The sequence below is a fragment of the Lactuca serriola genome, chromosome 4 (genome assembly GCF_051521515.1).
Source record: "Lactuca serriola cultivar US96UC23 chromosome 4, Lser_US96UC23_V15, whole genome shotgun sequence".
NCBI classification, from domain to species: domain Eukaryota; kingdom Viridiplantae; phylum Streptophyta; class Magnoliopsida; order Asterales; family Asteraceae; genus Lactuca; species Lactuca serriola.
The window spans coordinates 133,614,085-133,686,173 of NC_136411.1; the positions used below are offsets into that span (position 1 = coordinate 133,614,085).

Below are 72,089 nucleotides of genomic sequence, written 5' to 3' on the forward strand. Positions count from 1 at the left end.
ATACTAACCCATCTCATCTCCATCCTCAGCACCGAGTTCTCTATGGCCGATTTGGGCGATTTGCATTATTTACTCGAGATTTCTATTACCCACTCTGATACTGGCATGTTCTTGTCTCAACAGAAATATGCCAATGAGATTCTTGAGCGTAGATCTATGCTTAATTACAAGCCAGCTCGTACTCCTATAGACCTATTTGCAAAATTTAATGGATCTAGTCCCCCTGTTGCTAATCCCACACTATATCGTAGTCTTGCAGGTGGTCTTTAGTATCTCACATTCACTCACCCGTACATCACTTATGATGTTCAACAAATCTGCCTATACATGCATGATGTGTATTTTTAATGCACTGGTTTTTTATTTATAATTCCTAGTCTATCATATCTAAACCACACCTTACAGACAGTGAACTTGATCAGCTATAATATAGTTTTGATAAGCAAATGTGTCGAACTCAAGGGGAACGAAAATAAATTAACATTATTATATTTGATTATAGGTTATAATAAATAAAAGAAAGCAAAAAAGGGGGGGTTTTATTATTAAATCTCAATTAAATCAACAGTTAAACTGATTAGATAAAATGATTTGTAAAGAATCACTTCGAGTAATTTGGTTCAGATTGGATTACATCTCAAACTCATGGTTTATTTTGTTAATAGTACAATGGAATTATTAGTTGGTTACCAAATTCTAATGTGACTAGTTATCTTAATCGGATTTCATAGTACTAATAATTATTGAACAACTAACATAATGATCATGTAATTAGCGAACACATAATTAAATAAATATATTCAGATTGTACATGATATGATCAAGTGATTTCTCATCAATGGTCATGACAATCAATTGAATCATAGCATGGATATCTAAGCTCGCTAACATAGTCAAAGTCGCCCACTAATATTACCTAACCCTAGGATTTGATCAATTTCTAGTCCTAACAGTTTCAGCATTTTAAACTAATTAAGATTCAAGTTAATGCAATTAGATTGACCCTTTTAACTACAAATAACTCAACAATAGGTAATAAAAATCATAACTTTAACATGATAGTTAATGTGATCGGTCAAACACAATTAATAATCAAACTAATAAAATCTAAAATCATTGAAATCAACACATAAAATCGAGTTTCATCTACTCCAAACAAAAGCAACATGTTTTAACACCCAAATTCAGAAAGTAAAAACACAAATAGAAACCACTTGAATACTAATCATGTTCAGAACATCAAACCAAATGATTCCTGTCATGAATCAGCTCTCGAATCCTTCAGATCTTTGCTCCATATCATCTTAACGACCCTCCATCTGCCTTCTAGACTCTCAAAATCGCAGGTAGGGGGTTTATTTTCATAGAAACTGAATTAGGTTTGAAGATATATCGTTAGGGTTAATTATCCTCTCTATTTATAGGTTTCAACACTATCGCAACGTGGAAATGCCTTTTCCATGTCATGGGAGCTGGATTTCGTATCATACATGAATTTTTGATTTTCCACGACAACGAAACTGGGAATCAGAATCTGGCACAAACACAAAAGTCGTCCGAAATTTTTTCTAGTTTTTAGAACATCTTGAATCTCTTCAATAGGAGTTACGAGTCATTAGATATGGCCAAAACACTAAAGAGAGCTCAATCTGTTCATCAACATCCTTTTTGCATCTTTTTCAGCTCTGTTCTCCTCCTTTTGCATATCAACTCTCATTTTAACTATAATTGAACATTTCAAAGCATACTAATTATCATATATCTTAAAATATAACATTTTTACTCTAATATATCAAGATAATGGCATAACATATATAGTTAAATAAGGCTATAGTAATACATGACCCTCACGAGCCTCACTTCACCACACTCAATTGCATTCTCATATATGCTTGCAGTAGGGGTGAGCATTTCGACTAGATCAAACTTGATTTTGGACCATACCAGACCGACTTTTGGATTGGACTGGTTTTGAAGAATATTGTGGACCATGGATCAGATCGGACGAGGCTTACCGGGTTTGGGTCCAGTTATGGGTTTTCTAGTTCTTGGACCAGTTGGAATGGTATAACTTTACATGCATCCGGTACAACTCGTTAAAACATATTTTCGGGTTTGATACAACTCGTTAAAACAAATATGTTGTTAGGTTTGACACGTTACAACTCGTTAACATGAATACGTTTCTAACTTTATCATATTTCATGCATAACTAATCTAACTTTATTTATAAAAATTATACCTTGCAAAATTAATTTTCTAAATAAAAACAACTAATATCTAATTCAAGTTCACCAACAAAATTTAAGATTCATAACACAAACATATAAAAGTAATTACTATAACACCAAACATCATAGTTTAAACTTTAAAATCAATACAACTAACAAACATCATAGTCTAATCTTCCATTGGCCTCTTCCCTATATCTTTGTCATATAAGTCTAATATGTTTAAAGCTTGTGCAATCTCTACATAAACACAAAATGAAAATGTTGTTAGTATTTATTAAAAAGTAATATAGTCTAAAAATAGTTGAAATATTTCAGTTTTGATATCCCAACTTTAAAGGGTTGTATTGCATTGAATATAACACCAAAAATGACAAAATTATAATCTAAACTCATCTACAAACTCTAAATTACACGTTGGAGAAAACCGAATGTCAATCCAACTTAAAATGAATGAGATATGTATGTTTAAATATTTTAATAGCATACAAAAGTTTTAAATAATAGTTGAAAAACTAAAATATTTCAGCTTTATATCCCAACTTTGAAGGTTTGTAGTTCATTGAATATAACTCCTAAAGCGACAAAATTATAGTCTAAACTCATCTATAACTCTAAATTACATGTTGGAAAAAAGAGCATGTCAATCCGACTTAATACGAATAATATGTGTTTGTTTAAAGATTTTCACTAAATACAAAAGTTTTAAATAATAGCTGAAAGTTGAAATATTTCAGCTTTGATATCCCAACTTAAAGTTGAAATATTTCAGCTTTAATATCCTAACTTTGAAGGACTGTAATTCATTGAATACAACACCAAAAACGACGAAATTATAATCTAAACTCATCTATAAATTCTAAATTACATGTTGCAAAAATCCACATGCCAATATGACTTAAACTGAATGAGATAGGATTGTTTAAAGAAAATAGATTTGAACTTTTTTATTAAATCAGGTCAAAAAAACCCAGACCCGCCGGACTGAATCGGTAAAAAAAACCGGACCGATTTTGATGAAATCCTAGAACCGATTACTGGACCGGGGGTCCAGGTCTAGGTCCGGTCCGATCCATGGGTCAAAATGATCACCCTTAGATCGTGGTACTGCCAATCATGGTCTCCAGTTGTTCAGTTCTACATCTCAAGATCTTATTGCATATTCAAATGCAGATTGGGGCGGTTGCCTAATCACTATTCTCTCTACATTAGTTTAGTGTGTCTTTTTTGGACACAATTGTGATGCTCACGTTTCCCACTAGACATTAATAAAGATAATGAAGTGGTTAGGGTCAATACTTGTAATCTTTTAAGGTTAATAAAAGAAGGTTATTTGATTATTATGTGGTATTTGTATGTATGTATATATATATATATATATATATATATATATATATATATATATATATATATATATATATGTATACATTGTGTGTTTATAGCTACGTAATAAAATTGGGATAGAATTCGCTTCTAAATAGATTAAAGATTAGGACGAATAGCCTATGAGTGAGACGAGGTAGTCGTACTAAGGATTCCGGAGGTATAAGGAGCGCTCAAAACAGACTTATAACAGATGAGTTATGACCCATTGAAGTTTCACGTTTAAACCGGTGTGGCTAGGATATAGTAAATATCAAATCAGAGTTAGGACGATTATTAGCCTTAGTAATCTAAACGAAAGTTATAGTAGTCGTTAAACCGAGAGCGTATACATAGAGAACTCCCCAATCTGACTTTGTAAGAGGAAGTTAGTATTTTTAGAAGTTTTAGCATAGCAGTATATGACTTAGAAATCGAAATAAAAATCAGTTTATTATTAGGAAAAGCAATCTAAAAAGGGTTCAAGATCTCGTCCATATGGTTTCGTCGATATAAAGACAGTCGAGAACGGATATTATATGAGGAACTTATGAATTTTTATAGGACTTTAACACTCTAAGTCTGTTAAAAATATAGCCTTAAAAATAAAGTCAAAATTAGCCAAAGGAGTCTAAACAAAACTTATAGATCTCGCCGAGAGATTTCATGGGATATAAAGAACGTCAAAAATGAACCTCGTATGAAGAAGATATGATTTTCTGAAGTTTTTCGAGAAGAGCTACACGTAGGTGGGTTGCACGACACGAGCCTTCTATAAGGTGGAGCGTGGACCACCATATTTGCGACGCGTGGTGCACACACCAGGTGCGACGCGTGATTGTGCTATAACTAGGCTTCGGCTGATCATTAGTTTCCTCACTCCCCATCCTTCTATCTCTCGCTCTTCTCTCTCTCTCTCTCTCTCTCAAAATTCTCTCGATTTTAGCCCAATTCCCTTAGTTTGAGCCTTCGGTGAAGCCCTGCGATCCCTGAAGAAGTAGTGGCTAGCGAGTAGAAGCTCTGCAAGTTCAATTTTCCTAACTTTTGTCTGGCAGAACCTCTATAAGTTAAGCTACAGTCTAGTCTTTTCTGTGTAACTTATATTTATAGTCATAAGTCGTCATTATGCACCTATAAATTAGATTTATCAGTAACTCCATGTCGCTATAATGATTGATCTACTTACGGGAGAGGTGTCTAGAATGGTCATGTTGGCTTGGTTGTTTGATGTTAGAAAAGCTATTATGCTGAAATGATCTTGCATCCCAACTGTCTTGCCTGGCTAATCCTTACTTGATAAATCTTCATGTAGACATTGGGATTAGTGAGGATCTAGACTATTCTTAGTCTTCGGGATCATTAGACAAAACTCTGTAGTAATTATACTCAAGTCGCGTCAAGGAATATCTGAGGTGTTAGACGAAACTCTGCCCAGATCACCAGTCACCCATTTTATCATGTGAGTGCATAGTTACTTTCATCTTACACATAGATATAAAGTATTTAAGATAATGACATGCTATATGCGCCTATTATCTGTGTTCCTGATATCTATGCTAGATGAACGATTTATACATGTTTTACTCGATTTTAAACTTTATATGTATTTTATTACCTATAAATATGTTGGGTAAAGATGGATAGATATAAGATGACATAAATGATGAGAGATGAAAGGTGATATAGAGGATGAGAGATGAAAGATGATATAGATTATTAGAGGCCTTGACTTTAAAGGTGATCTAGTTGTCTAAAGTATAGATAACGACCACAAACTATTCTAGACAATCCAGTGGAATGCTAGCAGGCTCGTAACCTGTAGGTGTTTTTGAACTTAGTGTTCACCATGTGTACTCCATCCCCCCTGATGGTTGCTTTACCGACATATATTGCTATGGACTCCCCTAAGCATTATTGTCTATCCCGAAGATGATCCTTAGGATAGGTCCCTTGAAACTAGATGTTAGGGAAAAAGAGTGAGGATATCGGGAAGGGGTAATCAGGTTGATGATTTGATAATAAAAAATAAAGATTTAATTATTGTGGGTTGAAAACCCTATGTGCTCACGACGCCCCCAAGTCTGACCCACTCAGTTTCTTATATTATAGGTAGTGGCACAAGAGCACATGTGTAATGATATGACGAGAGATTTATAGATGCCTATAGGCCAGTAGTTTAGACAAACTGGTGTAAGGCTTGTATTATTTCGTTTATGCTTATGTACTATACCGACAGTGACATCCCAAGAATTTCAATATAAAAAATACATTTCTTCAGAAATGTTTTGATAATATCATTATCATATTTTTGGAAAAAATTCTACAATATTATTCTTTTAAGGATACTCTGATTTCAAAATAAGCATAAATAAATCAATCTTTTCTGACCGTGAAATTGGGGATGTCACAGTAATCTTCTTTCTAATCTTCTAAACGTCAAACTATGAACTCTCGTTCCAGTGATGAGGTCGGGTATCGAGGTGTGGCTAAAACTGTTGTTCAGACATGTTGGATTCGTAGTTTGCTTCTTCAGATTGATTACTCCCCTCATTAGGCTACTTGATGGATATTAGTTCCCATAGTCATAAGAAACCCGATAGTATTACTATAAATAGTAGTGTCCTTTTGGGTTACATGCAAAACAAAATAAAGTAGATATGAAAATATATTTATTTGAGGGACTTATTTTGTTAATTAATTAATAGTATAATTAAATAATAGTAAATAAAAGAATATGAAATATCTAAGAATGATTTGAATTCCATAGATAATTATAATTAAATTTGGTAATTATCTTTAAGGTTTCAAATCACCTCCCTATAAATAGAGGGCTCCAAATCTGGTTTTGATGCATGAGAAAAGTACCGTTAGCTATCAAAATTTTGGAATCCTCAAAAACCCTAATAATTTCTAAAGTGCATTCCTCATGTTGTGGTAAGTTATTTACCACGTCGTGGTCAACGACATAATCGTTATTTCAGTTTTATTTGAAGCTTATAGCTTGAGGGTTGCTTAGATCTACTTGTATCTTGTGTCTTGGGTGCTATTTCAGAAGAGGAACTCTATGTTTGGTACTCTAGTCCATTCAATTGGATCGTCAAAAGAAGAAACCTACGAAGAAAGCAAATGTATGATTCTATTCTATCGTGTTCTAAAAGTTGCTTAGATTAGTTGAGTTAGATTTTGTTCTTTTAGTCTTATATTAGAATTGTTTGTTTTTTTGTTTTTGCTGCCCAAAGTTTTGATCTTTGATAGGCTCAAAACACATCACTACTATTGTCTACTATGGCAATATTAGTTCAGTTTATATATCTTCTAATCTGGTTCAACATTAGCGAACCAAACATATTGAGATTGACCTTCATTTTGTTTGAGATAAAGTTGCTACGGGACAGGTATAGGTTCTTCATGTTCCATCCTCTTCTCAATATGTTGACATCTTCACGAAGAGTCTTCCATCTCCTCTATTTCTTAATTTTCGGCCCAACTTCAATGTTCATGCTTCTCCTGTTCGAACTGCAGGGGCTTGTTAGCGGATCTTAGCCTTTGTTATATTATATTTTGTATAGCCCATTGTATTGGTTTTAGTGTATTCGAACTCTCTTGTATTCAACCATGTTGTATTATGTGCATGTATATATTTGTGTTTAATGAATGAAATCTTCATGGGAAAATACCAAATTTTAATGAATGAAGAGTCTTCCATCTCCTCTATTTCTTAATTTTTGGCCCAGCTTGAATGTTCATGCTTCTCCTGTTCGAACTGCAGGGGCTTGTTAGCGGATCTTAGCATTTGTTATATTATATTTTGTATAGCCCATTGTATTGGTTTTAGAGTATTCGAACTCTCTTGTATTCAACCATGTTGTATTATATATATATATATATATATATATATATATATATATATATATATATATATATATATATATATATATATATTTGTGTTTAATGAATGAGATCTTCATGGGAAAATACCAAATTTTAATGAATGAAGAGTCTTCCATCTCCTCTATTTCTTAATTTTCGGCCCAGCTTGAATGTTCATGCTTCTCCTGTTCGAACTGCAGGGGCTTGTTAGCGGATCTTAGCATTTGTTATATTATATTTTGTATAGCCCATTGTATTGGTTTTAGAGTATTCGAACTCTCTTGTATTCAACCATGTTGTATTATATACATATATATATATATATATATATATATATATATATATATATATATATATATATATATATATATTTGTGTTTAATGAATGAGATCTTCATGGGAAAATACCAAATTTTAAATAATGGTTGTTCGGTTATTTGATATGTGAATATATATATATATATATATATATATATATATATATATATATATATATAATGAATAAACTTTTTGAAACCCGGATTGACTTGACGGTTGAATCGTAGTCCGATCACCATATCAGGGCAACAAAAAAAAACAGATTTTAGAACATCATACGAAACAAAAAATATTATGAGTCAATTTGATAAAAAAAAATATCAATGTTTTTATTTGTCCGTTCCAAAATAGAAGTTCAAAAGAACCTAAAAACTCGTGAGAATAGCAGCATCTAAGTATTTTCTTTGTATTGCTTAAACCTCTTTCAAATAAATTATCTTTATAAAATGTACATTAATATCCCATAACCTATCAATTTGACTCAAACCACTAAACTTTTATAATGATTTTGGCATCACAATATATTAATTTTATGGAGTTCAATTGATTGTCGTATCATTATTATATCCTCCATATAATTTTATTAAAATGTTCCTACAATACATTAAATTTTACAGAGTTCAATAAAACATATACTTAAGAATTTTTTTCTATTAAAGAATTCAATGACCTAATCAAAATGATATTCCATAATGATAGATTTGAATTAATTGAATGTGAGTTAGATGTCACATCGTTTGTTTTTTCCATTAAACTATGCATTAATGCTTATATTTTTTTTTTCTATAATGTATTGAATTTTTAAGTTATGTGGAATATATTTTATAAAAAAAATATATCAAAACCTAATTTTTGGCATTTATTTAAGAATTAAAAATTTCGTTTTTTCCATACCGAAGAATTCAATGCCTATTAAACTTTATTTTTATTGAACTCCAATGTGAAATCTCATAATTGTTGAGTTTAATCTACTGAATACCAACTTAACATTTTATCGCATTCAACTTTACCACTAAACTATGAATTGTGGATGCTCTTAGTATAATTGAAATTCATATGAGTGTTTAAATAGATCTAGAATATGATCTAATACAAATTAGGTGTTACAAAGTGTAGATTTTTATAGTTTAATCTAATGTACAACAAATGGCAGGAAAACGCCCATTAGGAGATAAGTTCAAGGGGATGGCTAAGGAAAAAAATTGCTTAAGTCAACCTTTCAGAGCATATGAAGGCTTATGAAGTTCCTTAAGATTTTCAAGTAAATTGACTTTTGAGTAGACTCATGTGGACATTCGAGAGGGTGAAAAAAATATTATGTCATGAGCACCTCTAGGGACATTTCTGAGACTTTTGAAGCGTGGTGTCTTCTAGAACTTTCAAAATGTTGGACACATTCTAGATTCACCAAAATTTCAATTTCATCACCTATATGGATATTGGGAGTATATATACCTGATATACACCATACTTTGGGTTCTCATATAAATTTGAATTTTCCATACACTTAACATAATACACTTAACATAGTATGTTCATCTTTTTCGTCTGAAACTTGAAATGACATCTTGTGGATTATCCTACAATCGAATTTTGAAAAGACTTAGGTAGGCATATGGCCGAAATTATGATTAAGGAAAACAAGTTGTACACAGTCTATAAGATATTAACGAACATTTGTTTATTAATATCGTCTTTTCCTCCCTCATAGTTCTAAGTTCTAACAGACTTCAAAGTAATGCTTATCTAGGTTTTATAAATATGTTTTTCATTGTCTTGACATGTACAAAGATTGTGTCTTCTGTCTTTAGGGTCAATGGCTTAAAGTTATAAACCAAACAATGTTAGTGGCCGTCTTAGAATTAAAAATGGAAAAAGTCCATCTTTTGTGAGATTGAGATCAAACTATAATTTAAGTATGATATAAAAACATATATTATCGTTTTAAAAGATTAAAGTCGTGAAAAAAAATCATGGAATCAGATGCTTAATTCGATGTCAATGTAATAAAATTCGAATATGTGAAGTCAGGTCCAATAGTTATAGCTACCAGCTTGCGATTCGTCTAGTAATGTTGTTGGGTGACATTTCGAGTTTGGACCCCCCCCCCCCCCCCCCCTTTTCCATCCCACATGTGTTCCTTATCCATTTATTAATTATTTATCATTACAATCACAATTCTAATCTAACGAATTTCATAAATTACAAGGATAAAAACAATCAAAATTTTGCTTAGTTATTTGAGAACTCGAACCTAAATTGAGTTTATTGGGTTAAACTTTATAGATTTTTAATTTTGAAAAACGAGCTTCAAATATATCAGGACTCTAGTTGGAACTTGTAATCATTCAGTTTAATGGAGGGTCGCTAAGGATTTGAAACATCGCTTCTAGTGGTCGCTAAGGGTTGCTCGCTATTGGGTTAATTGGCGAGAGGAGAGAGTGTTCTGAATTCTATGCATGTGTTAATATTTTGCGGTAAAAACGTGAATAAAACTTGTTTTTATTAAACATAGTCTTAATAGATATTTTTGTATTTTTCTAACTTATTGATTTTTTTGAACGTTTGATTGAATATAATTTGATTTAATATAACTTTGATAAGCATTTCCACCTTTATTTTTCCTGCTACACTTTATTTATAAAGTAAAAAATTAAATAAATGTTCACATTCAAGTCTATTTTATATATTATATTTAGAAAAACGAATAGCTATACTTTAAATTTGGAGTGTAAACTACATCATCTCCCGCACATTTTATTTTTAGAGGGTAAAATAAAGTTTAGAATGTGGTTGAAGATTGAACCACTTTAAATACTATTGTACATGCTAAAAATAAAGTATATACATAAAGTATGGTTAACAACACTTTTATTAAAACTCTGAGAGCTTGTCCTTTGTATAACTACTATTAAATAAGAGAAATTGTGTTCCGATTTAAACTACTTGGTTTATTTAGAGGTTATATAAACCTACAAAAGGATTTTGGAGATTAGAATTCCAATTAAGGCCACCATTAACATAATTTGGTTTTGGAAACTTTAGTACTTTACGAAAAGAAACCATGAATTTTATGAAAACCTATAATTTGGTCGATGTTGTTTTCCTAGTTTGATGTGATTCACATGCCATTTATGAAAATTATGCGGCAATAGCCTTTGTTATTTTTTATGTGCTAAATACGTGAACATTATCGTTTTATATGCTTTAAATATAATATATTAAAGAGAAAGCAAAACAAAAAAATATAAAGTCGAAAAAGTTTTAAGGTTCAACCCAAGAAAAATGTTTCTTTTAGAAAGGTGCTCATTTTATACCAAAGAGTATCAACACCAAGTGATAAAATGGATAGACACTAAAAAATAAAAATAAATAAATAAATAAAAGGTGAGCAAACTATGACAAAGTCAAAATCATTTTGCTCATCCAAGGTTCTTTTGTTATAAGTTTCTTTTTCCTTATTATAATATAATTTTTGCTTTTGATGTATAGATAGGAAAATACATATCTAGTCGGCAAAATTAACATATAAATTACATATTTTCTACATGATATACTATATTTGCAAAATGGTATCAAGTTTGATAAAATGAAATATGATCTATACTTTTCATTTAAAATGTCTTCAATTTGTTTTGCTTACGCAAACACAAATAATATTTTTTACAAAGACGTAAACTTGAGATCTAATGAGAACTTAACAACTTAAAGTATTATATTTAAAATAAGAGCATTTTTTCTATGCAACATTTCTCAAAGTAAAAAAAGTATCTTTACAAATCGTTTAAAAGAAATGTTGAAAATTTTTCAAAAAAAAAAATAGTATTTTTTTTCTAATATGTGTATATATATATATATATATAAACGTATGTACATATGCACATATAAATATGCACTTATAGATAATATGTACACAAAAAACACAACACCATACATACATATAACCATTGGCTAAGACATTCAATCTAAAACTTTATTTTTTGTAATTATGTATATGTATATATATGCATGTGCACATATGTATAAAAAAAAATTTGGGTGTTTTTCATAGAGGATCTGTAAGGGTAGTTTTACTTACTTTTTCTTTTTTTTTCTTTTCTTTCTTTTTTTTTTTTGAAAATTTTTAGGTAAAAAAGTTTCTCATTTTAATTAAAATTATTAATAATTTTAAGTTCTCATGAATCTCAACTTATTGCATTTTTTATAAATAAAACTTGTAATGTAATTAATAATTTAATGTCACATGATTTGTTTTGCCTCAACTCCAAATGAATTTTGGACATCCAACCAGTCCAATCTCTCTTTTATGTGAAATATAAGCATAAACCACATATTGGGAGATCAACGATTTCAAAATTTTGTTAAAAAATGGGATATATCGTACAATGCAAATACTTTACGAAATTTGAAGGTTTAATTCATAACAAGTTTTAAAGTTTTATTCTATTTAAAGCACGAAAAATGTGTGTCACATTTATGTTATCAAACTTTAACTTTTCTTATTTTAAGACGAGACACATTATTTGATAATATTTGTTTTAAAGATCCTTGTCTCCTAGGTTTACCTCCACATGTTTTGACATTATCAAAGTTAAGTTAACTACTTGTAAACTATTTAATAGAATCGCATTTGGCTTATTGAACTATATTGACATTTTAAGATATTTTCAAAATACATGCAAATTGTTGGTGCATTACATTTAAAAAATGTGTGGCCAATGTTTAATCACAACGATTACAAGGTCCATTTTAAAACAGAACAAGCTAGAATGGGAGAATAACACCACAAATATCAATTTAGACTAATACAATTTTACTTGGAATATTATTACAATAAAATGTTATTTTTAGAAGATAAAAAATATTCAAGAAATCATATTAAGAGAAATGGTTTTACTTCAAAAATAAGAGGAACTATATGTTAGTTTATTTCAAGCCATGAATGGAGGCATCATTTGTGGATAAATTTGTGGCAAAAGAATGAAAAAGGAGAAAAAAATAGTTGAAATATCTCATAAAGTAAGGAATGAGGGAAGGCTTGAACTATTGCATAAAAGGAAATATATGTTATAACTCGTTTTCATTATGGATCATATTCCACTGGGGTCTAGTAAGACCTTAATGGGCTATACAATGTCACGCATAAAGCAGCATAAAGTAACATGTTACGATGTGATAATAAATGTATCCAAGTAATGGTAACCTGTATATGAACTTATCTGTACGTATCAATTTTTTTTTATAATATACACAATGATTTATGTTTTGAAGGGTTGTATAATCTTCTAATATATAAATTATTATGTATGAATCATATTTCCCGATTGTACAAGTGATTTGATGGTTACATGATTTTCATCTGGATCGGTATTTAGAAACATGCTAGTCTATAAATTTACAAAACAAAGAAGATGTATTTGGATACAATGGATATGAATTAGGACGGAAGGATTCTCTGAATAGCAGCACCAAAACATATGCCTTACCCCTTGGCTATGACTTATTTCTATAGGACACCGGTGAGGTTTGTTTTTTCTAAAAAAAACATCTTCTAACCGTTTATTGTTGCGCCGCACAGCACACATGCATCATTTGGCCATTTGCAGCTGTTTGTTTTTCAGAAAACTTCTTACTTAAAAATTATTGAGCGTGTGATGTGTGGCGCATCACTTGACCCTCTGCTTCAAACATCTTCACACCTTATTTTAATTTATTGCAGCAGTCTGCAGATGTTAAAAAACAAACAAACTTTTTGTTACATGTTGTAGCCGTTTGGTCCCCCTCTTCTGATATAGAGGGTTGCAGTGGTGGTCCGCAGACTTCAGACATTTTCGTTTCGAAAAAACAAACGACACCTTATACTAAAGAGTATGGATGACTCAACCAGTGTGGGGACCCTAAGCGGACAAAGAATTTGAGGCCCTTTAGCCTTTATTATACTTAACGTTGTAAATCATCATCCTTTATCCGGGCCTAGGACCGACAAACTAAAAAGTTTATAAATGACAATAAACATAGCAAAATCATAGTATTTTACAAATAAAAAAATTACAGAAAAAACATCCACTTTTATGTTAAGAATATTCAATTAATGAGCATCAATCAAGAAAAGTTGAACGGCTTATCTGATTCCGTCATATCCATATTAAGTCATTAAGTCAAAATAAATAAATAAATAAATAAAACCACACACACATTTAAGACAATGATATGAAGTCGACTCTGTATGGATTATTTAAGACCGGTGGGAGTGGCCGCGGTTTTGCCACATCAGTCGCGCACACCACCCCTTGACCGCGGTCTCCTGCGGTTTAGGTCGTGGTGTGGCACTTTACAGCCGTGCAATGTGATTGGTTGGGGAGGAAACGGTCACATATTCGGCCGTTGAATTTTTTTTTTCTTTCCTTTTTCCTTTCTTTCCTATAAATACACATACATTTTTTTTCAAACAAAACAAACCCTTCTCTCTCTAATTTATTAAAAAAATTCACCAATTTCCCTAAAAAAATGTCATCTTCTTCATCTTTTGAAGAATTTCAAGTTATTTTTAATGTCGCTATTGCGTGTGCTCAAATGGCAGAACAAACATACGATGTTTTATGCAATAAAGCAGCTGAAAGTTCTCAACGGAGAGCACGAAGATATATTTTCAGAAATCGTGAAGAAGCCAACCAACGTTTGGTATAAAACTATTTTCAAGAGAATGCCACTTATCAATGGTACTATTTTCGTAGGCGCTTGAGAATGTTCAAAGGTTTATACGAATGTATAGTTGAAGATGTAACGAGGGACAGTGGCAGCCCTGGGGTGGTGCCGGCGATGCGGTCGCACCAGGCCTCCGATTTTAGGGGGCCTCCGATTTTTAGGATAATTTATAGTTATAGTATTGGTATTTTTGAAAAATCTGATTTTATGTTTTATCAATAAATAAAATTAGCCTAGTAACTTTTGGTTCCAATTTTAGATGCGTTTTAACATTTGGCCTCCAATGCGTTTTAATTACCGAAACAAAGTCTCACTTTAAAATCATTGTCAACTACAAGGTGGGAAAGTAGGATTGAAAGTGTGAAAACCATAATTACTCAAGCTCCTGAAATAGTAAAAGCTTTGCGTAAACTTGTTGAAGAAGAGACAGACATAAAGATCATAAGTGAAGCTACTTGTCTAGGAGAGTATGAACTTGGCAGATTTGACTTTATAACAGGTATGGTTATATGGTATCATATATTGGCTAAAGTAAATAACTTGAGCAAACAACTTCAGTCTGAGACTATGCGTATTGATGAGACAATGAGTAGTGTGGGAGCACTTGTTGAGTTTTTTAAAGACTATCGAGAGAATGGATTTGGGAAGGCTTTGGATTGTGCGAGAGCTATAGCTTCTGATTTGGAAATTTATCCAGTGTTTGTTGAGAAAAATAATAAAAGAAAAGTTGTTAGAAAAAGACATTTTGATGAGAATGACATTAGGTCATCAGAGCCGGTTCATGAACTTTCACCTCAAGAGTCATTTAGGATTCAATATTTTGTGTACATAATTGATCAAGCTATTGGTTCATTGGAGCGAATGTTTGAGCAATACAAACAATATGAAGACATTTCTGGTTTCTTATTCACAACAGAAAAGTTGAAGTCAATGAATACTATCGAGTTAAAGTCATGTTGCAAAAATCTGGAAAAGAGGCTGCAAAATGGTCATATCTCAGACATTAATGTTGATGATTTATTCAACAAAATGGAGTTGTTACAAAAACATTTACCGGCTGAACACAATACAGCTAACGGAATACTAAATTTCCTAAAAATGATGAACACTTATCCAGTTTCTTGTCTAGCATACAGAATATTGTTGACTGTTCCTATTACAGTTGCATCATCGGAAAAAAGTTTTTCAAAACTATATCTTTTAAAATTTTATTTGCGTTCGACCATGTCTCAAGAGAGATTAAACGTTTTGGCATTGATTTCGATTGAGAATGAATTTCTTGATTATGAAAGTCTCATAGTAGATTTTTCTTCTAAAAATGCTAGAAGGTTAATGTTTAGAAAATAGTAATGCGTTTTTTTTTTTTTTTGTGAAAAGTTGTTTATAACAGTTTTACAGTTTTAGTTGATTACTAATGAGTGATGAAGACATTATTTTGTAGTAGTGAATTTATGAGATGTTTTTTAGCAACTTTATGTTTTGAATTAGTGGTAGCAAATGTAGTTAATAATATTTACAAGAAATTTTTGTGGGGCCTCATTTTAGTTTTTGCACAAAGCCTCCGAAATGTCACGGTCGGGCCTGACGAGGAAGTATAGTTTTTTTCAACAACGCTACGATGCTAGAGGTACACCCAGTTTCACTCCCTTATAAAAATGCACGGCCGCACTTCGTCAGTTAGCATATGGCGTTCTGCCTGATGCATTAGACAAAAGTTTTAGGATGTCTACTAGGACCGCATGAGACAGTCTCCACTATTTCTGCAAAACTGTGATTCAGTTTTATGGTCCAAAATATTTACGTAAGCCTACACATACTGACATCTTGCAATTGCAAGCTCATCATGCTAATATGCATGAGTTTCTTGGAATGCTAGGAAGCTTAGATTGTCTCCATTGGGCATGGGAAAATTGCCATACGCCATATCATGGGCAATTTACCTGAGGTGATCATGGTCACCTAACGATCATACTTGAAGCAGTTGCATCACAAGATCTGTGGATTTGACATGCTTTTTTTGGTTCCCCTGGTACGATTAACGACATCAACGTTCTTAACCGTTCACCAATATTTAACAACATATATGATGGATTTGCACCAGATTCTTCTTTTGAAATGCGTGGGACGCCATATAAGTATGGTTATTATCTGGCCGATGGAATCTATCCTGAGTATGATGTGTTTGTTAAATCGTTTACGTGTCCACATGATTTTAGACGAAAAAAATTCAAGAGAGCTCAAGAAAGAGCTAGGAAGGATGTTGAGCGGGCTTTTGGAGCTCTGAAGAAACGGTGGTTCATATTAAAAAACCAACAATTAATTTAGGCGAGGAAAAACTTCAAGAAATCATGTATGCATGTCTCATACTGCATAACATGATTATTGAAGACGAAGGAAGAGCGATATGTGCGTTTGACGAGGAAGAAACCATACCAAAGACACAACCAATAGAAATTGGTAGCGAAGAGTATATATGAACAGGAGAGCAGAGATACGTTGTACTGAAACATTTCACAATCTTCGCAATGACTTGGTGGAACACATTTACGGAATTCAAAACATTAACCTTAATTTGGATCCACTGGATGACTCCGAAGACGAGTTCTCGGAGTACAACTTTATGTAGTTTGCTTTAGTTATTTTATTTGTGTTATTTTAAGTTTCTAGGATTATTTTAATGTCATGTTTTTTTTTGTAATGTAATATTTTTTGAATTTTCAGTGTAATGTTTTTTTTTAATTTTCAAGTAATGAAAAATTATGTTTTTTATTAAAAGGAAGTTTTATTAAATTAAAATAGTTAAAAAAAAAAAAAATAATAATAAATAAAAGTCTGGCACCCCTCCCTTGGTGTGGCAAGAAGCCACACTTGTGTGGTAAAAAATGACGTGACGCACATGTGGCGGTGAAGGGAGTGCGGTTTCGGTGGCACCACTCCCTCCAGCCTAAAACTAAAAACTTATAAAACAAGTCTAGTATTAGACTTCTTAATGATTGTATTCCTAGAGATTTAACAATATTTATCTGTGTACAAGTTAACATTCACCATTTGACAAGGTATTTTTTTTTAATTTGATATATCTTACATGGTGAACTTAATTGGATATAACATCAAAAAGTTTGTATAACACCCATAAAAATCAAGTCAATTTAAAACTTTTTCAAACATCCAAAAGCCATTAATTATTACAAATTGTTTTCAAAATAGTTTAATATCAGAGTATCCCATAAACCATAAGTCCAAAACACGAGGATGTGTATGGTCACGCCTTCGCCCTGTCGAGACATCTAAAGCACCTGAAACAATAAACTGAAACCGTAAGCACAAAGCTTAGTGAGTTCCCTCAAAATACCGATGCCATACAAATATAACCATATCATATAAAAAATACAGAACAACATGCATAATGAGCCTTCAGCCTAACTGGACCGCCTCGCATGGGCCTACAGCCTATTTGGACCGCTCCTGATCCTTCGACATGACTTGACCGCCTCGCAGTGCCTACTGCCTATCGGGACCACTCCCGAGCCTTTGGCATGACTGGATCGCCTCACAAGGCCTACAGCCTATCCGGACCGCTCGTCGGGTATGTTGCCCTACAGCACAAAGTAGGACCGCCTCAACCCAACCCACAACCAAACAAACATGTGCAATTAATATCATACGCTAGCTAATATCATATAACAGTCAAAACGATCTAACAAATCACTAATTATAACAACATCCCAATAACCGGGATATAAACCTAACCGATCACTAACATAGCGTCATCCTATAACCGGAACACCGACCTAACCAGGTCACTAAGCATAAGCATATCACCATCCTAACTACCAGGATGTAATCAATAAACATATCATGCCATTATCCAGATACAATCCATAAAGGGTCGACCTTTGTGCCTTAGACCCTATTGATATAGTGAAGATAACTCACCGTCTTTGGTGCCTTAGACCCTTGGTGACGATGCAACATAAAATGCAGAAGCGAAGAGGGCGGCGACTCCGTCTTTCAAATAGCAGCCATGATGGGTCACAACACCGATTCTCCAAATCATCCACTGCCTCATTGTCAAAGGTAGCCATCGTCTTCGTGGTCAGCAACGTCGGCGACGGCTCGGAGTGGTATTGACGCCTTAACAGATGGTGAAAGGCGGTGGTGGAAAGTTCGTCGGAAATGGAACAACAACGATGAACGTCATCGTCCGCGGTAAGGTTAGCGGTGGTGGATTCGGCGGTTGACGACTGGCGCTCCGGTGCTCTCCAGCGGCGACAAGAGTGGCGGCTGGAGGATGAAGAGGGAGTGGGGTGACGGCTGAATCTCATTTAGGGTTAGGGTTTGGCAATGTAACAGTCGTATACCCACTCCATTCAAAGCTATGATCCAATATGACAAAAACTGATCCCTCTTTCCCTTTTCCGTTCATATTCGATCCAGAAATTACCATTTCGCCCTTGACTCCTTCAAATCCTTTCAACTTAACCTAATATGTACCAAATGGCCCCTCCATGACAATTTCTTTTCAGCTTAGGTACCTAATTTATCCTTCTTTCCCCAGCCATCCAAAAACTTTTCAAGTTAAGTCCGATATTTACTCTTTAACCCTTGTTTGCATAAATTCTTTTATATTAAGTCCAAATGATACCAAACGCCCCTTGACTACTAAAAATCTTTACAAAATAAGTCTCGAAATTACACTTTAACCCCCAAAACTCTAAATCATGCCATTTGGTTTCGCAAAACCAACACTCCAATAATTATTATTTGATTTTAGGCTATAATAATATAAAATAATAATAAAATTACTTCTCGGGGTCCCGGTTTTATTATTTTAGTTATGCTTTTTAAAACGGGATGTTACAACTCTCCCCCACTTAAATTTGATTTTGTCCTCGAAATCATTTCTTGTCATTCCTTACACGCCAGACAACTTGAACTACATGGCTGCTACTACAAGCATATCACATCCTTTCCAAGGGAACCGTAACCAACCCTTGAAGGGTTCTAAAACCTGAAAATAAACAAATCCCTTGCAATATGATCACATTTACTAGATCCAAAACCTGAAGTCTCGAGATGGTCTTGCTCCCTGACAGACCCCTCCTACCAAATCATTATTGTTAAGCCTAGTCCGCTTGTATCTCATCTAACTATTCAACTCCTGATATCTGGGGTTCCAACATATAGATACTTCTCATACACCTGAAGACCCAATTAGACTATACCACCCTAAACATGGAAACTGTTTGAACACTGATCTGCCTGAAGCAGTATGCTGCCACATGGCTGCTTTCCAAAATCTAGCAATACCTCCCTGGTCTCAATTCATTCACCAATCATCTGACATACCGGATTCCGGACCGGTCCCGAAGCTAAAGGACTCCCACATAGTTGTCTCACATGACTTCCGCACGTAGTTCTTACCTAGAACTAGTTGCCAATAGTTATCATGCCACTGCGACTCTAACAACCTCCTGATCCAACCGATCGGATCCATGCGTCGAATCCCGTCGTTACCAAATCCACGGCTAAAAGTGATTGCTTCATGACCAATGGTAGCCTTACATCACAAGCAACCTTAAGCAATCCATTGCTTCCTTGATCTCATAAATGTAGTGACGTTCCTACAGTCTTATCATTGGCTTAACCAGGTCTAGTTCCTCTGGGGAAACCCATAAACCAATCTGTGGATTTTCATATCCTCACTGCTACACTCGAACTAGTGGATACTACTGTCCCTTCTACGTCCTAACAACGCGCTCATGCTATCTACCAACCTAGTGAATGTTGCGGCTACACCCACAGACTTACATCACTCTAGCACTATCTGCTAACCTGTTGAATGCTACGGCTACACCCGCAGACTTACAACACTTCTCACACTATTTGCCCACTTGGTGAATGCTACGGCTACCCCCGCAGTCTTACAACACTTTCCATACTACCTGGTCACTAGTGCATGCTACGGCTACCCCTACAGTCTTACAACACTTTCCATACCGGTCGAACACGCACTCGACCTAACACACAACTGAACTTAATTCATGGATAGAATCCCAACCTGATTTCCCCAAATTCTGCTATCAAGTACCAAGAAGACGCGATTCACAATCTGAGGAGCCTTACCGAACTCCCAGCTCACACAACCCTCAAACCAAACAGCCACTTGGGTTGTCTTCCTTCCTGACAACAATGCGAAACTTATCCCATTTTCAAAACCGATCCTGCTTCTGCATTCCAGGTCGATTCTCCCCCACTCAGATTCAACTAAGTCTTCACAATACATGGAAATTTGAGAATTTCCAATCCTTCTTACTTTCCAACAATCGATTTGATGACAGCCAGACCTTTCCAACCAGTACTCCTTTACTAGCCAACCCCAAATGATCACATGCTTCTAATAACTAGATGAACGCTTCCTGAATCCCAGGGAAACCAACAGTCCCCAATGCTCGAATGATCCCACACCCAACTTGAAGTCCAAAGATATATGCTCCAACAAATTTCTCAACAACGGCTACTTCCCTTGGCACTTTCCTCCACCAATCAATAACGGTTACTAAAACCACTGCATCCTGACAATGCTGAATAACCATCCTGTGGGACCCTATCCGCAGACCTCCCATATAATACCCTTCTTCCTAAAGTGCTCCAAAAAATATCCCGTTCTCGGCTCTAGAAATCATATCATTCAGGGTCCCGCACCCTGAATCACTCACCATCTCAATCATCCACATCTGAACTGCAGTAGTTGAAACAACCTCTCCCCTAAACCGGCCACAAACTACTCCCAAGACATAGTCTCGAATCCCCATAAGTGCAATAGATCGCACAATCAATCCTTACCGTTAGATGCAAGAGATCCAATGTGAATCAGATCTTAGCTCTTATGGGTCGGAACGGTAATCGCGTACACCTCACAAGATACTCATGCCACATCGACCCACCTGCGCTCACCAGCGCTGAAACATTGTCTCCAACCCCTGCAACTAACTGACCCGAGCTGGAACACAACTTGATCCTGGGGTCACAAGCATGCTCACTCCTTCGAGTTCGAGAACTGAAAGGTCACAATCCTTGCCCTTGAAAACGACATTCCAATCCATTAATTAACCATTCTACTTCCTGCTACAAAATCCCAGCAGAACATAATCATCACTCCTTTCCAGAGCCCCCGCAACTCACACTCCGGCCTCAAGCAAAACCCCCGAAGCATCAAATCTAGAAACTCATGTGCTAGCCTCTCCCGCTCAACCAACGGAATGTAACGAGTACAGAATATCTCCCTGGTCCCAAGTAACTGCAACCCTCTACTCATCATAATATGTCCCAATAACAAGTCTCGATACTGGAAAGCTTGACCAACTCTTCCCCTGCCTTCGTTACAAGTGATGTAGCTGCTGCGGCAGCCGTCTCAGTAAGGCTGCATAGCGCTCGTAGAAATACTCAACCATGGCGGTCTTAATAGACCCAAACATCTCCGGTAACTGTCCCCGGATAATCTTGATCACCTCCTCCCGGATGATCTCACTAACACAATCCTCTGACAATACTGGCATGTCCTGGCTGCCAGCTCCCGATCCTAATCCGGATCTGGTCTCAAGACGTCTCGTAACCACCATTCTGATAATACACAGAGAGATCTCCGATAATCCATACAATAATAGGGAACCAACTCCCAACTAAACCCTAGGGGTTGTGACTTCCTTGCTACGCGTATGAGTCCTGTGCTTTCAATAGTACAAGCCCATACTACCTTCCACACCTACCCATATTTGTCTCAAGTATCACTACACCACACTATATATATACATAAACATATTGAGCGCTCAATTCTCACTCCTAGAGGAATGCTAAATATCTCATAACTGGCCTCCCAACCTCTCACAACCCACCCATCCATGAAACTTCCACCAACCTTGCAGAACTAGTGTATGCTAGCCATACATAACGTTGGACCCTATAGACTTTCGAATATTTTATCCTACCCTAAGTCCCTAATCAGTAAGAACAGAACATAAGGCCAAATCAACATTCTCAGGCTATAAGATCTTAATTATGTATAACTGTGATGCATACACTAAACAACACCAATAATGATGTCAATCTCATATAGAGGAAACCCTAGGCTAGCAGGCACCATGTAATCAGGCAATTCTATCATGCAATTCTTGAAGATCCCTAGCCTAGTATTAGCATGTTGTATTAATATATCACAAAATCAAATGACAATATGGTATTTTGGGGTCTACTTACTGGCTCCGACTGATCGTACACGTCGCATCCTCTTTTACTTATTTTGAAAACCATTTTAAAAATCTTTTCCTTCATTTGAGACTGGAGCCACACGGGTGTTCCTCCAATTCACTCAAACCAAGGCTTTGATACCAACTTGTAACACCCATAAAAATCAAGCCAATTTAAAACTTTTTCAAACATCTAAAAGCCATTAATCATTACAAATTGTTTTCAAAATAGTTTAATATCAGAGTATCCCATAAACCATAAGTCCAAAACATGAGGAAGTGTATGGTCACGCCTTCGCCCTGCCGAGACATCTGAAGCACCTGAAACAATAAATTGAAACCGTAAGCACAAAGCTTAGTGAGTTCCCCCAAAATACCAACGCCATACAAATATAACCATATCATATAAAAAATACATAACATCATGCATAGTGAGCCTTCATCCTAACTAGACCGCCTCGCATGTGCCTACAGCCTATCTGGACCGCTCCCGAGCCTTCGGCATGACTGGACCGCCTCGCATGGCCTATAGCCTATCCGGACCGCTCCCGAGCCTTCGGCATGAATGGATCGCCTCGCAGGGCCTACAACCTATCCGGACCGCTCGTCAGGTATGTTGCCCTACAACACAAAGCAGGACCGCCTCAACCCAACCCACAACCAAACAAACATGTGCAATTAATATCAAACGCTAGCTCATATCATATAACAGTCAAAACGATCTTACAGATCACTAATTATAGCAGCATCCCAATAACCGGGATATAGACCTAACCGATCACTAACATAGCATCATCCTATAACCGGAACACCGACCTAACCAGGTCACTAAGCATAAGCATATCACCATCCTAAATACCAGGATGTAATCAATAAATATATCATGCCATTATCCAGATACAATCCATAAAGGGTCTGCCTTGGTGCCTTAGACCCTATTGATATAGTGAGGATAACTCACTTGGCACTGCTAAAGTCCCGCAGATGAAACTCCAGCTACTGGTTGACAGATTCCTGAACTGCCAACATCAAACAACACCCAATTAATAATTGGGTTCCAAGCCCAAAGTTCAACTCACACACTAAAGGCCTAATAGTCAAGTATTGGCCAAAGCCTAACATATGGCCCAATTTTCCAAATTAGGCCCAGACCTCTATGTGGTCTTTCCTCAAGGCCCATCCCATTATTCTAGTCCAAACTCTTGGTATTCCCATGGCCCAATATCAGATAATCATAAAGGCCCAATTATGGCCCACCTATGGCCCAATTTTCCAAATTGGGCCCAAGTCCTTCACATGGGCCTTACTCTAAAACTCATCCAATTATTTTAGTCCATTTACTTGTTCTTGGATAGACCATCAATAGTCCAACCACCAAGGCCCAATAGGAAGACACAACTCAAGGCCCAAGTGAAATTAGGGTTCCCACATGAAATGAAGATTAAGGTTAAGTGTTTCTTACTTAACCCATTAAGTGCAATATTGCCTTAGGTTAATTTGGCAATGATTATTAATTATTATTTTAGGTTTAATAATTAATTCTCGTGCGGTCCCGATCAATCCCAAAATTAGGGTTTCACATAAAATGACAATTAGGGTTAAGTGTTTCTCACTTAAACCATTAAGGACTTAATCCATTAATTCCATCACTCTTTTAAATAGATCATATGGTGTGATTGGGCTTAATACATAGTCCAATTCCAAAGGCCCAAATGTGGGTCCCGATAAGTCCAAAGCTCATAAATCCAATATTAGGGTTTTCTAAACCCTAATTAGGGTTTCCAACCCCATCTTAGCCCAATAGGCCCAATAGCTAGGTCTTTTGATCAATTAAAGTTCATTAGGCCCATTAGGGTTCCAATAGGTCAATTAGGGTTTTGCTAGCCGGACACCACCCACTACCACCTCGGGTAGTGGTGGTCAACGGCAGCTCACGGCGGCAGCCACCACCTCATGGTGGTGGTTAGGGTTTCTAGTCCAAACGAGTCCAAGCACTCCAAAAGCAATCCAAGCACAACTAAGCACACCGCCACCCAACCCGGCGGCAAGAGGCGGCAAGAGGCAGCAGCCACCACCTCACGGTGGTGGTTATAGTTTTCTATTATTATTTCGGGCACCAGTTACAATTTACAACTCAATAACACACACACACACACACTAATATAAACATACATACACACACAACCACCCTTGTGGTGGCCGATGGTGGTACACGGCGGCAGAAGAGCAGCATCCGGCCGGCAGCCACCATGGTTGGCTGTCATGGTGGTCCCAACGTTCTCCAGCCAGCCCAAAAACACACCCACATGTTGACGTGAACGCCCTTGCACACAATCACCCACCTTACGGTGGCGCACAGCGACAACCACCACCGTACGGTGGTGGCGATGCAACATAAAATGGAGAAGCGAAGAGGGCGGCGACTCCGTCTTTCAAACAACAACCACAATGGGTCACAACACCGATTCTCCAAATCATCCACTGCCTCATCATCTAAGCTAGCCCTCATCTTCGTGGTCAGCAACATTGGCGACGGCTCGGAGTGGTATTGACGCCTTAACAGATGGCGAAATGTGGTGGTGGAAAGTTCATCGGAAATGGAACAGCAACGATGAACGTCATCGTCGGCGGTGAGGTTAGCGGTGGTGGCTTCGATGGTTGACGACTGGCGCTCCTGTGCTCTCCAGCGGCGACAAGAGTGGCAGCTGGAGGATGAAGAGGGAGTGGGGTGACGACTGAATCTCATTTAGGGTTAGGGTTTGGCAATGTAACAGTCGTATACCCGCTCCATTCAAAGCTATGATCCAATATGACGAAAACCGATCCCTCTTTCCCTTTTCCTTTCATATTCGATCCAGAAATTACCATTTCGCCCCCGACTCCTTCAAATCCTTTCAACTTGACCCAATATTTACCAAATGGCCCCTCCATGACAATTTCTTTTCAGCTTAGGTACCTAATTTATCCTTTTTCCCCAGCCATCCAAAAACTTTTCAATTTAAGTCCGATATTTACTCTTTAACCCCTAATTGCATAAATTCTTTTATATTAAGTCCAAATGATACCGAACGCCCCCTGACTACTAAAAATCTTTACAAAATAACTCTCGAAATTACACTTTAACCCCCGAAACTCTAAATCATGCCATGTGGTTTCCCGAAACCAACACTCCAATAATTATTATTCGATTTTAGGCTATAATAATATAAAGTAATAATAAAATTACTTCTCGGGGTCCCGGGTTTATTATTTTAGTTATTCTTTTTAAAACGGGACGTTACAGTTTGTGTATAGTTGGTTTTCTATCATATAGATTCCTAGTTTTACAATACTTGAAATAAAGTATAATATATTATGGTGTTCCAATCACTTTGAGATACAAAATCGATCATAATTGTGAAGACATTTCTGCTTTATCCTAATTATCAAATGGTGCCTTAATAATTTGAGATGGAAATCATCAATGGATAAATCCTTCCTGGATGGATAGAATCCAATTAATCAAAAGGAAGAAGAAACGTATAGTGTTGCCACATATCTCCAGCATATTCTTATACCTTCTTTTTTGCGTCTGCAGCCTTCTTTGCCCATCACTTAAACATAACCCTCACCGATTCCATTGTATCTACCATTATACCAACACAAATACAAGTTTCTGAACATCAAAATACAATAAGAGATTATCTCAAAGTAATAATCAGAAAAATTGTGAGCAAACGCCATGGATTTGTACGCAATTGTTGGAGTTTCCGTATCCCAACAAAGATTTGAAATTCATGAAGATTCCAAGGGTTTTGATTGTGGTCGGACGTTCTCGTTTACATGATATTTGGGCGTGATTCAACTTTCCCCAATACAAAATACAATATATAAAATTTTAAAAAAAATAGAACCCCTAAAAGAATTGGGCCATGTGCCCATGCCCAGTTTGCCCTCTCTCACCATCGGCCATGACTAGCAATTTGTTAAATTGTTTTGATAAGGAGTATGTTATAATGTTAACATGCAAAATGTTTTTTTTTCACGGTTTGAAAAGGTATTATAAGATGCAAAATGTCTTTTTTTCGCAATCTCATATAAGACACAACAAAAAATTCCAAAGGGATCGATATCTTTTTATAAAATGTCAAGATGCTTTCTAAATGTTACATTTAGCCCTTTTATAGGAGGAATCTAAATTTGGCAGATATTGAAAAAGTTTCAGAAATTAAAATTGATTAAAAGTTCCTAGAATTAAAATACTAAACCAACACATGGTTTTTTTAATTCTTATTCTAATAAATGAATAATTTTAATATCCTTTTGTCAACTGTCACTCTAATACAACTCATTATTAATATCATGTCATGTGTCATATAGATATATTAGGCAACTCATTTCAAAATTCAAATTTACATTTTCTAATTATATGTTAAATTTGAAGTTATAATAACTTTAAAATTTTGATATATCTCTTAATTAATAATTTATTTAAAATGATTTATTTAAAATAACTGATTAATAATTAAATTTTTATTATAAAAGTTTAATTAATTTTATAACCATGGTTCCCACGGGTTATAAACTAGTAAAATGATAAAAGTAAATTGGAAATTAGACGAAAATTAAGAATAATGAAACTTGTGGGATAAACACTTAAACAGTAGAATTTGCCTCCATTTTCCCTTTTCTCATTTGTTTAGAAAGGCTTATGCATCATTATAATATTGTATTTCACATTTATTTGGATGTATCATACACGCACTAACGATGGTTATAAGTCGAACATTAGACCTTCCGGTATACCAACGACGAAGAGACTCGTGGTCTACATGGCCACAAACGTTGTTCATGCACACCACCTGGACCTATCGTGGTCGGGCGTTTTCGTGGTGGGGAAGAGGAACAACAACGACCAATTAGAGAGAGTGTCTCTCTCAGCCTTCTACTTCTTCCCCTCCCCCCTCTCTTTCTTCGTTCTCTCTTTGTGGTCGTGCTAGGTATATCGGAGTTTGTTCGTTAGTCGTGATGGCTAGGTGGAGGTGGAGGTGGTTCGTGGCCCGTGAGATGTATAACATATTGCATTATATGAACCAATTTATTATTATATTCTATTTTATTTAATATTATGAATAACGTAAATCACCAGAAAAGTCTCAATATTTTTGTCCAGTTTATGAGAAAGTCCCAAATTATATTTTGTTTACAAAAAAGTCTCAATTACCGAATAAAAAATTCAAATCAGCCATTTTGAATATGTAAACCATTTTTTGCAACGCCCCGATTCCCAAAGTATTGATTTATGGTTAAATTTTCATGATTTCAAGGTCTACTTGACGAGTTGGTTGCCCGACCCGTCAAGTAGCAGCGGGTTGGTCCACGTGTTTAAGTGACCTACTCGCCGAGTCCAAGTAGGGACTCGACGAGTAGGAGTTGGAGGATGAAACCCTTATTCCTGGGGTTTTGCACCCTATTTAAAGGATCATTGGCCTCCCCGGCCTCCCCTTCACAGCCTCTTGATACTCCATAGCCCTAACTCATGTGAGTGTGCTCCATTTGTGTGTCTTAAGCTTTGAAGAAGGATTTTGGTAAGAAAAGTTTGGGGAACCAGTAACTAGAAGCAAGGAACGCGTGGGAATCATAGATCTACCTCAGTTGACATCCTTTGGAAGGTATTATGTTGTTATCTTGGCCTCATTTCATTCTAGATCTCTTTTGGGTGGATTTTAGGAAGTTTTTCTTGTGTTTGAGCTAAGATCTGAAGTTGCAACTTCAAATCTGAACTATCTTGGGTCTTTAAGTCCATAAAGTTGTCAGCTTTGGCAAGTATGAACCTCCCTTCAAGTGTAAGACTTCTTTGCAAGCTTAGTTTTGTCATTTTAAGACTTTAGAGCTTTGCATGCACGAAAAGTTTGCAACTTTACATGATAAACATGCCTTGGGAAGCTGGATCTACAATATGGAACCTTAGCATGGCTTAAAAAGCATCTGTATGGATGAAGGACTGAAGGGACTCGACGAGTCGCATGGTCAACTCGGCGAGTCCTATGAAGATTGTTGTGGGCTCGGCGAGTCAGATGAGTGACTTGACGAGTCGGCTAGGGTTTTCCTAACCTTTGGACATGTATGAACTTGGTGAGCTGCAAGGGAAACTCGACGAGTCGGCCAAGGAGTTTACAGTCGCAAACCTTAGGAACTCGACGAGTCACTCTAGTGACTCGACAAGTTGGCAAGTTATGCAAGGAACTCGGCGAGTAGCTGAGGGTACTCAACGAGTTGAGGTCAACATGGACTGTTGACCTTGACCGATGACTTTGACTTTGACCAAGGGTTGACCAGTTAACTTTTGGGGACATTTTGGGAAATTGGAAATTTACAAGCATGGTTCTATGGTGGATATAGGTGGTGGAGTTTGTGTCGGCGATCTGAGAGTTTGAGTTATCTTCAAGTCGACAGTGTGAGGTGAGTTATCCTCACTATATCAACTGGGTCTAAGACACCAAGGCCGGCCCTTTATCGGATTTGTATCCGGGTATTTGCTTGATATATTTATTGATCTGCTAGATTTACATCCTGGTAGTTAGGATGGTGATATGCTTATGCTTAGTGACCTGGTTAGGTTAGCGACCTAATTATAGTATGATGCTATGTTAGTGACCAGTTAGGTCTGTATCTCGGTTATTGGGATGTTACTATGATTAGTGATATTTTAGATCAGTTTGACTGTTACATGATATGAGCTGGCGTATGATATTTATGTGCACATGTTTGTATGGTTCGGGTTGGGTTGAGGCGGTCATGCTATGTGATGAAGGCCAACATACCCAGGGCGGTCTGGATAAACTGAAGGCCCTGCAAAGGGGTTCAGTTAGGCCGAAGGCCTAGCGAGCGGTCCGGATAGGTTGCAGGCCCTGCGAAGCGGTCCAGACGTGCCGAAGGCTCGGGAGCAGCCCAGATAGGCTATAGGCCCTGCAAGGCGGTCCAGTCAGTTTGAAGGCTCATTATTCATGCTATTTTGTATTTGTTGATATGATATGATTATGGTTATATGAGATTTGTATTTTAGGGGTAGCTCACTAAGCTTTCGGGTTTACAGTTTCAGTTTATTGTTTCAGGTTCAGCGGATGGCCGCGGGAAGGCGAAGGCATGACCGTACACTTCCTCGATTAATGATTATGATTTCTGGGAACTCTGATGTTTAAACTATTTTGAAAACAAATTGTAATAACTGAATGGTTTTAAATGATTTAAAAAGTTTTAAATTGGCTCGAATTTTATAGATGTTACATTTTTTACCTGATTACTTCCAAAAAAGTCTCTTTATTTGGTCCGGTTTATGAAAAAGTCTCAAAAAAAATTACTTCAACTTTTTTTTAATATTACTTTCACTTAAAATCTAGATATATTTTTGGTTGAAATTATGAATAGGAATAAATGTCATTAAGCTCTGTAAAACTAATTATCAAAGTCCTATATATACAAATTATTTGCCATAAAAGAATGACACTAGCATTACTTTGAACTCATCATTGTCCATATCATTCATTTCTCACATAAATTTATGTTACAGGTATTATAAGATATTCAAATTATGTGTTGAACACCTTTATTACAATCTACCTAAAAGTAGATTAAAGAAAAACCAACTCTTATGTTCATATAAGAAACGATTGACTAAATGACAAACCAATCAATATAATATTATGTTAGGTGAGGCTGCACGGATTCTCAAAAAGAATATGAGTTTTATCCTTAAATCTTAAGCATATATTCACTTTATACATTCATGTATCAAACTAAAAGTGATCATAGAAGTGAATCAATAGAAGAATAAACACCGTATTTCTTACGGTCTTGGTTGATTTGGAGCTCCAAAATTTAAATTTATTGGCATGTGAAGTAATTGATCAATGGCGGAATTGTTTATATATGCTTAATATTTAAGGATAAAACTCATATTCTTCTTTAGAATCCGTACAACCTCATCTAATCAACTATTGTATTGGTTGGTTTGTGAGAAATGAATAATGTGGACGATGATGAGTTCAAAATGATGCTAACATCATTGTTTTATGGTATATAACCGATTATAGAGGACTTTGATCCTTTGTGGCAAATAATCAGTTATAGAGGATTTTGATCATTATTTTTATGGAGCTTAATGACATTTATTTCAATTCATAATTTCAACCGAGAAATTTCCAGAGTTTTAGTGAAAGGGTAAAAGAGTTGAAGTGAAAAAAAAATGGGATTTTTTCATAAACTAGGTCAAATAATGAGACTTTTTCTGGAAGTAACCGAGTAAAAAATGGTTTGCAGGTAAAAAAAAAGGGTTGATTTGAATTTTTTTATTCAATAATTGGAGTTTTTGTTAACAAAACAAAATTTGAGACTTTTTTCATAACCTGAACCAAAATATTAAGACTTTTCTAGAAATTTCCTTTATGAATATTCTTATAAGTTAGGAATGGACATGATTAAGAGTTCAAGAGTTAACAGGAAACTATTAAACTTTTTATTTGTGATTGATACTTCTGGAAAAACATTGGAACCAAATCGGATTGCACCGAATACCGATTAGGATGAAAGTAGGAACAATGTATTGTGTGATATATCTAGACTTAGTTTGAGTTTGGTTCGGTATGATTTCAAGTTTTTTATTTTCTCCATAATTTTCAGCCCTACTACTACAACTACCAGACATCCTCTCAAAAATCGACATCACACAAACATTTGTCGCAACTCATATTGTGACAATAAATAACTATGTACACTCTTCCATAATCCACCATCTGAGGTAGACCCTTATACCAAATGATGCAGAAATATACATACCATAAATAACTGGAAACGAAAGAATATGACACTCAAGAACAATCTTTATTCTTAGAAAGAATTAGGGTATGTTTGCCAAAAAATAGTTGGTAGGCGAAAGGTGCAACTTTTATTTGTATGGAAATGTTTAGCAAAAGCAATTAATGTTTACAATTACATAAAAGCTAATAGTTAAAAGGTTTTGGCAAAAATATTTGATAGTTGTAAGTTGTAAATTTTATTTGTGTAAAAGAGTTTGACAAAAATAGTTAACGTTTAAAATTATATAAAAAGAAAAAATTCAAAAAATATATTTAAAGTATCTTTTGGATTAGAAGTTTTTTGTTATAAAATAAAACTCTTAATCATGGACTACCATCCAAAACTTCTCCTTTAATTCGATCTTTTTTTAAAATCTCTAAACTATTTTTTGTTAAACATATCCTTAATCTCTAATTCTTATAAAGTGGTAAAATCTTAAACAAATCCTAACGACTTCAATTTCACCTCAAAACTAACCCAAAACTCTAAAACCTATAAAAATAATAATAATAAGCCGTTCATTAAGTCGTTTATAACAACATTTCATTTGAGTTATGTTCATGTTACCAAGCTTTCATGGGTTTTCCGCCTGATCTACATCATATAGCTCCTTTAGGCGTGACCATTTTGATGTTTTCTTTGATTTTTTCCATGACACTCATCTTCATTAAAGATAAAATAATATCATTAAAGCGATATCTTCATCAATGTTCTATTTTTCGCCTCTTGGGTTTTTTCTTGGGAGATTTGAATATTTTTAGTGATAGAGAGTTGATTGGGATTTGAGAAAAATTGTGAAGTTTCATAGCTTTGAAAGTTTTGATAATCTTGAGAATTATCAAGATTTAAAATGAAATTTGGATCCATATCATCAAAAAAATCAAATGAGTTTAGAAAATGAAAGGTTGAAATGAGATATGAAGTATATCGATATTATACTCTATTTATAAAGAGAGAAAATATAAAAAATTTAGTATTTTTTTTTTATTGAAACAATGTTCTTTTGTCTCAAAATCTAAATAATATTATTTATTATTTCAATTTTTCTGGGCATTCATCGAAAGGAGATATGTACTTCAAATTTGAACTTTAGTTGATAAATATTTTTATCCAAAATATATATATTCTTATCCAAAGAATATATATATATATATATATATATATATATATATATATTCATCCATTTATTTGATGAACACATGGTCAAGAAGATTATCATTTATGCAAGATTTTGTGAGCTCAGGTCGCACGCACGCAGACATGGCCTATGCCACCAAAGTTAAATTAAATTTTTTTATTTTTTTATCGTAAAACAACAAAGGGCTCGCCTAAAACCAACCAATGGAAGTAGTCTAAGATCCATGCACAATTATAACTTTAAAACATATATATATATATATATATATATATATATATATATATATATATATATATATATATATATATATATATATATATATATATATATATATATATAATGAAAACCCCTAAAGGTTAAGAACCCTAAGAACCTCTAAACTTAAACTACAAAATAAGATCTGAGTTATTTTTCTTGCATCCAAACACTCCCACTCACCTTCAAAATCTCAAACACAAACCCTCCATCTATCATCATCAACTACCACCCCGCCACCTACCTTCGCCACCGTCGTTGATCGATGTCGGCTCCGACCATCGTCACCATCATATTCCAACATCATCTTTTTGCTCCTCATTTTTTGGTGTGTTTCCACCAGATCTACATCAGATCTGGTGTGTTTGATGCATTTCAAGTCTAGATCTACTCCACCACCACATCAGATCTACCCCACCATTGATTTTTGCCACCACTTATGTTCAGATCTATGAGCTCTGATGACACATCTTTATCTCGCCACCATCTTTTTTTTTTCTCGATTTCCATGAAAGACCACCAGATCTGTTCAGATTTGGTCTACCACCACCTCTACCAACCATAGATGTATGTCTCCAACCTCCAAAATCCTTTGTTTTCATCAGCGGTTTAATCTAGATATATGATATCCGATGTTAGATCTATGATTTCTGACAACATATCTATGATTTTCTGTAACATCATGAGTTCGGGTATGTTAATTTAATTATTTATTTATTGTTTTATTGAGGAACTCGACGAGTTGATGCCTCAACTCATCGAGTAGAGTCTGATCTATTGATGCGTTTTCACGAGCGGACTCGACGAGTCGGGGACCTGACTCGCCGAGTTGGTGCTGATTAGGAAAAACCCTAATCCCCGGTCTTGGATCCTATTTAAAAGCCCTTATGGCCTTCATTTGCGGCCACCTTGTTCCAGAGAAACCCTAGAGAGAGTGAGGAAGGCTTGAGTGCAAGAGAGGGCTTATAATCTTCATTTTTGGGGTGATTTTGCTAGAGGAAGAAGAGATGATCCATCTAGAACGTGAAGGGAGCTTGAATTGGAGCTAATCATCTTGAGATATTGTCTTTGGAGGTATAATTCTTTCCATTTCACGTTCATATGGTGGATTTCATAGTTTTAGGGTTCTTCCCTCATAATTTTATGAGATCTAGTGAGTATGAGGTCCCCTTGGTATGAATAACATCAGGTCTGGACCATGAGAGGTCCCTAGAGCCATTATCTTCCAGCTTTTTGCAAGCAAATAAGGAATTGGAGACTAGGTTGCCATTTCTAGTGTTATTTCTCCATTTGAGGCTTGATAAAGGTTGCATGCACGTAAAGGTTGCACCTTTACGTGACTTTTGAGTGTTTAAGGGTTAGATTTATGATTTGGCTAAGCAGATATGACCTCAGGAGGTTGTTTGAGCAAGTCCATGGAGGAAACTCGCCGAGTCCATATGTAGACTCGACGAGTCGGACCGGGTTGCCCCAGGGTCTGACTCTAGTGGTGACCCGGTGAGTTGAGGGGTGACTCAGTGAGTCGAGTGAGGCTTAGAAAGGGAAGAGTCTGTGGGGACGATGGGACTCGCCGAGTCGTCGTATGCACTTGGCGAGTCTGGTCAAAATGGATAGTTGACTTTTGGTTGACTTTTAGGGTTGTCAACAAATTGGCCTTTCGGCCTGTAGAGGGGTAGAATGGTATTTTACCCTTCTAGGGATTTGCATGAGAGAATATCCAATTTGTGAAGAGACATTTATTTAGTGTAATTTATTATTGTGACTAGGCGGAGGCTAGGGCAGTATTCTGATATCGAGATTTTATCGAGATTCTTGAGGTGAGTCTTCTCACTATACTTTACCTAGAGTGGTAATCAAATCTATATGGCAGTGTATCTTGTATGCTATTTATGTGTTGTGATTTCTATGTGATATGTGATATGCATGATTCAGAGTTTACAGAGTTAGGACCAGTGGGTCCACAGAGTTATGGGACCAAGAGGGTCCCACAGAGATATTCGACCAGAGGGTCATCAGAGTTACAGCCTTGAGTGGCTGATATGTGTTATGTGGTATTTTGGGGAACTCACTAAGCATTTATGCTTACAGAGTTTTGTGTATGTGTTTCAGGTACCAATGATGATCGCAGGAAGGTGCCGACATGATCTGCACACACTCATGGAGCTTTTGTTTATATGATTCTGGGATATGTCTTACTATGTTGACAGTGGATACATTATGTTTAATATTATTTAATGAATGAAAGTATGATTTAAATTGTGAAAAATTATTTGAAAATTTTGGGTGTTACATTTTCGCTTATGGGTCTATGATTTATGCCTTCATATCTACGACTTTTGACGAGATTGACGGACTAGATTTGAGATCGATGTCAACTGCCACCATAACTGCTACCTTACCGCTCCGGTGTAGCACCGCCAACTCAACTCCATCTTTTTCTCTCTGATCTTTAGTGAAACAACACCATATTTGCATCAGGTATGTTGATATTTGTTTACTTCTTTTCTTTCTGTTAAGTTGTGAATTTAATATTCTAATCTCTCATTTGTTGTTTATTTTTGTTAAACATAGTTTTTTTCTACTATTAAGTTGTTAATCCATGTTTATTATGTTCTTTTATAATGTTTGCATCAAGTTTTTATTCACTTTATGTTTATTGTTGTTAAGCTGTGAATTGAATTTAAAATGTGTGTTATTATGTTAGTGTTTTCTCAAATAATATGAATTTTGATTTTTTTTAAGCTTTGGACTATGATGTTTTAATGTTTCAACTGATGTTTAGTTATATTTAAGTTAGTTACTGTGAATGCGTGAATTAATATGTTTTTATGTTATAAATACAATGAATGAGAGTCCTAAACTGATTATTAAATTATGAATGAGAGTTATAAAAAGCTCTATTAAACTGTGAATTTATGTGATGCAAACAATGTATCAGGTTAATTTTGTATACTAAACTATGAATTGTGTATTTATTACGTTGTAAATTTTATTCACGACTTAATATATTAAATTCACAATTTAATACATATAAATGTCTTCATATATTAACGTCTAAATATAATTTTAATTTGCAAATATGACTATAAATATAAAAAAAGTTTGTCTTAAATTGTGAATTTATTATATTAAGCTGTGAATTTCGTATATTAAATTGTGAATTGTCTGTATTAAGAGTTTTAAATTGATATTATTGTTGTGAATTTATATTTTTGTATTAAACTGTAAATTTATTGTAATAAACTGTGAATTTTATGTATTAAGTTGTGTTTTTTGTATTTTAAACTTTAAATTAACGGCATTAAATTGTGAAATTGACTATATTAAACTATAAATTTTTTATATTAAACTGTGATTTTTGTGTTTAAAAATGTGAATTGACTGCATTAAACTATGAATTTATGTTTAAATTGTGAATTGACTGCATTTTGCTGTGAATTTTTTATTATTTGTGTTAAAATATGAATGATTTATGTATAAATTTTTTTGTTAATTTTCTTACGAATATATTTATTTTTTAGTGTATAAATTTGTAAGAATCCACTAGTTTTTATAATTGTTTTGCATTAAATTCAAAACGAGTTAATTAATAGGTTTTATTAAACAATGAATGTAGTATTTAAGTTGTTAATGCATGGCTTTATTTATAGATTTGATTTGAAAAAAATGACGGTTGCTATGTTTATACTGGTGGTAGGTGGCGACATATGGTGGTAGAGTTTGAGTTTCTGACTTCTTTGAATTAGTGAACTATTATAAAACAATTTGTATTAAGTTGTGAATTTTTTGCATTAAATTGTAAATGGACTGTGTAAATATGTATTTTATATAGGTTTTGTGTTAAAATATGAGATCATATATGAATGAAAATACTAGACTGTAAAAACTATAAGTTTGCTCTTTTCATACCAAAAACACAAAAAATTAGGATATTAACATGTTTAATAAGAGCATCGTGTAAATATTTACTAATTAATTGGGGTTCTTAATCTTTTATGGTTCTCATTTAAACCTCTCTCTCTCTCTCTCTCTCTCTCTCTCTCTCTATATATATATATATATATATATATATATATATATATATATATATATATATATATATATATATATATATAGCTAGGTTCAGGTATTTAAAGTAATTATTGTGTTATTGTATGCATAAATGTAGGCCAATCAACATTAAATAAATAAATAAATCAATGAGGGTAATTTAGTAATTTGGTAAATCAATTCTATAAATAATCCCTTTATTTTAGGGATCGGTTTCTTATTAACCCTGTTAAATCCGCCTTTTTCTTCCTCCTACTGATATTAAACAAATTAATCGATTTGAAAACCCTTTGCTCTTGCTATCTCGTTTCCAGACGTTTCTCCTCGATTGTAATTCAAGTCGACACGATTTCCTTCATTGCTCCATTCTTAGACCCTAACATTCCAGATAAGAACACTGCCCATGATGTCGATGACGACCGATTTCCTAATAAGCTCTTGAATCTCTTGATAAGACCCCTTCACTTTCTCCAAGGTATGATCGTCACCCCAAGTAGGCCACTTCCATTTGTAATTTCTTCGATTCACAGTGAGTCTTTTCGACCCACCATTTAGTTTCTGAGCAATTTCAGTGAAGTGAAGTCCCTGTGCATCGGCCTTGCATTTTCCAGTCTCTCAGAGCTATTGATAATGTTGTTTTGTTCAAGTGGAAGGTTAAGTCCGGTAAGGGAATCGAATTGTTTATATTTCTGTCGCCGAATTCAACCTAGTGATTGTAGCATGTTTTGCCCCACCCTTTCAACAATGTTTACTAAACCAGTACTCCTTTTACAGTTTGCAGACCACCTGTTTGATAAAATTACTCAAGAAAATCCGACCTAACAATTGAACTTATAATGGTATTACAGGTATACAAAAATGGGATTTGTTGGTAATGTGGAGCCTTTCTTGAACGTTCCAACAATAGTGAGATTATGTTTGAGACATTCAATGTTCCATGGCTTTATATAGCTGTGCAGCCTGTTCTTGCTCTTGTTGCATGATACACCAGAAAGAAGGTTAGTTTTTTGGATCTTTAATTTTTAATCTTTAATCTTGATTCTTGAGTTTATTTGGTAATTTGTAATGTTTAAAACATTATATGCTTTTGCTTAGTGTGAGATGACAGGTGTTGTGGTGGATGTTGGAGATGGTGCTACACATGTTGTTCCTGTTGTAGAAGGTTATGCTATTGGGAGTAGTATTAAGTCAATACCCATTTCAGGAACAGATGTTACTTACTTCATCCAACAACTCATGAAGGTATCTTCATTTTCACTTCCTTAATTATTCTTTCAAAATCAAGATTATTAATGTCTGGTTTAATCTTTAATGACATTTATCTTATTTAGGAAAGAGAAGAGCACATTCCACCTGAAGATTCACTTGATGTAGCACGAAAAGTTTTTTTAGTTTTATTGGTGAGATTCCAATTCTATTGGAATGGAATCACGAATTCAAATTCTATTGGAATGGAATCACGAATTCCAATTCTGTTGGAATCACAGAAGTTGATGCTTGAAAACGGGCCACAAAATTGAAACGAACCACATTATTCTTTTAGAATGCATTAGTCATTGTTAGATTTTGATGTTTTCTTTCCCGTTTTAAAACCTTTTTTAGTTTTATTCTTTAACAATAAATGTAATTCTTAACAATTGTTACCTGTACTCTATAAGAAATAATGTATTTTTTGTTTTTATTCTTCATTTGATTGTTCAAGAATTTGTTATTCTACAAGAAGTTTTTAAATTCATGGTCAAGAAATAGGTACAAGAATATTTTTATTTTTTATGGTTTAAAAATATTTTTATTTTTGAATATACTCATAAACATATTCTGTCAGAATGTCCAAATTAAAAAAATTATAATTCGTAAAATTGGATTTTTAAAATTAATAAAATCTATGATCCCTTAAAAAATACAATTTTCCTTTATTAAATCTATATTAATTGACTAAATTACCCTTATAATTAATTAAGATGATATTTTTCAATTATATTTAATTCAATAATATATATTAATCACTTTCTTAAAATAAGTAAATATGATTGACCCACATTTATGCATACAATAACACAATAATTACTTTGAATAGAATAACATAAGCATATATATATATATATATATATATATATATATATATATATATATATATATATATATAGGGGCGAAGCTGGAACAATTTTTTTTTTTTTGGGGGGGTGGGGGGAAGTATTATAAACTAAAATTAACGTTTTTACATACAAAAATACCAAATTTGGTTTTGCAAATAAACACAAAAAATAACTAGAAAAAGAATTACAACTCAGCCCGGCGGCTTTTAAGGTCTTTAAATTCCTCAATTACCGACTTCGAATCAATGTTTTCAGCAATTTCTCTTTCTATGTAAACCACCAAGGTGTTTGCGAGAAAGCCATCCAACATCGTATTGCGACGACGGTTCTTGAATATTTTCATTGCTGAAAATCCCCTTTCTGTTGTTGCGGTAGAAGCTGGAAGTGTCAAGATTAACCGCACCAATCTATCAAGCAAATAATATGTCTCACGTTTCTGAGTTTCCACGAGACCCTTGCAAAAGTCAGCAATAGTTGATACACCACTAAGCTTGGGATTCTTTGTTATGTCAATATTAAAAATCTCCAATTGATATCGTAATTGAATTCTCTCTTGCTCCGTAAAATCTTCGGGATAATACTTCTCAACAAGACGACAAATTTGATCAACTTTAATCACTTTCGGGTGTTCTTTTGAAACTAAAGTAGAACTAAGACTTAATAGCTTCACCGCCTAATCATTGAATCTACTATTCAACTCATGTAGTTGTTTGTCCAATGTGGCTGTAAACAAATCCACTCGATAAAAATGTTCAAAAGCAACATGATTATCTGTTTTTCGAGGTCAGTATCAAGTAGAAGTATATGGAGCATTCATATCTGGCATATCTATTTGATGTTTTTCATAAAAAAAAAACTTTATCTATGCAAGTAAAGAATCTCATCCCTTGTTTCTTAATTCATTTAGACCCTCCTTTGTTGCCGAAACTAACTCCATGGCATTAAGAATATCTTGGGATTTCTTTTGTAGAGCTTGAGAAAGTACATCAGTTTTCCCCATTACTTCCTTTATCAGGTGAAGAATAAACACAAACTTAAATGATTTTAGGAAACCGTAAGTTGCATCAGCATCTCGGCGTTGAGAATAAGTAGTAGACAAGTCATCGATTATTCCCTGGAGAACAACACGAGTACAATCAAACATGTTAAACAAACTGCAAACAGAACGAAAATGAGAACCCCAACATGTATCACCAGCTCTTCTTAATGTCTTAACTTGATTCAATCCTTTGCCTGATTCGATTTCACCTAGTTCCAATAATTGTTCAATCTCAGTTGCCTTCGCCTTTTGTAACTCATCATGATGCTTACTGGAAACACAAACTACATTAATTAAAAAAATTAAGTTTGTGAAAAATTGGTGTACATGAATAATTTCCCTTGAAGTAGCTACCAAGGGTAGTTGTAATCTGTATGCAAAGCAATGAACATAATATGCATAAGGACAATCCTTAAGAACAAGTGCCTGTAATCCGTTCCATTCCCCTCTCATATTACTAGCACCATCATAACATTGGCCACAAATTTTACTAACATCAAACTGATTGTGCAAAAGTTGTCTCCACATATTTGTTTTTAGGGTTAATGATAAGGTATCCCTAACATGAACCAAATCCAAGAACCTTTCACGTATGATCCCTTCTACATTAACAAAATCTAAAAACTATCGTCATTTACTTTTTTGTAGACTCATCCCATGACTCATCAACCATGACACAAAAATATGAATCACCCACTTCACTACGAATATGTTTTCTATCTTAATTTGCAATAATACTATGAATTTCTTTTTGAATTTCTCCAGAAGTATACTTTGAATTATAAGGAGCTTTCTCTAATATAACATTTGCAACTTCATCATTATAAGATGCTAGAAGTTTTAGTAGTTGCAACAAATTAGCATGATTTTTGGAATTAGGAGATTCATCATGGTCGTAAAGCACACGCTTGGGATGTCAACCAACGAACTGTGTCAATCGAAGCTTTTAATCGTAAACGATTCTTTAATATTTGCTCTTCGTTTTGCTTCATTATGATATTTTCAATGTGTGCTTCTTGGCTCATCAAATTTTCAGCGAATGCAACAACATTTCTATGTTGTGAACAACCAATGTGCTTCAACAATGCACAATTTTTCCCGTCATTAACTTTCTTCCAATTGTCAAATCTTGTAACATTAAATGCATCATAATCATGACACGCACTTGGTTTATCGTTAAATATAAAACAAATAAAACAATAGGATGCATGTGTTGTTGGAGAATATTCTAACCAATTAGGGAAAATGTTGAACCAAGAATATTGGAATCTACAAGGATGTTTCTTTGAACTTTTAGCATGATATTCTTTAAGATGTATTTGGAAAGGTCCTAAACTCATATAAGCTCGTCTTACTTCTTCCCTTAAATTAACCAGATAATCTCACATTTGTTTTCTTTTAGCGGGATCTCTTTCTAGTTGCTTAAGATCCACCTGGACCACCTCATTAGGATTTGATTGTGTAGCTTCATTCCTATCATTCTCTTGTTGATTTTCATGTTCTTGTGGTTGTGGTTCACTTGTTGAAGATTTGTGACGTTTAATCTCTTGATTTTTATCATGACTTTCTTCATTATCAACATTTATTTTGAAGAAAGAATGAATGGTTTTCATATTTCCCATGATTGTATCTATAAAAATCAAAATAAAAAAACAATTCATTCAAAATCAGTTAATCCACTATTAAGTCCTTTAACTTATATCACATATTAGATTAACATAAGAAAATAAGCAATGCTCATCATTCATCACTAATTACTTAAACCAAGAAGAGAATATTTAACAATGTGTAATTAGTTGATTCCTAAAATTCCAACAACAATCAAATATAGAGGATATCTTCATATCAGTTCATAAGTTCATTCTAGACAAAAGCAACAAAACGGGCTCCTAAAGTCCTGAACAATTCCAACTTTCTAAATTCTAATTACAAGTATCCAACAACTAAACAAGTGCAACATTAGAAATTATAAAAGAGAGAATTCTGAATCCCTGAAAGGATGAAACGGGAAAGAAGTCAAGAACAGCAGTCGAATTGAAAGCTGAAAACATACATGATTACTGATTAGCGAAGAAATTACGGTGAGGATTGGATTGCAGCTATGCAATCATGCAGAACAACAGCAGGTAGTAGCACCGCAACAGCCAGCAGGCAACGACAACTTCGATTTGGCGGAGTCGACAACTTCGATTGGCGATTAGCGACTAGCGATTGCGAATGTCGATGATTGATTCTCTATCTCTCACGGATCAGCTTCTTGGCAAACGAACATTGGATCAGCCAATCAGGAGGGGCCACATCCCAAAACTCACATTGTTAGGCCTATAATTCCGAAAATTAAACATATATATATATATATATATATATATATATATATATATATATATATATACTCTACTTCTAGCCCAAAATGTAAGAGGGGGGGAGGGGGGGACCCCTTCTGGCCCCATAAATGGTGCGCCCCTATAGGAATGAAGTCAAGAGATTAAACGTCACAAAGCTTCAACAAGTGAATCACAACCACAAAAACATGAAAATCAACAAGAGAATGATAGGAATGAAGCTACACAATCAAATCCTAATGAGGTGGTCCAGGTGAATCTTAAGCAACTAGAAAGAGATCCTGCTAAAAGAAAACAAATGTGAGATTATCCGGTTAATTTAAGGGAAGAAGTAAGATGAGCTTATATGAGTTTAGGACCTTTCCAAATACATCTTAAAGAATATAATGCTAAAGGTTCAAAGAAACATCCTCGTAGATTCCAATATTCTTGGTTCAACATTTTCCATAATTGGTTAGAATATCCTCCAACAACACATGCATCTTATTGTTTTATTTGTTTTATATTTAATGATAAACCAAGTGTGTGCCATGGTTATGATACATTTATTGTTAAAGGATTTGACAATTGGAAGAAAGTTAATGATGGGAAAAATTGTGCATTCTTGAAGCACATTGGTTGTTCACAACAAAGAAATGTTGTTTTATTTGCTGAAAATTTGATGAACCAAGAAGCACACATTGAAAATATCATAATGAAGCAAAATGAAGAGCAAATATTGAAGAATCGTTTACGATTAAAAGCTTCGATTGACACAATTCGTTGGTTGACATTCCAAGTGTGTGCTTTACTAGGGCATGATGAATCTCCTAATTCCAAAAATCGTGGTAATTTTTTGCAACTACTAAAACTTCTAGCATCTTATAATGATGCAGTTACAAATGTTATATTAGAGAAAGCTCCTTATCATTCAAAATATACTTCTGGAGAAATTCAAAAAGAAACTCTTAGTATTATTGCAAATTAAGTTAGAAAGCATATTCGTAGTGAAGTGGGTGATTCATATTTTTGTGTCATGGTTGATGAGTCTAAAAAAGAGCAAATGGCGATAGTTTTGAGATTTGTTGATGTAGAAGGGATCATATGAGAAAAAAGGTTTTTGGATTTGGTTCATGTTAGGGATACCATATCATTAACCCTAAAAACAAATATGTTGAGACAACTTTTGCACAATCAGTTTGATGTTAGTAAAATTTGTGGCCAATGTTATGATGGTGCTAGTAATATGAGAGGGGAATGGAATGGATTACAGGCACTTGTTCTTAAGGATTGTCCTTATGCATATTATGTTCATTGCTTTGCTCACAGATTACAACTAGCCTTGGTAGCTGCTTCAAGGGAAATTATTCATGTACACCAATTTTTCACAAACTTAATTTTTTTTAATTAATGTAGTTTGTGCTTCGAGTAAGCGTTATGATGAGTTACAAAAGGCGAAGGCAACTGAGATTGAACAATTATTGGAACTAGGTGAAATCGAATCAGGCAAAGGATTGAATCAAGTTGGGACATTAAGAAGAGCTGGTGATACATGTTGGGGTTCTCATTTTCATTCTGTTTGCAGTTTGCTTAACATGTTTGATTGTACTCGTGTTGTTCTACAGGGAATAATTGATGACGTATCTACTACTTATTCTCAATGCGGAGATGCTGATGCAACTTATTGTTTCCTAAAAGCATTTAAGTTTGTGTTTATTCTTCACCTGATAAAGGAAGTAATGGGGAAAACTGATGTACTTTCTCAAGCTCTACAAAAGAAATCCCAAGATATTCTTAATGCCATGGAGTTAGTTTCGGCAACAAAGGAGGGTCTAAATGAATTAAGAAACAAGGGATGAGATTCTTTACTTGCATAGATAAAGTTTTTTTTTTTTTATGAAAAACATCAAATAGATATGCCAGATATGAATGCTCCATATACTTCTACTCGATACTGACCTCGAAAAAACAGATAATTATGTTACTTTTGAACATTTTTATCGAGTGGATTTGTTTACAGCCACATTGGACAAACAACTACATGAGTTGAATAATAGATTCAATGATCAGGCGATGGAGCTATTAAGTCTTAGTTCTACTTTAGTTTCAAAAGAACACCCTAAAGTGATTAAAGTTGATCAAATTTGTCGTCTTGTTGAGAAGTATTATCCCGAAGATTTTACGGAGCAAGAGAGAATTCAATTACGATATCAATTGGAAATTTTTAATATTGACATAACAAAGAATCCCAAGCTTAGTGGTGTCTCAACAATTGCTGACTTTTGCAAGAGTCTTGTGGAAAGTCAGAAACGTGAGACATATTATTTATTTGATAGAGTGGTGCGGTTAATCTTGACACTTCCAGCTTCTACCGCAACAACAGAGATGAGATTTTCAGCAATGAAAATATTCAATAACCGTTTTCGCAATACGATGTCAGATGACTTTCTCGCAAACAACTTGATGGTTTACATAGAAAGAAAAATTGCTGAAAACATTGATTTGAAGTCGGTAATTGATGAATTTAAAGACCTTAAAGGTCGTCGGGCTGAATTGTAATTCTTTTTCTAGTTATTTTTTGTGTTTATTTGCAAAAACAAATTTTGTTTTTTTTATATAAGAACGTTAATTGTTCAAGCTCCGTCCATGGTGGCATCCGAGTCGGCGTTCAACATAGACCAGTGATGTGCTGGACCCACATAAAACAAACTTTTCAACTTTCGTAATTGAAGCTTTGACCTAAGATTGGGTGAAAAAATTAAGGAACCCAATTGTGAATTACATTGATGATGATATGTTAAAAAGGACGACAACATTGTTATATGTAATAAGTTTAATATTAACTTTATTTGTTTCTTGTTTTATCTATAGAGGTTGAAGAGACCGATACATTGGTGTTTTGTTAGTTTCTACATTTGTTTTGAATTTTGATATACATTTTTCACTTTGGTTTTCGATTGGTTGAAGAATAGTTTTGGAATAGTTTACATTAGTGTATTACAAACTTCAAGTTAATCTTCAACATAACAAATTGGTGGAAACAACCACTTGGCAAAGTACATAATATGACACTACAAGATTTCAAATAAGATTTAAGCAAACAACATATACCAAAATTTAGGCAAAGCCACATATCATGTTCTTGAATTTGAGTCGCAAGAACCATTATGGTCCACATTTCTAACAAACAAAAAAATCTTATGGGAATGAAATCATGTACCTTCATTGTTGATCACTCATAGAATACATAGACTTCAACATCGTCTCTAGTCTATCTTTAGACAACTGAAAGTTGACATCTGTTTCTCCTGAATTTGGCTCTGTGTTGCTCTGAAGCTGAAAGTTAAAACAGATTTAGGGGAAACCCTAGTTCATATATCCTGTAAAAACGAAATTATTATCAACCAAGAGTACCTGATCTTTCGCTATATCTTCTCTCCACTCCTTATGGAACTTTTGTAGGAGAAGTGTCAATAATCTCTGTATCTCAGGCAAGACTTCTTCAGGGAATAATTTCTGTATTTCATCCTTATTGTTGTTCTCATAGACACATCTACGAATCAACATGCGTAGGCATACCAAAAGCTACAAAATTACACCTTTACTAGCAATTAGGAAAAAAAAAACATCGGAAAAATTATAGCAAAAACTATTAAAAGGTAATTACAGGATCGAGGTCGGCATCATTTTGAAGTTGAAGCATATCACGGATGACATCGCGATCGGTTGAATCAAGTCCAATTTTGCGAGTTCTCCATAGGGTTTGGAGTATGAACTCCACGGATTCCTTCGAATTCGCTCTCACCAACAACGGTAGATTTCCCCATAATGAATGCTCCATTTTCACAATCGTGTAATTGCATCAACTCCACACTCCACAGTCGCAGATTTTCTCGTTGACTAAACTCGACTCTGAATGTGCCCTAGAAACGGCGTGCGTTGAAGTTTGAAGGTCCTTTTGGAGTTTTTCGTTTCTTTCGGGTACAAAATGATAATAACAATTAATGCATTTAAGCCATCAAACAAATGTGACTTCACAATTTAAGCACATCTGCTACTGTTTTTGTCATTTAAACCCCTTTATCTTTGGTCAAATTATATTTCATCTCCATTGGAATGGACATGTGGGAAGAGATTGGATATGATGATTTTAATTCACAGGGCAGGTGCAAGGCATGGTTGTGCATACCATTCTCGGAGTATTGTTGTGCAACGATCGTGATCATGTAGTACATAATGCAACACCAATTGAAATAGAGGGGTGGGTTTTCCATGACAAATGGCTATAACATTTATAAAAAAAAAATCAGATCATTCAGTTCTTCCTATAAATATTATCATTTAACCATAATTTTTTTTTCATACCATTGTTTTCTTCCTCTACTATACACACCACAATATGTTCGAATACAATTTTTTTTACTCCCCACCATAGAACAATTTTCACAACAACTAAATTTCCAAACCCCACAACTTTGGGAGGAAAACTCATGCTTGGATTTCGGTGTACGAAGACTCCTTCAAAAGAAATGCTTGATTTGGGGATACCTCTTGGAAATCTATTCTAAACCAGTCCCACAACAAATTCGGGAAAGGTGTTTATCAGTATATTGATGAGCTTTCGTCAAAACGGCACGATATGAGGTTACAAATAATTGAATTCAATGTCATTTACAACAATCTAAAAAATACATCCAGATACAAGTAACGATTCCAAGGTTCTCAATATAATGCTCTAACAATACCTTTGTTACTCTGTGATCGAAATCAGGTATCGAAATGGTGATGGAGAATTGACTTTGTTTTTTTTAGAGAAAAAAAATGAGAATTGTGGCTATTAATTTAGCACTTGAATTATCTATGTTTGTATTAATGTTTAGTTTGAACATGTTTCTATAAATGTTTTTAATTTTTATTTGGATGTTTAAGACTTAAGTGTCTAAAATTTAGAAATGTTTGCATCAACCATCAATAATTTATTCATATTTAATTGTCAATTTTATTTATGGAATCTGACCTACGAACCCAAATCTGACCCACGAACCCGCCAACCTGTGAACTCGTATAAATAAATGGGTTGGTAGATTATATATGAGTTTATGTTCCAAACGCGTCAACCCGTGACTTATATATTTAAATGGGTCGTGTTTGGGTTGACATATTTTGACCCGCCAACATGCGAACCCGCGACACGTCAACCCAAACACGACACGATTGTCAGGCTTATAGAGATATGTCTATCATTTTTTATATGGTGGTATGACGGATATATCTTATGGCTTTATCATTTCCTATATTTTTCACTCTTTTTAGAGGTAACAAATTGCAATATGTATCATGTAATCATCATATCATTGGCATATGGTCAAACATAAACGTTATACAATGTCTTTTTTTCTTTATTTTTTTTGTCATATACACAAACCTAAAATCACAACAATTTCTATTTTTCGTTGCTTATATCTTACCTACCATATGGGTTTTGGAATTTTTTTAAGGTTTATTTCCAAGTTATTAGGATTAACTATTAAGCTACCTTTCCACATATCTGGTTGTTAGAGATTTGAGCATTAGGATTTCAATTTCTTAGCTTATAAAACTCTATATTTAGTTTAATGATTCTAATCATCCAAAATTCTGCTTCCCCTCTCAAATTTCTCGTATGCTTTAGGCATCCACAATGCATTGAACTCTATAGAGTGTAACGAAATACCATATCATCTTTCTACAATCCATATAACTATATCATTTTTTTCCTACAATGCATTGAACCGTATAAAGTTTAATAAAATATTACAAAAGATAATTTATAATATATGTTTAAGAATTAAAAACTTTATTTTTTCCATGACCATCAAACTTCAAATCCATTGAATGTTAAAGTGACATCTCTCAATGATAGAATTTAATCAATTGAATAATGAACTTATCAACTCATTCAAATCTCCCATTGAAAATTACCATTATAAATGCTATTATATTTAATATATACAGTCCAGTGTCATGTTTTTTTCCCTGTAAGGGTTTCCGACATGATATTTCTATTGCTACTTGTTCTAGTTGCTTCTATTTATTTATCATATTTAAAATAACACAAATGAGCCGACTTGAAAACTTTAGCATTTATGTTTTTCATTCTAATAGATGTTAACTTTGAGTCCATTTTCGTTCATTTAATGGTTGTGTGCGAATTATTTAGATTTTAGGGAACATAAGTAATTTCAAACAATTGTAGTAGCTAAAGGGCTAATGCCACCAAGACCCTTACAATTCACCCACTATTGAAAAAACTTTTTTCATTAAAGCTAGTTAAGATTTGCTAACTTGCCATAAAAATTAAAAGCCCTCTTAGAATGTAACACATTACTTAAACTTCAAATCCTCATACAATAACTCTCATGGTGCCAAAGTAGAAGTTCCACAACCATCATGTACACATGCCAAAACATCTTTGTATTCCCTTGATATTGTAAAACTATCATAAACCAAACCATCACTACTCTTCTTGTACTCAAACAAAAGCGATGAATGGTTAAAAGCAGTAAGTTTCACAAATCCCCAATCATGATCTTTATACAAACTCCATTCCGTATCAACATAAGCAAAAGTCGACAACTCACTCCCTCCTCCACCCACCACAACATGAATTGTCCCATCCACAGTTCCCGAATAATTATACTTTTCCGTGTTCACACATTGATCCTACATTTAAAATAATAATAATAATAGTAATAAGTAACCGATTAAGCATTTCAAAATGACCATTTTGGAAATTGTATGTATATACATTACCTGGTATACAGGACAAGTTCTTTCATAACTATGGATATGTCCATAGAATGCAATGTCCACTTTGTATTTCTGCCATAGCTTTTGCAAATGTTCCCTTCCCATTGGCTCTCCTAAAGAACCCTCGATGGCATATTGGCTACTAGAAGAATAGCCAAGAACACGGTTAGCAGCAAAGATAAGCCATGGTTGTTTTTGTCTGTCGACTGATGCAAAACATTTCTCTAGCCATGCATACTGTTCTGAACCCTCCCTCCAATCATGCTCTGAATCCGCTATACAAAAATGAAACATCCCATAATCCGTTGCATACCTACAAACATTTATCAATAAGAACTAACTGAACCGTTTAGCACTGAATGATCCCAACCTCTTAATGGTTCCGAAGAAATAAATATTTTTACCAGAATTTAGCTCTGTTATCTGCGGGAACATAGAACATGGTCTCAGCAGGCACCCCACACTCCCCGCCTGAATCAGAACTTAAATAGAAGGATCCGGAATTCGGAAAATCTCGTTCGTTGTTTCCACTACAAGATTGAAAGTAACTTGTGATTGATTCGGTTTATTTAGAATTAGAAATTATGTAAATACTTAAAAGTCGAAATTAACCTTGCAACCATATAAGGTTTTTTTGATGCAATAGGTTCAATTTGTGCTGTGAATTGGTCCCACTGTGAGATATATCCTTTTGCAAATGCTAGATTACCAATATGGAATACTATATCATAGTCATCAAGTTCATTTGTTAATTGGTTTGCAGTTATCAGTGATCCTGGTTGATAATTGTCATATTCATTTGACCCATCACGTTCTGCCTGAAAAAATGGTAACAGAGATTTTTTAAATAAAAAATTAAACATGAAATTTTATAAACTTAATCACTACCTTTCCCATGTCTCCAAATATAACAACACGTTGCAATGAGTCTTGTCCTGGATACGGAGATGAATTAAAAGAATACAATTTACTCCAAATAAACGACCCGTTTGTCAACTTATGACCCATTCTGTAAGTATACCTGAAAAAATCATTCAAAAAATACAATGAAAAATGAGAAAATTACAATTCGTGTTTATTCTTTTAAATTAATACATACATAGTGTTAGGCCACAAGTCCTTTAAGAAACTAGTGTGGATAAAACCAGGATCACGCCATCCAACTGTTCTTGCAGGTTCTCCTACATGGAATTAAAGAACATTATCAAGTGGGTTTGGGTGGGGTAGGGTAGGGTGGGGTGGGTGGGGTGGGGGAGGGAAGACATATCATACCACACATGCTACTACGAGAAAAGGTCAAAGTTCCAGCTGGAGAAAGCTTTTTGGTTTGACTTTGATCCTCCCAACCCCATTCAACAAATGGAGTGGCTTCATCGATGTTGTAGCCACTTGTCCATGTCACTGACATCTGAATAAACATCAAAAGTAACACGTGATGTAAAAATTTAGGTAGTGTTTGGTTGATGGAATAAAATCATAAATAATCGAATGATTAATGGAAATTTAACTATTTACCTCATCCCAAGTTTTCCCTTGAGCAAGACGTGGATAAAGTGGAGCCTTAGGGTTTGCAAACGATATAGGGGATGAAGCACTTATCAACTTTGGCTGTTGAAATTCCCGAAAGTAATTAATTGCTCATTGAAAAATCGAAAAACATTTATTAAAATGTAAATTAAGAGTGAGTTTGCAAATACGCTCTGTAATCCTCCAGAAAAAAGTGCAAAGGAGAAATCTGCACGTTGATTGATGATTTGGAATGTTAGTGACGCTTTCCCTGTTGTTGTGTAATCATGATTCGAATGGTTCGCGAACATGTACTGTTTATAACAACATCTTACTTTAATTGGTTCAAAGAAATATAAAAAATAAAAAATATATATAAAGTTTTTTTTATCTTCAAGAGTTCCATTTTATAAAACATCTTACTTTGATTGGGGCTGTGCATATGTATGGACCATTATCTTGCAATTCATTGGTTGATTCAGAGTAACAATCTGATGAACTGCAATATTTTTTCAATTGTTGAGAAAAAACATTTTTTTATGGTGAAATATATAAGGGTTGAAACTTGAAATAAACTATCTAACTATTTGATGCGTCCACATTTGATCCCTCTGGATTTTTTTTGAACATTTAAGGTCCCAAATTTTTTTAAAATTGTACTGAATACTTAGAGTTACCAAATGTGGACATAGCAAATAGTTGGACAACAGATTTCAACCTAAACCCTAAATATATATATAATTTTGTTAAGGGGCAAAAAAGTAAAAAGACTACTTGAAATTTGCTGGTGAGAAAACTCCAACCCAGTCACTCTCACTTGGTTCAGAGGTCTTGACCTCCACGTTGACCCATTCAGTATCCTCACCCTATAAAATCAAGTCACTCACTGGTTGTTATGATTACAAGTTATAAAGTGACTTTTAAAAAATATAAAATAAACCATTTTTCACCTGACACCCCATAAGTAAAGGGTTAGCAGTAATGCAAGCTGATTCTTGGAGAGCATTAACAGCTTTGTGGATTGCAATCTTGGCAAGTGGTTGTTCACTGGCGGGAGCATGGTGGTGGTGGTGGTGGTGGTTGGGAGGAGTTCCGGTGAGGTGTCTGTTGGATAAAGCATTGGAAAGTTTTGAAACAAAGAAAGTTGATAGTAGCAAGAAGAGAGTTAAGAGATTATTCTTTGTTGTCATTTTATCAAACACTTGGTGTGCATACACTCTATAAGAAAAATCTTGGTTATATTTCTATATTTATAGCTACTAATCACAAATATCATAACAGACTTTAAAAAATGATTTAAACAAAATAATATGTAACACTTTTTTAACGTTAAATACAAGTTTTTTAACACTAAAAAAGGACACACAAACTGTGTGAAACAAGTATTCGTGACCTTGGGGATTCATCTCCCAGGAAATTTAGGAGTAAATTCTTCATGCTTTCTGTAGTGAATTATGAAGAGTTAGTTACAGACTAAATATAATTATATGAAACATAAAAAATTAAAGTATAATTGCTCAAAAATTTATTTATTGCAAAATCTGAACTTTTGTGATTACAAGTTACAATTTATAACTCGCAAGTAAACAGAAATATAAAAATTAAAGATGAGAATAAAGATTATAGAAGATAAAAAAAAAAAACACTACTTTTTCTGAAATTATCAATCTTGTTCACCAATAATCACCACAAGAACATTTTCCATTTTCAAACCGATGAAATCTGCTAGCATCTCTCACAACAATCACTCGTCCAGTCAGCTTAGCCATTAACTTAATTGCCAGGTGGCAGTCATCACAAATCCGGTGACTCTGCACCAAATGCAAAGGTGTTGAATCTGAAGTATTCATCAGCCCAAAAGAAACTGCAAGTTTCTCACTATGAAATATTAACATCTGTTCTTCCCTTTCATCAACATCAGGAAGCAAAGTGTTTTTCTTTGGAACATAACCATGTTTTTCAATTCCCAACATTAATTTCTTCAAATTTTTAACAATTTCAACATGGGATTTTGATTTTTTATCCCCTGAAACAAACATATGCTGCTGTTTCTTCACATCTATCCAAGTACACACAGGCAACATCCTCAAACCTTTCTTTTTTAAAGTATGAAAAACAGAAGCAGCTTCTTTTTGTTTTCCACAACTGTTGTAAATATTTAAAAGAACAACATAATTACTAAGCTTTTCTGGCTCCATACCATATATTTTTTCAGCTGCAAGCTTTCCAAGTTCTAGATTCTTGTGGACCCTACAAGCTGTAAGCAAAGCAGCCCACATATTGACTGTAGGATTAAATGGAGCATTTTGGATCAAAGAAAAAGCTTCATCCAATAACCCTTCACGACCTAATAACTCAATCATACATGCATAATGCATAGCTCTAGGTTTTACCTTGAAATCTGTTCCCATTGATTCAAATATGTCCCACCCTTGATCTGATAAACCTGAATAGCTACAAGCAGAAAGAACAGCAAGAAAAGTAACATGATTTGGGATCATGTTTTCAGCAATCATTCGTTTGAATAACTTTAAAGCTTCAATTCCTCTCCCATGATTACCATATCCAGCAATTAACGCGTTCCATGATATAACATTCTTGTGAGGCATTTTATCAAACACGTTGCGTGCATCATCGATTCTTCCCCATTTACTGTAGAAGTCAACAAGTGCGGTGTTGGCGACTATGTCTAGACCAAAACCATGGCGGATGAGGCCTGCGTGTGCTTGTTTGGCATGTTCTAATGAAGCTAATCGTGTACACACTCTTACTATCATTGAGAAAGTGAAATGGTCCATTTTAACACCAGAATCTTGCATCTCGTAGTAGAGATCTAAAGCTTCTTCACTGTATCCATGAAGGGCGTACCCTGCAATGATTGTATTCCAACCCACTGTTGTTTTCTCAGGCATTTCATCGAACACGCATTGGGCATCCTCGATGCTTCCACACTTGCTGTACATGTCGATTAGTGCACATGATACGAAGATATCTTGACTTACACCCAGTTTTATAGCACAAGCGTGTAATTGTTGTCCTGGAAAAATCATTTCCAGTCCTGCAGATGCACGCATCATGGTGGCAAAAGTACGTGAACTGGCGTCAGATTGTTCCTCCCACATTGTTAGAAACAACTGAAATGCTTCCAGATAATCTCGAGAGTCCACAAGCCCTGCGATTATTGTGTTCCAAGAAACTAAATTTCTCTCTGGCATTTCATCAAACAACATGCGGGCATCAATCATCATCCCACATTTGACATGCATCAATAGCATCCTATTTTTCAAATACAAATCCGGCTCAAACCCACTGTTAATCATAAAATTAAACACTCTTTTAACCCCTCTAATCGACTTTAAACTGATACAAGCATCCACTAACGCATCATAAGTACTCTTGCCAACATGAACATCATACTCGCACTCAATTTCCAAAATCTCAAACATTTCAAGAGCATCTCTATATCGTTTACAGAGAACCAGCTTCTCGATCTGGCCACAGAGTCCTGAACTAGAACCTTTCATCTGTCGCGACTCTTGGACATGAGTTTCTTTCTTTAATATATCATGACCATTACTCAGTGGTTTTGGCTTGGGTTTTGGATGTAATCCCTGTTCTACAAAATGACAACTAATTGCAGATACCTGGGCTCTTCGTGCTCTTTTGTTTAACAAGTGAGACGCAGAAAGCAAGTGTCTTTCTTGAAAGAATTTAACATCCGTTAACGACAAAGAGCTACTTTCGAAGACTGATGTGTTCTGATAACGCGACAAGGTAATGTCCATCGCGAATTATCTGAAAAGAAAAGGGAATCGGTAACTCACTGGTGTGGGGATTTAGATAGAAGAATTTCTTGTTGCAATTTCTGAAGAACGCGGATTATGGAGGAGATTTGGTGAATCGACGAAGGCTCCTTGTGATCTAATATTAGGGGGCTGCATAGAAAAATCCGTCGTTGTTTGGTGAAGGTTAGTTTACTAACAAATTGACAAATCATAAAGGTTCCATAGATAGAAGCAAACCGCGGCTAACCTTTTTCTGGACAAGCTAGAGATATTAGAATGCATGATTCGTTGGAAACTATTGAGGAGCTCCATCGCCTCTGATGTGCGAGAAAACCGAATGTGGCGAATGCAAAAGGTACAAACACATGTTGATTTTCTATACATGCATTCTTGTGCTTTACCACTTTGCACGCAGCGGCTTTCAAAGCGGTATGTCCAGCTGTGAAACCCCAGCTCCCCAAACCAACGATAGGAGAGACTCCAGTAAGATCCACGCACGCATGTTTCCCTCCTATCCATCCAAAGACCAAGATGTCAGTCGGTCTAAGTGTGAACCTTCCATCATGCGGGTCCGTCAAAAAGTTCATCGGTGCTTCTTTCTTCACAGAAATACCAGCACGCCAACAAGCATCAAAGAGAACATCCCGAACCTGAAACATCCCAAAAATACAAGCCAAAAATTTCATTTGAAAACATTACTAAAACCATAATATCTAAATATCATATAGTAAAACCATAAGTCGTGTCTCAAAATATCATAAAATATGTCTCATATCACAACTGATGTCAAATCATGTCAAAATTATCAGAGTCTAACTCCCAAGCTAAAACTGTGGTGGGTGTCATGTCATCATCCCGAGCTCTTCCCCTTGCTAACTGAAGTACCTGAAACCAAAATTGAAACTGTAAGCACGAAGCTTAGTGAGCTCCCCCATACTACCACATACCATACAATAACATATAAAGCACATACTAGGCCTTGCCCACTGCATCAGACCGAAGTCCGGAACTGACTAGGGCCTCGCCCTCTGCATCGGACCGAAGTCTGGAACTGACTGCGGCCTTGCCCCCTACATCGGACCGAAGTCCAGAACTAACTAGGGCCTTTCCCACTGCATCGGACCGAAGTCCGGAACCGACTAGGGCCTCGCCCTCTGCATCGGACCGAAGTCCGGAACTAACTAGGTCATTTCCCACTGCATCAGATCGAAGTCCGGAACTGACTAAACATAGCCAAACATAATCATGGCATATAACAATAACACATATACTGCATAGTGCATCGGACCGCAGTCCGGAACATATAACACATAGACATGTCTGAATCACAAAGACATCAAGCATAATGAACCACTTCTCGGGACCACCCCGACATCGGACCGCAGTCCGAAAACTACTGTTATCTAAGCGGGCCAGCATTGTGGTCGTAGACCCATTCCTACTGGAAGGAAACTCACCTCGTAAGGCTGACTACTAGAATGTTGAGCGGAAAATGTCTGACTGCTGCTCTGATAACTCCCCGGCTACAATTCCCATAAAGACACTTAGTCAAACATTGATACTAATCTTAGGGTAAAGTGACTATTTTACCCCTGGCCAAAGTCCTTATCTTGGTCAAAGTCAACTGTCAGTTGACCTGACTCGCCGAGTTGGGTTGCCAACTCGCCGAGTCCCTATCCTTTCTTCTATTCCCCAACCCGACTCTACTAGTCGGGTTTAGCAAAGAATCGACGAGTTCTCCTTCCATAATAACATCGAGTCAACCTTCATCTGACTTGCTGAGTTGTATGAATAACTCGTCGAGTCCTCCTTCATCATATGAACACGTCCAGTCTACGACTCGCTGAGTTATATGAACAACTCGTCGAGTCTGATCTTATGGGTAAGAAGATTGCCTTGGACTCGCAGAGTGTGTTCTTTCACTCGTCGAGTCCCATGATTTCCAGATTATGGCTATGTCTTAATACGTTGAAACACTCCTTGGGACCCTTCTAACCCTCTGCTAACACTCAATTGGACTCCTTTGAACCACAACAGATTGGACACTCAAGCCCCGGACTCGCCGAGTGTGACATCCCCAAAATCTCGGCCAGAAAAGACCGATTTTCATTTATGCTTTTAAAATAATTTCAGAGTAAATCCTTTTGATTTGAAAGAGTTGCGGAATTTGTTCCCAAAAACAAAACATGATAAAATAATATTTACCAAAACATTTCATAAAGAAATGTATTTTTATTATATAATCAAAACTCAGGATGTCATGTTCCGATATAGACCATAAAGCATAAACGATAACATTACAAGTCGTTCAACAAATATATACATATACAGACTTGTAAACAAAACAACTTTATGATTCATCCATCTTATGCCCTTGCGTCACTTCCTGTAATACAAATAAACTGAGTGGGTCAGGCTTGGGAGCCTGGTGAGCATATAGGGTTTTCAACCCACAATAAATAATTATAGTTAATTCCACCAACCAACAATAACCCAATTACCCATTCCCGTTATTCTCACTTTACGTCCCTAAAACAACTAACACAAGGGACCTAGTCTTAGAATATTTCGTCGGGGCGACAACACATGCATTCGCGGGTTTCCCGACAATATATGTCAAATAAGGCAACCATGAGGGGGATGGAGTACAGCGAATGAACACCCGAGTTCATTAACACCTACAGGTGGCGAACCTGCTAGCGTTCCACAGGACTGTCTAGAAAAGTCTGTGGTCGTCATCTAAACTCCGCTAGATAACTAAATCAAAACAACTATCTACCCATGTTCTACCCAACATATTAGCAGATAAAAATATATATTTTTATACATGGTTTAAAACCTGTATAGCATTCTCATTCTATACATATTCCACATAACAGATGAGGCACACACACATAACACGTATTTCATAGAGAATAAATCATACTTATGAGATAGAAGAAAGTGAATATAAATTCACACGTATAACAACAAAATATACACATAACACGTATTTCGTATAAAATACTTCATAATTATGCGTTAGAAGAAAGTAACTACACACTCACTTGATCAGAAGATGATCGGACAACACTACGGCTTATAGAAGTAGTATTCTTCGGCAGATCTGGAAGATCTTCACAAAAACCGGACTCCTCGCGGGTAGAGCTTCGGATCGGGAATTGCACTTCTCCGGATATTTGGGGCCTCGAGACTTGCTTCGGGGCTCGGGAATGATACCGGGGCTTCGGGATAATTCTTGCACGAAAAACGATGCAAAAACGCGAGAGAAAGGGAAGAAATGAGCAAAAGAATCAGCTGCCCTCGACATCCTTTTATAGGGGATGGAACTTCGATTTATGCTGGGCGTAATCTAAAATTAAGCTGGGCGCAATGAGGATCAGCTTGCTGACTCCCCCCCTTGGATAATATCGGATAATTTATATTTAAATTAAATATCGAAAATATTTAATCAACTTCAAAAATTCATATCTTCCTCATACGAACTCCATTTTCGACGTTCTTTATCTCCACGCGTAGGTGAGACTACGCTCTACAACTTTCATTTAGACTCCGTCGGCTGATTTTGATTTATTTATATTATTTATTTTTAGTAGGCCGGGATAGGAAAACTCCGTTATAAAATCATAACTTCTTCATCCGACGTCCGTTTTCACAAATATTTTCATCGTTTCACTACAATTAACGAGATGTTCAATTCTCATTTAGATTCTTTAGGCTAAAAACCGCTCGATCTCAAATCGAGTATTCGGGCTGCATATTGCTAAGTCAAAACTTCGAAAAATCATAACTTCCTCATACGAAGTCAGATTTGGGCGTTCTTTTTATGCACGCTCACGGTTTAACGAACTCTACAACTTTCGTTTACATCACTAAGGCTAAATATTGCTTTAACATAAATTTCACTTTTTACGTCATTCATCTTGTCGGTTCTGTCGCGAAACTTCGACAGATCATAACTTCTTCGTTATAACTCGGATTTCGGCATTCTTTATATCTTCGGAATCCTTGTTTCGACCACTACATCTTTATGCAAAGATATTGGGCTTATCTCATACTTTAATTTTGACGCTTATTTTATTCTTAATTCATTAAATTATAATAATTAAGAAAATAAACACATAATTCACATAATACTAAAATATTTCATCATTAATACTCCAAAAAGAGTTACAAGGGTTAACCTAGACTATTACATCAATGATAATGCCTAGCCTGGAAACGCGGGCGTTACACCGAGTTTCAAGAACAACTCGTCGAGTCGTCCATTGTCCAAGTCTAAAACTCGATTTCTGTTGTACAACTCTCACCCAAAAGGTAGATATGGGCTTTTAAGGTCGATCTAACACGTAAAGTTATGAACTTTATGTGCATGCATGGAAGTATAAGCTTTAAGGACCCAAAAAGAGGTCCAAATAGGTGCATGGGCTAATATGGTCATAAGGCTTGCATCTTTATGCCATGAACTGAGTTCTAGAGTCTAGATCTGAAGGTGAATCGACTTGGGATGTCCAAGTCTTAAGGATCAAGCTTATTGACCCCAAAACTCCAAAAAGGGGTGAAGGAGAAAATCTATAAAACCACAAGTCAAGTTTTGAGCTTGATTACCTGAAAGTGAAAAGAAACTGATGTTGCTTCTGGATCTAGTCCTTCTCCCTTTATCCTTTTCCCTTCCAACCCTTATACTAGATACACAAATGCACCAAAAACCCTCCAATTCACTAAGAAAGCTCAAGTTTGCCAAAAGGGAATTAGGGTTTTGAAAGTAATGCTCTGGAGGTGATGGAGGCTGGACCTGGAGCTCATAATGCTGTTTAAATAGGGTGCAAACCCTTTAATTATGGTTTCATCCAAACTGACCTACTCGTCGAGTCCAAGAGCGGACTAGGCGAGTAGATTACTTAAACTCGCGTCCCAACCTCGCATCTACTCGACGAGTTAGGGCTGCCACTCGTCGAGTCAATAATACAAAAGACATAAACAAAGATCAAATACGTACCAGAAACGGGACGTTACAAATCTCCCCCACTTATTTTAGACTTCGTCCTTGAAGTCTGTTGTCTCTGAAAACAACTATGGGTAGTGTTCTCTCATCTCCTCCTCTGGCTCCCACGTTCACTCCGAGCCCTTGCGGTGCTGCCACTGCACATTTACTAGCTGAACCACCTTGTTCCTTAAGGTCTTTGTCTTCCGATCCAAGATCGCAACGGGTCCCTCGATGTAATTCAGGCTGCCATCAACTTGGATATCCTCCAATGGTACAACTGCTAACTCATCCACTAAGCACTTCCGCAGCTGAGAAACATGGAAGTGTTGTAGATCTGGCTGAGCTCTGCCGAAAGATCTAACCGATACTCAACCCGACCCACCCGGGCCAAAACCCTAAAGGGACCAATGAATATGGGGCCCAACTTGCCTTACTTCCGAAATCGGATGACACCCTTCCAGGGTGACACCTTTAGGAGGACCATATCGCCCACCTGGAACTCCAAGTCCAGGCGTTGCTTATCGGCGTAACTCTTCTGCCGACTTCGCGCAGTCTGAATCCTGTTACGGACCTGTTGTATCAACTCAGTGGTCTTGAGTACTACCTTCATACTCCCCATGACTCTCTGACTGACCTCACCCCAATAGACTGGGGTCCTACACTTCCTCCCATAGAGCATCTCAAAGGGAGGATGGTCAATACTGGCGTGGTAACTGTTGTTATACGAAAATTCCGCTAATGGAAGATACGTATCCCAACTTCCACCGAAATCTAGGACACATGCCCGAAGCATGTCCTCAAGAGTCTGAATCGTCCTCTCGCTCTGCACGTCCGTTTGTGGGTGGAAAGCGGTGCTGAAATGAAGACGAGTACCCATCTCGTCATGAAACCGCTTCCAAAACCTAGAAGTGAACCGGACGTCTCGGTCTGACACCACCGAAACGGGCACTCCATGATGTGCCACTACCTCTCGCATATAAATATCGGCTAACTTCTCAGCCGAGATGCTCTCCTGGATAGGTATAAAATGCGCACTCTTGGTCAATCGATCCACGATGACCCAAATCGAATCAACCCCACGTGTGGTCCTGGGAAGCTTATTAATGAAATTCATGGTGATATCCTCCCATTTCCACACGGGAATATCCAACGACTGCATCTTATCGTGGGGCCTCTGGTACCTTCTTGCAGGTCAGACATCTCTCTACATACCACGCTACATGCCGCTTCATATAGGACCACCAGTAATCAGGTTGAAGATCTCTATACATTGTCATCGCCCCCGGGTGGATGGAGAACCGAGACTTGTGGGCCTCATCCATCAACAACTGCCGTACCCCACCTCAGTACGGTACCCAGACCCTCCCATGCAGGGTCAACAATCATCGACTGTCATAATCAAAAGAAGCTACTCGGCCCACAATCCTCTCACACTTCTGCCTTTCCTCCTTCAGACCCTCAACCTGTGCCTCTTTGATCTGCTCCAACAATGGAGTAATCACTGTCATCCTCAGACATATATCTCTGATCGGGGCCACCACTGCCTTGTGGCTCAGAGCATCGGCCACTACGTTGGCCTTGCCCGGATGGTAGAGCATTGGCGGAGCTTTATAAGGGCAAGGGGGGATGTGCCCCCCCCCCCCCTGATTTTTTTAGTTATAAACAGCCCTCATACTTTCATTTTATACATTTTTGGCAAAATATAAAATTTTGGTTGTGGCCCCCCTGCTTAACAATTTTTTTTACATATTATATTTCCGCCACCCCCCCCCCCCCGAAGCAAACGTTGAAACTCCGCCCCTGTGGTAGAGGATCTCACAGTCGTAATCCTTTACCACGTCTAACCATCGACGTTGCCTCATGTTCAGATTCGGCTGATCCATAAGGTACCTCAGACTCTTGTGATCCTTGTAAATGGTACAGCGGGCCCCATAGAGGTAATGTCGCCAAATCTTGAGGGCGAACACCACTGCCCCCAACTCTAAATCATGTTTCGGATAGTTAGCCTCGTGAGGCTTTAACTGTCTAGAGGCATAAGCTATCACACGCCCTTACTGCATCAACAATTCTCCCATACCTGTGATCGAAGCGTCACATTAGACTACAAAGTCATCTACTCCCTCTGGCAGGGTAAGAATTGGTGCCTCGCACAGTCGCTGCCTGAGCGTCTCAAATGCTGACTGCTGCTCAAGACCCCGACGAAACGCCACTGACTTCTTAGTCAATCGAGTGAGCAGTACTGCTATCTTGGAAAAATCCTGAATGAATCTCCTGTAATACCCTGCCAGACCTAAGAAGCTCCGAATCTCAGATGGAGACCTCGGGACCTCCCACTGCATCACGGCCTCTATCTTGGTCGGATCTACAAATATACCTTCTGGTTGACGAGGTGTCCAAGGAATTGCACCTCGCGCAACCAGAACTTGCACTTGGAGAACTTTGCGAAAAGTCTCTCCCTCCCCAAGATCTCAAGCACCTCCCTCAAGTGTTCCTCATGCTGCTCCTGAGTCTTGGAATACACCAAGGTATCATTAATGAACACTATCACAGACCTATTCAGCATCGGCCTGTACACGCGGTTCATGAGGTCCATGAACGCGGCTGGAGCGTTGGTGAGCCCAAACGACATCACCACGAACTCATAATGACCATAACGGCTCCTAAAAGTGGTCTTCTGCACATCCTCATCCCTGACCCGCATTTGGTGATATACGGAGCATAAATCAATCTTGGAAAACCAAGATGCTCCCTGAAGCTGGTCAAACAGATCATATATCCTTGAAAGTGGGTAATGGTTCTTCACCGTTACCTTGTTCAACTCCCGGGAATCTATACTCATATGGTACGACCCATCCTTCTTCCTCACGAACAGGATCGGAGCTCCCCATGGTGAACTGTTCGGCCTGATAAATCCTTTGTCTAGCAACTCCTGCAGCTGCATAGACAACTCCTGCATCTCGGGAGGAGCCAGCCGATACGGTGCCTTGGCTATCGGAGCCGTACCAGGAATCTGGGGCCTAGCTTGCCCTGCTTACGAAATCGGATGACACCCTTCCAGGGTGACACCTTTAGGAGGACCATATCGCCCACCTGGAACTCCAAGTCCAAGCGTCGCTTATCGGCGTAACTCTTTTGCCGACTTTGCGTAGTCTGAATCCTGTTACGGACCTGCTGTATCAACTCAATGGTCTTGAGTACTACCTCCATACTCCCCAGGACTCTCTGAATGACCTCACCCCAACAGACTGGGGTCCTACACTTCCTCCCATAGAGCATCTCAAAGGGAGGATGGTCAATACTGGCATGGTAACTGTTGTTATACGAATATTCCGCTAATGGAAGATACGTATCCCAAATGGCATCACCACGAACTCATAATGACCATAGTGGCTCCTAAAAGCGGTCTTCTGCACATCCTCATCCCTGACCCGCATTTGGTGATATACGGAGCGTAAATCAATCTTGGAAAACCAAGATGCTCCCTGAAGCTAGTCAAACAGATCATCTATCTTCGAAAGTGGGTAACGGTTCTTCACCGTTACCTTGTTCAACTCCCGGTAATCTATACACATACGGTGCGACCCATCCTTCTTCCTCACGAACAGGATCAGAGCTCCCCATGGTGAACTGTTCGGCCTGATAAATCCTTTGTCTAGAAACTCTTGCAGCTGCATAGACAACTCCTGCATCTCGGGAGGAGCCAGCCGATACGGTGCCTTGGCTATCGGAGCCGTACCAGGAACCAGGTCAATCCTGAACTCAACCTGTCTCTCAGGAGGTATTCCAGGAAAATCCTTTGGAAATACATCTGGGTACTCCCATACTACCGGTACATCGACAACCGTCGCCTTACCCTTCTCCCAGGCATCCATAACATAGGCGACGTACCCCGCACATTCCTGCTGGAAGTAGCGCCTCGCTCTCGCTGCTGAACAAAGAATCGGTCCGCGTTGTGGCCTCTCGCCCTGAATCATTAACTCTCCCCTACTAGGAGTGCGGACCCTTACTAACTGCAGCTCACAATCAATCACTACCCCATTAAGGTTCAGCCAATCCATACCCACTATAACCTTATTCCTTCGCAGGGGAATAGGAACCAAATCCACTGAGAACTGTTCATCAAATAACCACAATGAACACCCCCTATGTACTCTCGCGACCCTGACGGTCCTGTCATCAACTATCTCAACCTCAAGTGGGCAATCCAGCTCCCCTAGAGCTCTGCTAAACCGCTTGCTAAGCGCAAGCGAGACAAATAATCGGGTAGCCCCCGAGTCAAACAATATTGTAGATGAAATGTCGTTCACTAAGAACGACCATAAAAACAAACACATAACCATAAGAAACAATCAATACTAAAACAAAGATAAGAGGAAAATTCATACCTGGCACCACGTCAGGAGTCGCTCGCGCCTCCTCCGCTGTCATATGGAATGCTCTACTCTTCGCCACTGGCGCCTTAGCCCGACCCTGACGGCCGTCTGTAATCCTCAATGTAGCAATGGCAGGTGCCGCCACCTTCCCTGCTGCTGCTAAGGTAGGACACTGGGACCTCTTATGGCCCCTCTGATTGCACTGAAAGCAAATCAGATCAGATGCTGAGGTGAGAGTCATAGTAGTAGTAGCTGTACAATCCTTGCTCATGTGCCCAGTCCGAACGCACTTGTAGCAGCCGGAACTCCCTTCCTTGCACACTCCATCGTGCAACCTCTCACGCTTGCCACACCGAATATGGCTCTGCTGTCTCCTAGATCTGTGATCGGATACCTTGGGCTTTTTGCCCGAACTCCCTGAGCCATATACCACCTATGGCTTCCTTTTCCTCTCCATCTCTAAATCGATCTCCCTCTCACGAGCCCTCGCAATCATGTCATCCAACTTTTTATAGTTGGAATGGCTCACAAACTGTCTAATATCACTCCTCAGCATCTCATGGTAACGGGCCTTTTTTATCTCCTCATCTGCCGCATACTAAGGAACGAGGAGAGCCCTCTCCCTGAACTTGGCGGTAATCTCTGCCACTATCTTTGTTGTCTGTTGGAGATCCTGGAACTCCCTAACAAGCTGATGCACCTCAATAACAGGTGCGAACTCGGCTATGAACCTGGTCGTGAAATCCGTCCAGGTCATAGCATCAAGAGCTGCATCATCCCCGATGACACGTCCGACCTCCTCCCACCAATCACGTGTCCTGCCCTTCAAAAGAGTGGATGCAAGTCGGATCTTGTCCCCCTTAGGACATTTGCTAGTGCAGAAAGCGTTGGCCACATCAGCCAACCATCTGGTACTCATAATGGGGTCTCGTGCCTCCTGGTAATCGGGAGCTCCACAGGCCCTAAACTCCCTGAAAGTGAGCGTGCGCGACCCCATCATGGCCGCCACCTCGGTGCGAAACATGTCCAGTCTCTCATCCATAACCTCCAGAATACCCTCCTTGATCGAACCAAAGATCACAGGTGTCTGCTCGAGAATAGTGCACGTGATCTCTGAGGAGAGAAACTCCCTAGTCTGCTCATCTAGCCGCTCGGCCCCGAGCCCAATCCTAACCCCTTACCTGAACTGCCAACTGCTGGTCTAGGGCGTAGCACCACCATTCTGAAAACACATTGCAATAATTGTCATAAATACTGATATATCTAGAGGGATCACATCTACTACAAGTTTCCTAGCCTTGTCTCAGCCTTCCTTGATTCAAGTACGGATCCTATGCTTTTAGTAGTACGGGCCCATACTACCTTCCACATCTATCCGTACTTTACTCAAGAACTGCCTTGACTCCTCCAAGTCCCTTCTACTGCTACTGTCCTCTGCTACTCTCATCCTAGGCTTGCCCTAGGGTAATCACTAACTCTCTCTCTCTCTCTATCCGCCATCATCTGCATAAGAAGTCCCTGCTTTCTTTCCTTAACTAGCTCGCGAATACTATTACATATTACTCACACCAAATAATTTTTTCGAATGAGAGATCCTACTTTACAACGGTTGGACTCAAACAAGAGCTGCGAAATAGAGCTAGACTTAACCTTCTGAAATTATTTAGTCATTACAATATGTAACTTAACATATTTGTTTACAAGTTAGTGAAAGACAACTAGAACGCCTAAAAGCACAAAGAAAGCAGCATTCGGGCATTAAGTTCACATAATCAAGCATATACTACTCAGACTATCATCCTCACTATCTGTACTAGTACGCAGTTGTCATAGAGCTGAACACATATAATAGGAACATAAGGTATCCATCCTAGATCCTTAGTCGTAATCTAGCATGCTGTTCTAATAAAGCTGATAATCATAACATAACATAAACTTGTATGGGTAGTTTGGGAATACTTACTTGAGCTCGGCTGATCGAATGCACCACACCCTTTTCTCTTTTTCAAAAACTCTTTTTTTTAAGTTTCTTTTTTACGTTTCTAAAACTCTTTCTCTTTTGAAAACTTGTACCACTTCCTTAGTTTGAGTTCAAACACACTCGGAAGTGCGCCCGAATCCCTCAAACCAAGACTCTGATACCAACTTGAAACATCCCAAAAATACAAGCCAAAAATTTCATTTGAAAACATTACTAAAACCATAATATCTAATTATCATATAGTAAAACCATAAGTCATGTCTCAAAATATCATAAAATATGTCTCATATCACAATTGATGTCAAATCATGTCAAAAATATCAGAGTCTAACTCCCAGACTAAAACTGTGGTGGGTGTCATGCCATCATCTCGAGCCCTTCCCCTTGCTAGCTGAAGTACCTGAAACAAAAACTGAAACTGTAAGCACGAAGCTTAGTGAGCTCCCCCATACTACCACATACCATACAATAACATATAAAGCACATATTGGGCCTTGCCCACTGCATCAGACTGAAGTCCGAAACTGACTAGGGCCTCACCCTCTGCATCGGACCGAAGTCCGGAACTAACTTCGGCCTTGCCCCTACATCGGACTGAAGTCCGGAACTAACTAGGGCCTTTCCCACTGCATCAGACCGAAGTCTGGAACTGACTAAACATAGCAAAACATAATCATGGCATATAACAATAACACAAATACTGCATACTGCATCGGACCGCAGTCCGGAACACATAACACATAGACATGTCTAAATCACAAAGACATCAAGCATAATGAACCACTTCTCGGGACCACCCCGACATCGGACCGCAGTCCGAAAACTACTGTTATCTAAGTGGGCCAGCATTATGGCCATAGACCTGTTCCTACTGGAAGGAAACTCACCTCGTAAGGCTGACTACTAGAATGCTAAGTAGAAAATGTCTGACTGTTGCTCCGATAACTCCCCGACTATAATTCCCATAAAGACACTTAGTCCAACATTGATACTAATCTTAGGGTAAAGTGACTATTTTACCCCTGGCCAAAGTCCTTATCCTGGTCAAAGTCAACTGCCAGTTGACCTGACTCGCCGAGTTGGGCCGCCAACTCGCCGAGTCCCTATCCTTTCTTCTATTCCCCAACCCGAATCTATTCGTCGAGTTTAGCAAAGACTCGACGAGTTCTCCTTCCATAATAACATCAAGTCAACCTTCATCTGACTCGTCGAGTTGTATGAACAACTCGTCGAGTCCTCTTTCATCATATGAACACGTCCAGTCTATGACTCGCTGAGTTGTATGAACAACTTGTCGAGTCTGATCTTGTGGGTAAGAAGATTGCCTTGGACTCACCGAGTGTGTTCTTTCACTCGTCGAGTCCCATGATTTCCAGATTATGGCTATGTCTTAATGCGTCGAAACACTCCTTGGGACCCTTTTAAACCTCTATTAACACTCAGCTGGGCTCCTTTGAACCACAACAGATTGGGGACTCAAGCCCCATACTCGCCGAGTTGCAAGAACAACTCGTAGAGTCGGCCATTGTCCAAGTCTAAAAATCGATTTCTGCTGTACAACTCTCACCCAAAAGGTAGATATGGGCTTTTAAGGTCGATCTAACACGTAAAGTTATGAACTTTACGTGCATGCATGGAAGTATAAGCTTTAAGGACCCAAAAAGAGGTCCGAAGAGGTGCATGGGCTAATATGGTCATAAGGCTTGCATCTTTATGCCATGAACTCAGTTCTAGAGTCTAGATCTGAAGGTGAATCGACTTGGGACATCCAAGTCTTAAGGATCAAGCTTATTGACCCCAAAACTCCAAAAAGGGGCGAAGGAGAAAATCTATAAAACCACAAGTCAAGTTTTGAGCTTGATTACCTGAAAGTGAAAAGAAACTGATGTTGCTTTTGGATCTAGTCCTTCTCCCTTGATCCTTCTTTCTTCCAACTCTTCTACTAGATACAGAAATGCACCAAAAACCCTACAAGTCACTAAGAAAGCTCAAGTTTGCCAAAAGGGAATTAGGGTTTCGAAAGTAATGCTATGGAGGTGATGGAGGCTGGACCTGGAGCTCATAATGCTGTTTAAATAGGGTGCAAACCCTTTAATTGGGGTTTCATCTAGATTGGCCTACTCCTCGAGTCCAAGAGCGGACTCGATGAGTAGATTACTTAAACCCACGTCCCAACCTCGCATTTACTCGACGAGTCAGGGTTGCCACTCGTCGAGTCAATAATACAAAAGGAATAAACGAAGATCAAATACGTACTAGAAACGGGGCGTTATATAACAACATCATGTCTGTATCTGAAACCAAGGAGCTCTCTACAATGAACCGTGTGTTCCCCAAAGGTATCCAAATATGCCTTGCGGCAAACTGGGCATATCTCGTCAATTGGGAATATGGGAATGATAAGGCGTTAATGAAGGATAGTTCGATACTCCACAGGATACATATGTTGTCCAAGACCATCAATATGGATAGTTAGTAGAAATTCCTATGCATGAGGTGCCCGCAGACACTCAAAGACTACTTTCTGTCTGACAGTTATGTCGAAGTCGACTTCCATATCTTGGACGATTTTGCTAAAAAGGGCACATGCCAAAGCTTTTTGGGATTTAGGTGGGGTGTCCTTATTAGTGAAACCACTACAGTTAAATCTCGTAATTGTATCGCGAAGACGAGTCATAGCACATAGGTAATCCGAGTCCATACCACATACGCCACTGTCACGTAAGATGTGGTCTTGTAATGCCCAAGATTGGGCCCTCGAGGCTACAAATGCGTAGGAGGAAACCTCATAAGCGGAGTACAAACCTAAACCACCGAAGCGAATAGGTAAAGAAGCCATACACCACTGAATGTCTCCAAAGAAGGGGCCTCCACATACCACCACATGCCACTTCTATGTGTACCGGCTAGCATGTCCTTAAACCAAAGAAAAGTTTTGCAATGCCCATACATGATCAAAGAAAAAGGATCTCACTCTGCAGGTCACATAGTTGAGGAAGAAGGCCCATCAAATCAACAACATTGACCGCTCTCTTCATGGCCAGCCCGCTAATAAACCATGCGACTCTGCTAATAGCCCCCCCCCCCCCCCAAAGACTAAGGAGCTTCACCCCCAAAGAAGGTCTCCCTATATTCATTGGGAATAAATCGACACGAAGCTTCCTACCATCACAGGAGGGCCAAACTTGATGTTCAACTCAAGACCCAAACCTGGACCATGCAACCGAATAATGTTCAACACTCTAGCCACCTCCTCTGAATCCCTAATAACAGTCCCATCATCTAGATACCAAGAATGGAGAAGGAGCTTACAATTGTCTCTAATCTTGTGCACAAGCAGGTGCAAAATGAGGGAAAAAAGAAGAGGGCCCAAGGGGTCACCTTGATGCACCCCAGTGACAGACCATATATGTTGGTCTCCGATATAAAGTCTTGTTGCTTGCCCGTACAAGAAATTAACCCACAAAGAAATGGAAGGGCACATCTTCTTAACCTCGTGGAGCAATGTTAATCATGTTGGATTAGTGTCTAAGCCCGTAACTATATTTGGTAAGCTATTGACCCGGTTGTGCATGGTCCTTTTGGGTTGCCTTCTCCAAAGCAACTTGACGAGGTAATTTAAGGAGAGAGAGAATATTATGGTTTATTAATATATTATAAGAATAATATATTAAAGAAGAAATAATATTTATTTAATTAGTATTAGTCATAAATTAATTAGGAATTAATTTGATGACTAAAAGAGATTAATTAAATAAAGGGGTATAAAATGTCAAATGTGTGATAGTTGAGTTTTGGGTTAAGGAAACCTCATGGACTAAGGGGGGAACGAAATTATGATGGGGATCCATCATATTTTCTTCCAAGGCCTTATTCCAGAAGGTTCCTTGGGCTACTTGGTGGCTAAGTTGTCCATTAGGGTTTAGACTGAAACCCTAGCAGCCTGCAAGTATAAATAAGACCCCAGACTACGGAAATTGGCTACACCTGCTTCTATGAGAACCCTAGGGCCGATTTCTAGCATGAATATCTCCTGAATATCTCCTAATGGCACCACTGCCGACTCGTCAGCTATACACTTTCGCAGCTGTGACACGTGGAAAGTGTCATGAATCTGCCCCAACTCTGTTGGTAACTCCAAACGATAGGCTACCCTGCCTACCCTCGCGATCACCCTGAAAGGACCCATATATCAGGGCCCCAACTTGCCCCTCTTCCTGAATCGAATCACTCCTTTCCAAGGGGAGACCTTCAGGAGCACGAAGTCGCCGACCTGAAACTCGAGCTCGGACTGGCGTCTGTCCGCATAAATCTTCTGACGACTCTGAGCGGTCAACAACCTCTGTCTGACCTGCTGAATCTGCTTTGTCATCTGAAGCACAATCTCGGTACTACCCATCACACTCTGCCCTACTTCTCCCCAGCAAATGGGGGTCCGACACCTCCTCCCATACAACAACTCAAAGGGCGGCATGCCAATGCTCGAATGATGGCTGTTGTTGTAAGAAAACTCTGCTAAGGGAAAATACGTGTCCAAACTCCCGCCAAAATCCAACACACATGCACGGAGCATGTCCTCGAGTGTCTAGATCGTCCGCTCACTCTGTCCGTCAGTCTGTGGGTGGTATGCGGTACTAAAATGCAGTTTCGTACCCAATTCCGCATGAAACTTCTTCCAGAATCTGGAAGTGAAACGTACATCTCAATCCGAGACAATCGAGATCGGCACTCCATGCCGCGATACCACCTCTCTCACGTACATCTCTACCAACCTCTCCGCGGAAGAGCTCTCACTGATGGCTAGAAAGTGAGCATTCTTCGTCAACCTGTCCACAATCACCTAAATTGCATCGACACCCCTCACAGTCCTTGGCAATTTGGTGATGAAATCCATGGTAATCTGTTCCCATTTCCACTCGGGAATCTCTAACGGCTGCAGCTTACCATGTGGACGCTTGTGCTCGGCCTTAACCCTGTGACAGGTCAAGCATCTCTCAACAAACCATGCGACATCCCTCTTCATACAGGGCCACCAATATTCCCTTTTTAGGTCCAAATACATCTTAGTGGCCCCAGGATGGATCGAGAATTTAGATCGATGAGCCTCTTCCATCAAAATGGTATGCGTTCCGCCCACAGACAGTACCCATATCCGACCCTGAAATGTCATGAGCCCCCGGCTATCGGTAACGAATTTCGATATACCAACCCGACAACTTGCTCTCTCTTCTGGCTTTCTGGCCTCACAGCCTCAGTCTGGGCCCCACGAATAGCGTCCAACACCGGGGTCATCACTGTCAATCTCAAACAAATATCTCGCATCAGGGCGCCCTCCTCCCTACGGCTCAGTGCATCGGCTACAACATTAGCCTTGCCCGGGTGGTACAGGATCTCACAATCATAATCCTTGACCACATCCAACCACCTCCTCTGGCGCATATTCAGGTTGGGCTGATCCATCAAATACTTCAAGCACTTGTGGTCCGTGTATATCGTATACCGAACCCCATACAGATAATGTCGCCAGATCTTGAGGGCGAACACTACCGCTCCCAATTCTAAATCATGAGTGGGATACCTCGACTCATGAGGCTTAATCTGCCTCGCTGCATATACTATCACATGCCCCCTCTGCATAAGCACCGCTCCCAATCTAGATATCGATGCATCACAATATAACACAAAATCCTCTGTCCCTTCCGGAAGGGCTAATACTGGGGCTGCGCACAATTTCTGGCGAAGTGTCTCGAACGAGGTCTGCTGCTCCGGTCCCCAAGAAAACGCAGCACCCTTCCGGGTCAACTTGGTGAGTGGCACGGCGATCTTGGAGAAATACTTAATAAATCTCCGATAATAGCCGGCCAAACCCAGAAAGCTCCTGATCTCGGTGGGTGATCTCAGCACCTCCCACCTCATGACCGCCTCAATCTTGGCCGGATCGACCAATATCCCATTCTAGTTAACGAGATGCCCCAAAAACCAAACCTCTCGTAACCAGAACTCACATTTGGAGAACTTGGCATAAAGCCTCTTCGATCTCAGAACTCCGAGGATCTCCCTCAAATGCTCCTCATGCTGCTCTCTGGATCTCGAATACACCAATATGTCGTCGATGAACACGATCACTGAGCGATCCAACATCGGTCTACACACTCTGTTCATGAGATCCATGAACATCGTTGGTGCATTGGTGAGTCCGAAAG

The 72,089-nt window shown here is 37.2% G+C and overlaps 6 protein-coding genes across 6 annotated transcripts; 2 read left to right on the plus strand and 4 right to left on the minus strand.

Moving 5' to 3' along the window:
* Nucleotides 1-14,287: 14,287 nt before the first annotated feature.
* LOC145098838 (uncharacterized) lies at nucleotides 14,288-15,900 on the plus strand. Its single transcript, XM_079036438.1, has 4 exons — nucleotides 14,288-14,461; nucleotides 14,515-14,534; nucleotides 14,824-15,813; nucleotides 15,876-15,900. The coding sequence occupies exons 1-4, from the start codon at nucleotides 14,288-14,290 to the stop codon at nucleotides 15,898-15,900; spliced, it is 1,209 nt and encodes a 402-aa protein (XP_078892564.1).
* A 23,389-nt stretch (nucleotides 15,901-39,289) lies between these two features.
* Nucleotides 39,290-41,766, minus strand: LOC145098840 (uncharacterized). Its single transcript, XM_079036439.1, has 8 exons — nucleotides 41,531-41,766; nucleotides 41,070-41,308; nucleotides 40,883-40,975; nucleotides 40,603-40,746; nucleotides 40,499-40,514; nucleotides 40,268-40,415; nucleotides 40,028-40,219; nucleotides 39,290-39,778 (listed from the first exon to the last, which is right to left on the minus strand). The coding sequence occupies exons 1-8, from the start codon at nucleotides 41,764-41,766 to the stop codon at nucleotides 39,290-39,292; spliced, it is 1,557 nt and encodes a 518-aa protein (XP_078892565.1).
* An 830-nt stretch (nucleotides 41,767-42,596) lies between these two features.
* LOC145098841 (uncharacterized) lies at nucleotides 42,597-45,024 on the plus strand. The gene is made up of 4 exons (XM_079036440.1): nucleotides 42,597-42,739; nucleotides 43,009-43,313; nucleotides 43,882-44,295; nucleotides 44,486-45,024. Exons 1-4 carry the CDS (start codon nucleotides 42,597-42,599, stop codon nucleotides 45,022-45,024), a joined length of 1,401 nt encoding a protein of 466 aa, XP_078892566.1.
* Nucleotides 45,025-45,496: 472 nt separating this feature from the next.
* On the minus strand, nucleotides 45,497-46,459 carry LOC145102605 (uncharacterized). Its single transcript, XM_079040051.1, has 3 exons — nucleotides 46,133-46,459; nucleotides 45,880-46,050; nucleotides 45,497-45,801 (listed from the first exon to the last, which is right to left on the minus strand). The coding sequence occupies exons 1-3, from the start codon at nucleotides 46,304-46,306 to the stop codon at nucleotides 45,688-45,690; spliced, it is 459 nt and encodes a 152-aa protein (XP_078896177.1). The 5' UTR covers nucleotides 46,307-46,459; the 3' UTR covers nucleotides 45,497-45,687.
* Nucleotides 46,460-48,746: 2,287 nt separating this feature from the next.
* Nucleotides 48,747-52,062, minus strand: LOC145102607 (putative inactive purple acid phosphatase 27). The gene is made up of 12 exons (XM_079040053.1): nucleotides 51,711-52,062; nucleotides 51,535-51,626; nucleotides 51,184-51,259; nucleotides 50,952-51,074; nucleotides 50,770-50,862; nucleotides 50,527-50,662; nucleotides 50,354-50,435; nucleotides 50,143-50,275; nucleotides 49,867-50,072; nucleotides 49,659-49,784; nucleotides 49,258-49,567; nucleotides 48,747-49,167 (listed from the first exon to the last, which is right to left on the minus strand). Exons 1-12 carry the CDS (start codon nucleotides 51,948-51,950, stop codon nucleotides 48,862-48,864), a joined length of 1,923 nt encoding a protein of 640 aa, XP_078896179.1. The 5' UTR covers nucleotides 51,951-52,062; the 3' UTR covers nucleotides 48,747-48,861.
* A 200-nt stretch (nucleotides 52,063-52,262) lies between these two features.
* Nucleotides 52,263-54,677, minus strand: EMB3141 (Pentatricopeptide repeat (PPR-like) superfamily protein). The gene has a single exon (XM_079040052.1). The coding sequence runs from the start codon at nucleotides 54,543-54,545 to the stop codon at nucleotides 52,434-52,436; it is 2,112 nt and encodes a 703-aa protein (XP_078896178.1). The 5' UTR covers nucleotides 54,546-54,677; the 3' UTR covers nucleotides 52,263-52,433.
* Between the last annotated feature and the right edge of the window lie 17,412 nt (nucleotides 54,678-72,089).

What these genes read in the sequence shown, in the direction of transcription:
- LOC145098838 (XM_079036438.1), top strand. Translation starts at nt 14,288, where the DNA reads ATGTCATCTTCTTCATCTTTTGAAGAATTTCAAGTTATTTTTAATGTC. An exon ending in AAGAAGCCAACCAACGTTTG is followed by an intron (nt 14,462 to 14,514) that starts GTATAAAACTAT and finishes CTATTTTCGTAG; the next exon opens with GCGCTTGAGAATGTTCAAAG. An exon ending in TCTTCTAAAAATGCTAGAAG is followed by an intron (nt 15,814 to 15,875) that starts GTTAATGTTTAG and finishes TGTTTATAACAG; the next exon opens with TTTTACAGTTTTAGTTGATT.
- LOC145102605 (XM_079040051.1), bottom strand. Translation starts at nt 46,306, where the DNA reads ATGGAGCATTCATTATGGGGAAATCTACCGTTGTTGGTGAGAGCGAAT. An exon ending in ATGATGCCGACCTCGATCCT is followed by an intron (nt 46,051 to 46,132) that starts GTAATTACCTTT and finishes GTAATTTTGTAG; the next exon opens with CTTTTGGTATGCCTACGCAT. An exon ending in AAGATATAGCGAAAGATCAG is followed by an intron (nt 45,802 to 45,879) that starts GTACTCTTGGTT and finishes TTTAACTTTCAG; the next exon opens with CTTCAGAGCAACACAGAGCC.
- LOC145098841 (XM_079036440.1), top strand. Translation starts at nt 42,597, where the DNA reads ATGGTGCGCCCCTATAGGAATGAAGTCAAGAGATTAAACGTCACAAAG. An exon ending in ATCCTAATGAGGTGGTCCAG is followed by an intron (nt 42,740 to 43,008) that starts GTGAATCTTAAG and finishes TGATAAACCAAG; the next exon opens with TGTGTGCCATGGTTATGATA. An exon ending in TCCTAATTCCAAAAATCGTG is followed by an intron (nt 43,314 to 43,881) that starts GTAATTTTTTGC and finishes TAATTAATGTAG; the next exon opens with TTTGTGCTTCGAGTAAGCGT.
- LOC145098840 (XM_079036439.1), bottom strand. Translation starts at nt 41,766, where the DNA reads ATGGGAAATATGAAAACCATTCATTCTTTCTTCAAAATAAATGTTGAT. An exon ending in AGCTTCGATTGACACAGTTC is followed by an intron (nt 40,976 to 41,069) that starts GTTGGTTGACAT and finishes TAAAACTTCTAG; the next exon opens with CATCTTATAATGATGAAGTT. An exon ending in ATGCCATGGAGTTAGTTTCG is followed by an intron (nt 39,779 to 40,027) that starts GCAACAAAGGAG and finishes TTCAATGATTAG; the next exon opens with GCGGTGAAGCTATTAAGTCT.
- LOC145102607 (XM_079040053.1), bottom strand. Translation starts at nt 51,950, where the DNA reads ATGACAACAAAGAATAATCTCTTAACTCTCTTCTTGCTACTATCAACT. An exon ending in TTCTCGTAGTAGCATGTGTG is followed by an intron (nt 50,436 to 50,526) that starts GTATGATATGTC and finishes AATTCCATGTAG; the next exon opens with GAGAACCTGCAAGAACAGTT. An exon ending in GAACTTGTCCTGTATACCAG is followed by an intron (nt 49,168 to 49,257) that starts GTAATGTATATA and finishes TTTTAAATGTAG; the next exon opens with GATCAATGTGTGAACACGGA.
- EMB3141 (XM_079040052.1), bottom strand. Translation starts at nt 54,545, where the DNA reads ATGGACATTACCTTGTCGCGTTATCAGAACACATCAGTCTTCGAAAGT.